Here is a 72089-nt window from a genome sequence, read left to right as displayed (position 1 = left end):
GTGGAAGAACCAGAAGACCCTCTCTGCAGACTGGTGGATTGATGATAGCTAGAATGGGAAATTGGATGAACCTCGTTTTGCAGAGAGATGCAGGTTGGAAAAAGCATCTATCAGACATTTATGACATATCATTGGATATGTCATAAATGTCTTATGTGACAACCCAATTAAAGTGATTTTCAGTGTGGGATTAGTAAAAACCTGACCACTGCAAAACCTGACCACTGCAACATCTGACCACTGCAACATCTGACCACTGCAACACCTGACCACTGTAACACTCAACCCAATTGTGTGCTTTTTCAATTCTGCTGATTTGTAAATACATATCTGATATAATACATAAATAAAAGATATATCAGCCCATTTTATACCAAGTCTTCCTGTTTTTAAAATATGAGCATAAAGAACGTTTATTTAACTAATTTTCAGCTTCAACTTGAATAATTAGCCTTTACAATCTAATCATCTTGAAAATGAATCATTATCTGGCATTCTGGAAAAGAATACTCTTGACCTTCAGAGGAAAAGGTCGTCCTCACCATTATCCTCTCCTCAGAAACCTAAAAGTCTCGGAATTTAGAACTTATTATATATGACTTTGCTTTTTCTTCCCCATTGAGAATAATGAAAGAAAATACTTTTTTTTTTTAAGTTTCTTAAGATCTTCAAAAGACTAAATAATATTTCCATTTCTGTATTTCAAACTTGGACATCAATAGAGATATTTCTCCGGTTTTGTTTCATTTGAAATATGTATTCACAGAAGTGTGTTAAGAAATATTTCCTTTCTATTGAAACATTTTTATTTATATATTTAATTTGTAGGAATCACTTGCTTTTGTAAGTCACCGGAACAAATAATACAAAAAAATACAACTACATTAGGTTCCTCCCTCTATCTAAAATTTTATATGCTAATTGCCTCTTCATAGAGAAAGAGGACTTGAACTCTATATAGCGCCACCTGTTGGAAGTTGTGATCCTACAAGTCACAATCAACCCTTTAACGAGTCTTGCAAAGTATGGGACTTGATTTGACTGGGTTAGAGGCTCTGGACTGGGGTCTAAGAGGTAAGGCTTCTCTTTGTGGAGAGTGACATAACAGCTCAAGATTATCAATGTAAGGAGGCTTATTCGTCCTGCAATATTCCTCTGGGAAATTTTTTATGCAAATTGCCTCTTCAGAGAGAAAGAGGACTTGAACTTTATATAGCACCACCTATTGGAAGTAGCGATCCTGCAAGTCACAATCAACCCTTTAACGAGTCTGGTAAAATGACTTAGGATAAAAGCTAAAGCAGAATCTCAATTTGCAGACACAGTGTTTCAGGCTATCGGTCCTAGTCACTGCAAAGTATGAGACCTGATTTGGCTAAGTGAGAGGCTCTAGACTGGGGTCTAAGGGGTAATGTTTCTCCTTGTGAAGAGTGACATACCAGCTCTGGCTTGTCAAGGTAAGGAAGCTTATTTGTTTAATGCTCCTCTGGGAAATGTTGTATGCAAATTGCCTCTTCAGAAAGAAAGAGGACATGAACTCTACATAGCGCTACCTGTTGGAAGTTGCGATCCTACAAGTCACAATCAACCCTTTAATGAAGCAGTGTGTTAGGGGTCGAGTTCCCGCCTCTGCACAGAGGGAATCTCGAACCATCTCCGCTGCAGTCTCCCATTCTTCTCCAGCCGCAGTGGAGCCTGCTCAGTGGAGACATCGGTCCCAGCGTCTGGCTCAGCTTGATACGGTGCGGATGGTTACTGCTGCCTTTCCAGGCTCAGCCATTGTAGCCAGTACTGCTCAGCAGCAAGCAGACATCTCTGGGATTAAGTCCTGCTTTTCCCCTTCTGAGCATGCCTAGGGTAAGTCCTCTTATTGGAGGTTGGGGGTCACATGCTCACGTACTGTAGCAGCTCCCATTGGTATTCTAGGAAGGCCCTGTAGTTGCTGCAGCTATAAAAAGTTCACATGGCCGCACGGCCATGCGCTAGTATCAACTAGGTTGTGTGTTCTGTGCCAGTGTGGTCATGTGTATGTGGTTTCAGGATTCGGCTGAAAAAAGCCCCTAGAATATCGGCACCTCTGGGGAGGAGTTTTGTGTGAGTGGATTCAGGGCCCGGCTGAAATAAGCCCCTAAAATACCGGCACCTTCGGTGAGGAGTTTTGCGTGTGCTTCTGACTGCAAGACTACTGTCCACTCTATTTGGTAGCTGTGTTCCTCTGTGAGGTTAACAGGGCACAGTGTTTTCTTGTCTTAAGTGACTTTGTGAAGTAACAGAGTTCACTTATACCGCCATCAATTACTAGCAGCGGGTTTTACTCCTGCACGGTGGACCCCGGGTTGCAAACGCACCTATTACTCTATAAATATATATTTGGTGTGTTCGCCAAACCCTAACATAATAGTAGCGCCAGGGTCTGGCTAGTAAATGGGTGATAAACAGCAATCTTTGCGATGCATCCAGCAGCTGGAGGGTAGGTTGGCGGCTCTCGAGCACTCAACCTCAGCAGTGGATGTTGCTGTTCAGGCTGCTAGCGTGGCTGCACAACCTTGTCCACTGCCACCCCTGTTCCGACCCTTTCTCGTCTCCCGCTGCCAGATAAATTTTCTGGAGACAGTAAATCTTGTATGGGTTTCGGGAGCCAGTGCTCTATACATTTCGAGCTTCTGGCCGCACGTTTCCCCACAGAGTGGATAAAGGTGGGGTTTATAGTGTCTCTCCTGTTGGACAGGGCGTTGGAGTGTTCTACGCCGCTGTGGGAGCGAAGCAATCATGTGATACAGAGTGCTCTGCTGTTCCTGAGCACTCTGAAACAGGTCTTTTTAGGACCTTGAGTCACCCATGATATGGTGCTCCAACTGTTGGCATTGACTCAGGACTCGTCATTGGTCAGCCATTTTGCCGTCCGCCTCCGAACCATAGCATCTGAGCTGGGGTGGTTGGATAAAGCCCTTATCCCTATAATTTGAAGAGGGCTGGCTGACCACGTGAAGGACTCTCTGGCCACTAGGGAGATTCCTGCCACACTGGAGGAGTTAATAACTGTGTCCACTCGTATTGACCTCTGTTTTCACATGCTGAGGTTAGAGCGAGCCCAGTGAAGGCAGAGGTTTTGGCTGGCTCCCACCTTCGCCAAACCTTTGGAATCTCCGGTCCTGTTCCCTGAGTCACATGAGGCCATGGAAGTGTCATGAGCGGGATCTAAGAGCATTCGTGCCGATGCTCTTTCTTGCTCCGTTGTATCATCTGAGGAGGAGGAAGAGGAGCCTTGGCTCATTGTCCCTACCGAGAATCTGAAAACTGTTGCCCCGGTTTCGCTAGAGTCTGTGCCTCCAGGCAAGACTTTTGTACCATCCAGTCTGCATCCGGAGGTTCTCTCTTGGGCTCACTTGTCCAGAGTGGGTGGACAGTTTGGGTCCAAAAGGACATCTGAGCTACTGGCGAGGACATACTGGTGGCCGCATATGGCCCGTGATGTTGCAGACTATGTTCGGGCTTGTGTCTCCTGTGCCAAGAACAAGTCTCCTTGTCAACGGCCAGCTGGGTTGCTTTACCCCCTGCCAGTGGCGAACAGGCCCTGGTAGATGGTTGGGATGGATTTTGTGGTGGGCTTACCCAAGTCTTGTAGTTGCACCATTATTTTGGTGATCACCCCATTTTTCCAAAATGGTGCACTTGGTGCCTCTTCTACGGCTACCTTCTGCACAGATGCTGGCAGTGTTGTTTATCTAACACATCTTTCGCCTTTACGGTATGCCGGACAAAATTGTCAGTGACTGGGGTCCCCAGTTTGTGTCTCGATTCTGGAGAGAGCTTTGTCGTCTACTCAGCATTGAGTTGAATCTCTCCTCGGCATAACATCCTGAGACGAATGGGTTGGTAGAGAGAGCCAACCAGACTCTGGTCACATATCTACGTCATTTTGTTTCTGCCAGGCAGGATGACTGGGCATCCTTGCTACCATGGGCGGAGTTTGCGCTTAACAACGCCGTAGCCGACTCCACCAGTCAGACTCCATTCCTCCTTAATTACGGCCAGCATCCACATGTCCCTGTGCCCATTCCCGTGTCTTTCACCAACTCCAGGGTGGCAGACTGGGCTGTGGAGGCACGGGACTTTTGGGATCGCACTCAGGATGCCATTCGGACCTCCAAAGAGAGAATGAGGTCCTCGGCCGATGCTCATCGGTGCCCCGCTCCGCCCTTTCCTCCTGGCGACTTAGTGTGGCTCTCCGCCTGTAACATCAGGCTTCGAGTTGAGTCCACTAAGTTTTCACCTCGCTACTTGAGTCCCTTCAAAGTCCTCGAACAGGTTAACCCTGTGGTCTACCATCTGGCCGTTCCTCCATGCCTTGGTATCACCGACACCTTTCATGTGTCCCTCTTGAAGCCGTATACATGTCCCGGTTCTCCGAGTCATCTGCAAAGACATTGGGTTTGTCAACGGACGATTATGAAGTGAACGCTATTTTGGGGTACAAGAAATTTTATTTGGTGGACTGGAAGGGTTAAGGCCCAAAGGACAGATCTTGGGAACCTGCTGAGCACATTCGAGCTCCGCAGCTCATTGCAGCCTTCGAGCATAGCGAGCTCCAAGGAGGTGGACCCTAGGAGGGGGTTAATATTAGGGCTTGAGTTCCTACCTCTGCACAGTGGGAATCTCGAACCATCTCCGCTGCGATCTCCCATTCTTCTCCAGCCACAGTGGAGCCTGCTCAGCAGAGACGTCGGTCCCAGCGTCTGGCTCAGCCTGATACGGTGCGGATGGTTACTGCTGCCCTTCCAGGCTCAGCCATTGTAGCCAGTACTGCTCAGCGGCAAGCAGACGTCTCTGGCACTAAGTCCTGCTTTTCCCCTTCTAAGCATGCCCAGGGTAAGTCCTCTCATTGGAGGTCGGGAGTCACATGCTCAGGTACTACAGCAGCTCCCATTGGTCCTCTGGAAAGGTCCTGTAGTTGCTGCAGCTATAAAAGGTTTGCATGGCCACACGGCCATGCGCTAGTATCAACTAGGCTGTGTGTTCTGCGCCAGTGTGGTCTTGTGTATGTGGTTGCAGGATTCGGCTGAAAAAAGCCCCCTAGAATACCAGCACATCCGGTAAGGAGTGTTGCGTGTGCTATTCTGACTGCATGAACACTGTTCGCTCTATTTGGTAGCTGTGTTCCTCTGTGAGGTTAACAGGGCACAGAGTTCTCTTGTCTTAAAGGGACTCTGTCAAGTTTGCCTTGTGCAGGCATGTACTACGGAGGACAGAGAATGAACTTCAATCCAATATTGCAGCCAGCATGCAGCCAGCGGGTAAGGAAAGGGTGAATCAAACACCCGAAAACCCCGCCTCTATGGCTGAAAATTGTTCCCTCCAAATTCAGGTGACAGAGTCCCTTTAAGTGAGTCTGTGAAGTAACAGAGTTCACTTATACCCCCATATAATACAGTCAGTTACTAGCAGCAGGTTTTACTCCTGCACGGTGGACCCTGGGTTGTGAACGCACCTATTACTCTTTAAATATATATTTAGTGCGTTACGCCAAACCCTAAAACAGTGAGGAAGTTCATATGCCTGGGTTTATATTTGTCCCCCCAGGATGCTGACGGAGTCCTATTAAACCCACTGGAGTGCCTTGTGTTCAAAGCAGGATGTCTGTGAGTCACAAGGCCAAATTAAAGAGTGGATTGGGTCCAAGTAATGACCCAATCAGATTTTTAGGAAAACCCATTAAAGGCTTTTATTTTTAGAGGGATTTGCAGTTTTGGTAGTGGGGCAATTCCCTCTCTCCACTCCGGGTTTTAGAAGTGGCCACAATTCCATTTAAATCTGTCAGTTTTTGCCTTGGGTGTATCAGTTTGGAGTTTGCAAGCTGCATATCAGTTGTCTCTGTGCAACCTAGGTCTGCATGGAGCTAACACAGAGCCAGGGACTTCAAGGTGGCGGACACACCCAAAAGACACGGCAGTGCCATTGTCCATGGCAATGGGTTTTGAGTTCTGGACTGTGTTCACAAAAACCTAGGACACAGGATTAGAGTCCCTCTATACCCACTAGCACTCGGTGCCGCAATTGTGATGCCAGGGAGAAACTAAATAATAAAGATTTAGCGCACTGGGTGTGTGCAACGCCGCTCTGGCAGCCACCACTAACCGCCCTAACTAGGGACCAGAAAGTGCACTAGCTGTGCACGTCACTGCACTGACAGATGCTGCTGAATAGATGCTGTGAGATCGTGCCTAGTGCTGGATGGCACACACTGGCACTAGTCAGTGTTGAGCCACCCCCCTAGTGTTCGAGTTCGGTTCAGTTCGTCGAATTGGGGCGTGTTCAATTGGGGCAAACACAAACACATACAAACACACAGAAAACACCTTAAAAGGTGTCCAAAAGCTGACAAACTGCTCAGAAGACACAACAAACACATGGAAAAGTCACAAGTACATATAGTCATGCGAAAAGAAAAGAGGTGGAGGAGTAAAAGGAGGAGAAGACACAGATATAGGCATTTCATGCCCTTCTAAAATCAAGAAAGGCTGGAGTAAAAATTTAAAATCAGCCTACCTACACCCAGACGTCGTGACAAAAAAAATTTAAAAGTAAATATCTTTAGGTAGAATGGCTGGTTCATTCAGATCACTTTCCTTAGAAGACATAGTGGTATCCCCATTTGGAGTCGTGCCAAAAAAGGAACCCAATGCATTTAGACTAATCCACCATTTGTCATATCCAAGGGACAGGTCAGTAAACGACAACATCGACATGGAACCAAGTACAGTACTATATACTGTACCTCCTTTGATGAGGCAATCAGGCGTGTCAAGAAGTTGGGAAGGGGCACCCTAATGGCCAAAACAGACATTGAGGGGGCGTTCCGGTTACTACCTGTGTCTCCAAATAATGTCCGCCTATTGGGCTGCTTCTGTGAAGGAGCATAGTGCATAGATTGCTGTTTGCCCATGGGGTGCTCCAAATCCTGCTCACTATTTGACACATATTAACCATTACCTCGACAACTTCTTATGCCTAGGCCCAAAAGATTCGCCACAGTGTGAATACACGTGGTAGTCCACCTGTGAGAAGGAGAGAGCTGGATGGAGAGCGGACACCCCAGAGCTGAGAGGTTAGATTGAGAAAGGAAGAAGGCAGTGTAGCTTGCTTCATGGGTGGGGTACTCTGCTGAGTAGCAGACACTGCTACTAGGCCCAAAGTATTGCCTGGGCTAGATGCAGTTAAAAAATAGTAATTAGATAAACAGGTGGTGTAGCTTGCTTCATGGGTGGGCTACTCTGCTGACTAGCAGACGGACTTCCCTGGCAGCAGGTTCAGTGGAGACAACCATTGATGGAACTCGGTCTCCAGAGCTGACCACAACTCCTCAGCTGTGTGACTCACATTTCCCAGACATTTCACGGTAAACACCCCCTGATGCCATTGAGCCCTAGTGACAGCATAGTAAAGAGGTGTGCAGGATTTCTTCTGCGCAGATAGAACGCGGGTGGCATTACCAGACAGGCTTTGGGTGCAGGTGGAGGACCGAGAGGAGGTTGAGGAGGCAGAAGCAGTGGAGGAACTTCTAGATACAGAGGATCGACGAGCAACTTGTGGAGATGGCAAAACTTGGACAGCAGCCCCTTTTCCTGCTGTCACCATAATTACCCAGTGCCCAGTCACCGACATGTAACGCCCCTGACTATGTCTACTCGTCCAAGTATCTGTGGTGAAATGCACCCTGTCACACACACAGTTTCTCAAGGAAGCTGTGATGTTGTGTGTGACATGCTGGTGTAGCACAGGCACAGCTTCCTTTGAGAAGTAGTGGCAACTGGGCATCTGGTACTGGGCACTGCGACGGACATAAGGTCACGAAAATCCTCTGTGTCCACCAGGCGGAAAGGCAGCATTTCTGTAGCCAACAGCTTGCAGATGGTGAAATTCATCCTCTTAGCTTTGTCATGGCTAGGAGGAAATGGTCTTTTACTTGTCCACATCTGAGGGCTGGCTGCCGTGTTTAGACGGGGTTGTCCCCGGCAAACTGCTGATCTGTGAGGAAGGTGCAGGTAGAGATATTATGTTGCCTTGATCAAAATGTGGTGGTCTCGATGTCGGAGAGCACTCAACACCAGCAAGTGTTTCCACTTGCAAATGTACTGATGACCTGCCATTCATACTGGCTGTTGCGAGTAAAGAGGTGGAAGGTCTGCATCCAAAACCATGTGTGACTGCTGTCCCCACAGTTACAGTGGATGAAGAGGCCACGGATGCACTTGATGGGGCAGACGGTGGTTGGCTCGGCCCACTAGGCCGCATTGTAGAACGGTGAGCTTCCCAATGCAATTTATGCTTCATATCCATGTGACGGTTCATGCATGTAGTACTCAAACTATTCATTTTTTGGCCTCTACTGAGCTTCCGGTACTCCGTCTCTGTCCAGGAAGGCGCAACCTAACTTCATCGTCACTAGCATCCTCCTCCACCCCCTCTGCTGACCTAATGGACTGGCGGACTGTGGGTTGACAGTAAGTGGGGTCTCCAACCTCGTCAGCACCTTGTGTGTTCTCACACCCGTCGTCCTCAGAGTCAACCTCTTCCTGCCTGACCGAAAAGTCAAGTTTTCATTCCAATCAGGTATCTCAGTCTCGTCATCATCTTCCTCATTGTCTCCACCAACAGGAGTTACAGTTTGGGAACGAGGGTCTACATTATGCTCAGAACCTTCTTCATCTGAGCCTGGATCCGACTCACAAAGATTCTGGGCATCAGTGCAGATCATTTCCTTGTCTGGATTCACAGAAGCTCTGGAGCAGACCTCTGATTCCCAGGCTATAGTATGAGTAAACAGTTCTGCAGACTCAACCATCTGTGTTACCCCATACTCAGACTGGCGGCTGGAGACTTGGGAGCTCTGAGGAAGCAAGTGAGATTGGGGTGACACCTCTGAGGACTGGAGTATTTGTGATGTTGAAGTTGACATGGAGGAGAGCCCACTTGAAGGAGCACTTGATATCAGTTCAAGCAATTGCTCTTTTTGTGCCTCATCTGGAATTTGTAGTGATGCTCATAGCGATCGTCGTAAGAAAGGGATCATATCAGATTGTCCACGAAAAGAAGTAGACATCTTACGTTGGCTGGAAGATGGTCTTTCTTCTGCAGATGTTACTGTTGCTTTACCACCTACCCCACTGAAACCACCTTTTTTTCCCTTTCCAACATGCCTGTTCCCCTTTCCATCAGCAGTAGGCCTTTTGCCACTCATTTTGGTGCTTAACTAATTGGCAACTCTGTAGTTGTTGGCACAAAAAACGATGGATGGAAACCGAGCAGAGCAGAGTGGCCAAACTGTGGTACTAGACCAAAACGATTTACTGGGTTAGATGCAGTAAAAAATTATTAGATACACAGGCGGTGTAGCTAGCTTCACAGGCAGGCTACTCCGCTGACGTGCAGACACTGCTACTAAGCCCAAAACGATTTACTGGGTTAGATGCAGTAAAAAATTATGAGATACACAGGCGGTGTAGCTAGCTTCACAGGCGGGCTACTCCGCTGACATGCAGACACTGCTACTAAGCCCAAAACGATTTACTGGGCTAGGTGCAGTATTAAATTATTAGATACACAGGTGGTGTAGCTTGCTTCACAGGCGGGCTACTCTGCTGACGTGCAGACACTGCTACTAAGCCCAAAACGATTTACTGGGTTAGATGCAGTAAAAATTTAGATACACAGGTGGTGTAGCTAGCTTCACAGAAGGGCTACACCACTGACGTGCAGACACTGCTACTAAGCCCAAAAGGATTTACTGGGTTAAATGCAGTAAAAAAATATTAGGTATACAGGTGGTGTAGCTAGCTTCACAGGCGGGCTACTCAGATCACTACCAGACAATGCTACTAGCCCAAAAGGGTTGGCTGAGCTAGATTACACCAGATGCTGTGACAAACACTTGCACAGCACTGGGCACAGACCTGCCTGGCAAAAAGTGCTATGAACTGCTGTAACCTACCCTGAAAAGGGCTGATATTACAACTAGTCCCAACTCACTAAACCTATCTCTGTCTATCTAACTGCAAATTTGCTTGTAATTCACACTCTTAGGCTGCCATCACACTAGCAGTATTTGGTCAGTATTTTACATCAGTATGTGTAAGCCAAAACCAGGAGTGGAACAATTAGAGGAAAAGTATAATAGAAACATATGCACGACAGTAGTGTATAATCGGGTGGTTTCGTCAAACTCAATCTGACAGGTGCCCCGCCCCCTATCAAAGTGTATCAAAGTGTGTAACCCCTCCCCTCCTCCTGTCAGCCAGCTGTCCCTGAGGCTGGCTGATTTCCCCTTTTGATATCGTTTGATATACTTTAATTTGTTGCATTTTGATATTATTCACGTATTTGTTTTATATTTTTATACGTAGCTCGAGTTTGATTCTGTAAGCTGTATTTTATTCACAGTGTATCCATATAGTTCAGAACTTATAACACACCAAGCTGTTTATTTGTGTCTCTACACGTATTTGTTTTATATTTTTATACGTAGCCCGAGTTTGATTCTGCAAGCTGTGTTTTATTCAGTGTATTCATATAGTTCAGAACTTAAAGCTGTTTATTTGTGGTCCTACTGAACATTAACTAAATGGTAGGGTTATTTGCGGGTCAGAGGTTTATAAAGCCTAGGTCAATTGCTGTTGTAATCGCTTTACCAATAAATGTTTATTTTCACAAACAGAAAAGTTATTGTGTCCTGTAGCTGTCATCTGAGAAGTTATTTGTGTTTCAGCTGTGTTATCTGAGGGTCATATTTTTGTACAAATTCATGCTGTTTGGTGATCTTTGTGAAGCAGAACTTTGTTTTATAACACATTTGTACCTGTAGATGTTATCTGCGGGGCAGAGGTTTAAAGAAAAGTTATTGTGTCCTGTAGATGTTATCTGAGGTTATTTGTTTTTTTTTGTTTTTTTTTGTATTAGCTTTCTCAGGGCAGCTGCCTGTACGTGTTATGGTATATAATTATATCCTAGGATCTGTACGACTACATACAGCGTGTTATGTTCATTAAAATGTTTTATTGTCAGAACTAATTGGAAATAAAGAACACATTTTAAGCTAACCGCACTCACTTTACACAAACAGAAAAAAGGAAGCACACTTTAAGTTAGCTAACAGCATGATGCTGACAAATGCATCTTTGCGGAATCTGATAACGACACGATGAACAAAGGACTGCGCCTGAAAATCTTGATGTCACAAAACCTGATACGGTTCGATCATTATTCTGCAAGTCAGACGTGAAATTTTGTAAAACCTTCTTAAATGGAAAGCCTCGAGCTAAATGGTATAATACATATATGCAATAATGACCGCATACACGGCTATACAAATCTTGAATTTGTGCGCTCTGATAACAATAAGAATAACAATTCTTGTTCAGGAATGTCACAAAAGCGCGTGGAAAGATAATATTATCCGCACGGAAGCCGTAACTGTCAAAAAATATGCCCGTCTTATCGTCGCAGAGTACGATTAATATCCAGTGGCGACCAGCTTGATTCGCAGGGTCTGTATTCACAATATATGCCGCGGGTCTCTGAGTCACTCTTTCTTCCGGAAGCAAATCACACGGAAACACACCGGCGAATATGCGGTCTGTATAATTATCGGACCGCGCTACAACTGTAAGCTGCAGACTGTCCATCGTTGCTTAATTAAAATCGTACAAGATCTCTCGCCTGTTATTAATTTCCAGAATGGTGTGGTTGACTGCAAAGACAATCATATTTATCGTGTGGGGTGTCGCTATCGCAAAGCGGACTTCAGCACGCAGATTACCTGTTTTAATGAGCGAGAAATGGCCTCCAGGCTCTTGATCAGGCGATAAATCAAAAGCAAATAGCATGAAGCCAGCCATAAATTCTTCACGATCTATCGCCATGGCACAATCAGCCTTTTGCTTGCCCGATATATGGGCAAGCGCCATATATTCTCTGATGGCTAAATCAGCATTAAAATTAGGATTATAAGGCCTCGCGGGTATCTGCTGACCATCCAGATATAATGCCGCGTGGTTGACGTGGTAGTGGTGAAAGTCCAGTGGGTTTTTTGTATAAGAACCGCTGAAGCCCTCATTATCTACAAACCCCAATATAACAGTTTTTGGTATCTGTCCTAGGAAGAGGTTCTCGTGGTTCGTGATCCGTGTCCCTGCGGCGATGCTGTACACTTTCAGGCATGTTCGGTCAACAGCGTACTTGGCTGTTGCGGCTAGGAGGGCCTGGCTGTGGCCGATTCGGACAGCCGGTGATACCTGCACTCTTTTCACATAGAGAGCCGCCTGCGAGATTTGTACCTTCAGCAGCTCGGCTTCTGCGGACATGAGGCAGAAAGTATCCTTATTTCTTGACAGCTTAACCTTAAGGTCAAGACCGTTGAATATTAACTTTGGCTGGTTAAATATATCCCCAAAAATGGGCCCCAAAAGATCGATGGGTTTTGAGCGAGAAGCTGCACTGGCTCTTTTGATAAACCCTGCATTTGCGCCATCCAGGCGCCTGTCATTATGATGCCCCGCAGTGTCTTTATAGAACAAACCGGCTGTAAATTGTGATGCCAGCGTCTGTGAACTGTAATTTAAAAGGGTCTCTATGTACGCCCTATAGCTGTAGAGATTGTCCGATTGTGAGATAAGTCGGTCTCCCAGAGTAATATCGACCTGGTTAAAAAGAGTGGCTAGAGGGTAGTTTATGAGCGCCACACGCGCACCATCGGCGATGGCCGTATTATCCTGCTTCACGATGCGACAGCTTATGTACAGAAGCGTGTTGTTCAGATCATAATAATAATCACCGCTACCAGATATGTAAAACTCCAACGGTCCATTGTCTGACAGAGCAGCAACCGGCTGTACTTCTATAAATAGAGATTTCTCGATACTTGTTTGAGTCGGTGGTACGGCAAAAATATCCAGTTCAGATTTTGCGCACTCTACAGAAGCGTCATGCAGGAAAGCCATGGTAACTGATTAGAAGATGTCGTCCGCAGAGCGTCTTACTCGTTTCTGACGGGGACGTCTCTTGGATGTAGTTTTATTCATGAGCATCGGCGGTAAAGGAGGGCAAACGCGCCGCTTTCTTTTTTGGGCTTTTTTAGCGACATAGATTATCCCAGAGCCGTCTTGCTGGGTTGGTGTATTTATCCTTTTCATAAGGGCCGTCGATGCTGATGTCACGGCATCTGCAGCGATATTCCGGGCAGCCGTCCGAACGTGTGGTTTTACTAATTCTAAGCCTTTTCTGAAAAGCGGAACGGCGCGACGAAATAAGCCTTTAAATAGCCCTGCCAGGCCAGAGCCATAAATGTACTCGCTCCCGCGGAATCCCTCTAGCCCGTGCCCCGACTGGGCAGTATAGTAGCGGGCATAAACAGCTGGATCTCCATACACCCTTTGAGACAGCATTTTATCGTGTCAATGCTGACGAGGTCTAAAATGTAATCGCACTATACACTTTCCGTATCTGAATTTAACCGGCGTGCCCTGGTCCGACATGACTGTAATGTTTATGGAGTCAAAGTGTTGCTTGCACAGCGGTATGTAATCGGGCCGTGAGTAGCGCACCGTGACAATATCATTATCATCGCCGCTAACTTCTACGGTTCGTAGCAGTTGAACGTAACTGTCACCTACAAGTTGATGTTGAATTATATCAGTGTATACAAAAAGCGAATAAAAACCAGCCTTTGAATCGGGGTAAAAGCGGCGATTCCACGGCATTAAAGCAACGGGGGAGTCATCAACGGTCTGCAGTCCGAAAATAAGTTTTAGCTTAGTACCCAGAGCAAATTGTATAGGGGATGGGTCGGGCAGGATCACCTCGCGGCGTAGCTCATCATACCGTATTCTGTAGGCAGGCGTAGATAAATACAGCGCTTCTATTCGGGCATTGACCGCGCCAACTAGCTTAGGAATGGACGAGTAAAATCCTGATTTTATGTGATACTGTACTAACGGTTCGCCGTGTTTAGCCGCGTAGAAGCTCCCTTCAAAAGCATCAAACGTGTTCCACGTATGGGGGTACTGTATTTCCGTTAATGCCACCTCATAATCTGCCGAAAGATGAACGGCCCGCGCTAACTTGGTATTGTACTCCGATATTGTGTTTTCAGGGTAGATTTTAATTGACGAATTACTGGGTAATGTCACGAAAAATGAGCCCGCTTCCATGGTTATATATCTGTCAACTCCGAGGCCGGGATCCAACTATTGAATTTTTTGGGGTAGCCCAGCCATTTGACAAAGCAGTGACTCACACCCCTGACACGTTTTTTTCTCAAAATTTTTTCTACTCTGTAGACACGATCCTCATCCATAGGTATTTTTTGCAGCTCTTCCTTATAAAATGACCCCTCTACAGGCTCCCCGGCTAAATCACTGATTTTATAAAGGGGTTTATGAAATTTATTGGAGACGCCGGTGATTAAAAAAATCTCATCGCTGTACGTCTTCTCATAGCCCTTACAGAAGGTCGACTTATAGCGAGATATTCTGACATGAGAGCCAACCGTTAAAGACGGTTTAATTGGTTTATTAGTAATAGTAGAACTGTAAATATTGCGCCAGATTTGCATCACGTTTCTCTCTGACACAGACGCGGGACTACAGCGGATCGTTGAGTGGTACGTATGGTTGTAGCTATGCAGCAAATCCGGTAAAATATCAATATACCTAAAGGTATTATGATGCGTAAGATAGCGCCATATACGGGTTTTTAATGTGCGATTAAAACGCTCGACCATAGCAGCTTTTACATCATTGTTTGTAAAAAAGTGATGAATATTGTGCGTATTACATAGTTGCCTGAGTGATGAATTTATAAATTCTTTGCCGCGATCCGTCTGCAGTTTCTTCGGTATGCGCTTATCATTTTGAAATATTAATTCGAACGATCTGGCGACACTAGCGCCTGTCTTGTTTGTCAAGGCCACGCACCATGCGTATCTCGATAGAACATCAATCACCGTCAGGATGTATTTGACATTATCATTTTCCCTTGAATAGTCAATTAAACTTACGAGATCCGCCTGCCACTGCGCATCAATGGCCGAGACGTAAATTTTATTTGTCAAAAAGCGTTTTCTAGCAGGCTTGTGTAGCGTGTAGGTGTCTTGCTTATTCAACCAAGCAATCACATCAGATTTCTTTATTCCGCGTGCTCTTGCAGATCTAAATAATTTGTCAATACCCGAGAATGATCCGGGAGCCTTGGTTGTAAAATATTGTTTTTCTAATATGGCATCATACGATTTAGACGTCATGATTGATTAAAATGATTGTGTCTCGTTAATCAACAGCCTGCTTCTTTCAGAAATTCAGCTGTATAAAAATTCCTGTTTTAATCCGGATATATCATGCGTGAGTTAATGCATGCATTAATTGCATGTATGGTTGTGTTCTGGGTGTTAACAGAAGACGTGTGATGGGCGTAACTGGGTGTGTTTCTGGGTGTTAACAGGTAAGCTGATTTCTGACACTAAGGATAAATACAGCTGGTTGGACCACTAAGTACATCAGACATTCACCAGAAGTCCGACTAGACTAAAAAGCAGAGCTATTCTAAATGTAAGTATATAAGACAGTTGTCTTATTATTCGCAAATGCTTAATTATATTTAACTATGCATCTCTAAAACCATAATTAAGGGTGTTATTTGTTTAATAAGTTAGTGTTATACTGGAGGATAGCTGCATATTTAGTATCGTTGTATAATATAGTTTTACTGCATAAACCATATTCTGTGGTACATAATTAATATAGAAAGACTTATCCGCGGACAACTATTATAACATAATTTATGTAATACAGTAGTTAATAACTGTTAATACGCCCTAACTAGCGCATGCAGCGCTTACTTACTACATGTGTTTTGTTTAACATAGACATATTTATAGTCATATTTATACAGTAGCGGTATATTTAGTGGGGCTGTGTAATATAGTTTTACCGCATAAATCATATTTGTGGCGTATAATTAATATAGAAAGACTTAGCTGTATTACCCATGATTTGCTTAGTATAAGAATATTTATACACGGGCCGCAGTTTTATTTGTTGTGTATATAAATGAGTTTGACGAGTGGTGGTGTGTGGTTAATATAGATTGCGCAAAAAAATTTACACAGATAATTTATTTTAGATGGAATCCCAACATTTTTCGGCTTTTTCCAGTCAAGTTGCGGATTCGGTACTCGGTATGTTTCAAGATTTATATACATGTATCTGTTAGCGGCCCATTCTAAGTAAGGATTGTTTTATATATTATCTTTATATTGTTTATTCTTTCTTGTTTAAGCTGAATTAATCAGGGCCCTCCCCGATAATCTAGATGAATTTACCAGGAACACCCCCGATGCTGTAGATGAATTTACCAGGAACACCCCCGATGCTGTAGATGAATTTATCAGCAACTACAGCGATGATTTTTTAAACGGCTTCAGCGTGCCTACTCTGGAGTGTGGCGCTGCTGTGGGGGCTTTGACTCAGGACATCATAGGTGCGTTGTGTGTCTGCGTGTATGTATGTGTGTGTGTGTATATAGCTTTTAAGTATTTAGACGTGTAAATATATATATTAATTCTTTACAGATGTCGACATGTTTCCAGAACCAACCACCACGGAACACAATCAGCTGCCTGTTGAGGAACTGATGTACCAGAACCCCACGCCGAGAAACAGCCCTGATTCTAGAGCACCTAAAAAACAGCTCGGACCGGGGTGCCGGAAAGGAAAAGGTAAGAATCGTATGAAAAGTTTTTGCACAACCGCTCTGAGAAAATCCACCACGCCTCTACTAAGGCCTATATCTTTATTTATAGCTTGTAAACTGAAGCCTAGAAGAATTTTCACAAAAGAGAATATACCGGAGCTAATGGAGAGCCTCGCAGAAGCTACAGAAGACGCCACGGCAATCATTCACCACACATCGCTATCCCGTAAGTGTATATTTTGGTATACATGCACAGTCTCTGTACAATCAATGATACACGTGCTTCACCATTGAGATCCAGGGCACACACATATCTGACACATGTATAATCTTTCCTGCAGCTAAGCGCTGCGGCATGCGACGGTCTCGCACATATCTGACACATGTATAATCTTTCCTACAGCTAAGCGCAGCGGCCTGCGACGGTCTCGCACATATCTGACACATGTATAATCTTTCCTACAGCTAAGCGCAAAGTCATGAGAAAAACACCTCCAGCACCTCTACAGCCGCTACAGATCACCGAGAATGGCGCAGCACCAGCGTGGCCGGCGATACAGACGGCTAATGGAGCTGTTAGAGCATATCCGCTATCACCGATCTGCGTGGTGCAGGACGCAGGAAACCCTGTACCGTCGGACCATCGTGAAATACCCCATTCAAGCACCGGACAGCCATCGACAATTCGTGTGAATGACCCCACGCTACTATATCCAGAAGTGGTCGAGGCACCCCGAAAACATAAGCGAAAAACAAAACATGTTACAGAGCCACCAACCGCATCCTGCGCCGTGGGTGCAACAGCCACGATGACTCGTGAAGAGTATGATCGCGAGATTGATCAGCTCGCTGATGGTAAGCAACCATCCGTAGAACCGCTCATTATACGTATGTCCCACACTATGCAACCGTCAGCGCCATGTGTAACGGGGCCTGCTAATGCCTCTGGTGTCGGACCCTCAGGACCCTCTAATTTGGGTGACATATCTCATGTCTGTGTATCTAACTCTGTTAATGTTAAGAAACGGTCAAAGAGGTCGCGGCCGGCTGATGTTAAGGTGTGTAAAGAGCTTAAGGTGTGTAAAAAGCCACGGATTCATGCGCCAGCTATAGATCTGCAGCATGAATACCGCAGCTGGGGCCCCGTTGAAATGCTTGTGTTTCAGGAACACTTCGTCCGCTACTTACGCTACAAACGCTGGGTCCCCAAAATAATGTTTTTTTGCGATACTTTTGAAAAATTATTATCAACACAAAGCCCAACACAGGCTAATAAGTCCGAACTATACGAACTCCGGAGCCTGCTGCTGGATGGCGAGATAACGACTACAGCGACCCCATTATGACTAGATATGGTCGGCTACGGCATGCATAAACCACCTAAGCTAACACTACCCAGGTATAATAGGGCTAGAGTTATAAAGAGGGCTCTAAAATTGTTGGTCAGCGCTACACGGGCGCTATGCTCTAGGAGGCGTCGTGGTGACATGTGTCCTGCAATGCCTCTACAGCCACCACATACGTCGTCACAAGAGTCAGAACAGCACTCACATAGCCAAGGCAGCTCTGCAGATGCCGCACATGCATCTACACAAAATTCACAAGCCTCAGACGCTGACGCTGCTGGTAATGTGCGGAGCCCCGATCATACAGTATTTTTGCAACACATCCATCATCATGAAAGAGCCCTCCGCAATTTCAATGGCCATATACATACAGATCATTTTAGATTTGTAAATTTGGAGTGTGTACGATCATTTGAAGAGGGCTTGAATATTGTTCATGAAGGCATTCAGGCATTACTGGATAGAATCATCAGGGACATTGAACCTGGCGACTTTGTACAGTTAAGGTTTGATGCCGGCGATACTTTAGACCCTATTTTCACTACAAAACAAACCCGTGAAGATTTTAATTCAGAATCTTTTTTAAATGCTGTTGCCAGCGCACTTCAAAGTAACAATGAATGCATATCATCCAATTCGCTAAAGCTAGTCGTCACCATCATTAAAAACCGACGCGGTGGTGTAAAACAAAAAAGGCGCTTGAAATCTATAGCGAGCAGTCAGATCATTAAACAAAAGAGACAATGGCTGTATGATTTTAACAATTACACGACAAATCTGTGTCTGGCTGCTAGTGTGTGCGCCCTGATGGACGACACGGATGTCACTGATGGTGTTTTACTGAGCCGCTCTAAAAACATACACGCAGCACTGGGCATCCCTGATGATCAATTAGTGAGTTTTAGCGACATCCCTGCATTTGAAAAATATTTGGGGGTCACCATTAAAGTACTGTACTATAGTCAGGGCGATTGGCGTTACTTTCAGAGCGGTAATACACCTAATGGCAAAACAGTATTCATATTGTTCCATGATAATCACTACTACGGGATCAAAAATATGAAGGGTTTTATCGGTGCTGATTACTTTTGTGAGCTATGCAATTCAGTGTTTCACCACAAAAACAAACACTCCTGCCAGTATTTTTGTAAAGCCTGTCAGAGAGAGAATTGCGTAGAAGGCGGTGCCGACCAGCAGCCCAGGTGCCCTGTTTGCAGAGTTTATTGCCGCTCGAGCGAGTGCTTAGATTATCACAAACAATTGGGATTAGGCGACCCGGCATTCTGCAGACTTAAAACATTTTGTGATAAATGCAACCTTTTTGTCCTCAGAAATAGCGAAACAGAGCATAAATGTAATGGTTTGCGCTGTCCTGTATGTCGCAGACATATAAATAAATTCGATGCCCATCTTTGTTACATGCGGAAGTATGTAGCACAGGATGAGTCAGATTGTTATATCTTTTATGATTTTGAATGTATGCAGGAGACAGGCACACACGTCCCGAATTACATTTATGCTACAACGCTGTATGGCCACCCCTCCTGGGAGTTTGAGGGTGATACCTGTACACATGACTTTGTACAGTTCTTTACAAGCGGTAAATTTTCAGATCATACATTTATTGCCCACAATGGTGGAAGATACGACGCATACTTTATTGTTAAGGAACTGATTTCTGAAAAACTACAAGTATAGTTGATAACCCAAGGTGGTCGTCTCTTGTGTGTGTCGCTACCCGATTTGTCTATAAGGTTCATAGACTCTCTAAATTTTATCCCCATGAAGCTCAGTAAATTACCACAGGCCATGGGCTTTTCAGGCGGTAAAGGACATTTTCCACACTTTTTCAATACCCGAGAAAACCAAAATTATGTAGGTCCCATACCGGATGTAAAATATTATGGGGTGGAGTACATGTCACCTGGTGAGAAGGTAGAGTTCCTGGAGTGGTATGAGACACAGGTAAATACAACTTTTGACTTCAAGGCCGAGCTAAAATCTTATTGCAAACAAGATGTTGAAATTTTGAGACACGCCTGCAAGATCTATAGAGAGCGTATTATGCAGATGATGCAGAAAAATGTTAAAAAATACTGTAGGCGTCAAAAGCAAAGGATTGTAGTGAGCAGATGTGTTGATCCTTTTCAGCTCATCACCCTGGCCTCGGTGTGTATGACAATGTACCGGTTTAAATTTCTTCCAAAAAAGACAATCGCCATTTTACCTGGTGATAAATATCACAAGGCAAAAAAGCGCTACTCGACACCCGCTATACAGTGGCTCATGTATGTAGCCCACTCCGAGAACATCGACATACAGCACGCTTTGAGAGGCGGTGAAAAACAGGTCGGAAAGTATTTTCTAGATGGTTATGCCTATGTTAGCGGACAGCACATAGCCTTTGAATTTCAGTGGTGTTTTTACCACGGATGTCCCGTGTGCTATAATGAAAATGACACGAATAAGGTCACGAGTACGTCCTACGGCCAGTTATATTACACCTTTTTAGCTAAAAAGCATTACTTACAGTGTTGCGGGTACACAGTAAGACTGATGTGGGAACATGAGTGGAATGAAATGGTTGAAAATGATTCTAACCTTCAAACATTTCTTCGCCAGATGGAATTCCCCGTTCCTTTAGACCCCCGTGATGCGCTTTATGGCGGGCGAACTAACGCCATTAAGCTCTATCACCATCTGGAAGAAGGGGAGACTTTACACTACTACGACTTCACCAGTCTGTACCCCTTTGTAAACAAAACTAAAACATAGCCTGTAGGCCATCCAGACATCATCTACGACAATTTTGGATTCATTAAAAAATACTTTGGCATTGCTAGAGTCAAGGTCTACCCGCCGAGAGATTTATTTTTTCCAGTTCTACCGGTAAAACTCAACAAAAAATTAATGTTTCCCCTTTGCTACACATGCGCTGCAAATTCCCAGGCAGATATTTGTGCTCACAGTGATGAAGAACGGGCGCTGACAGGCACCTGGTGCACTATAGAGCTCGAGATGGCGATAGAAAAAGGGTATCGGATCGCTCACATCTATGAAATATGGCATTTTCCTAAAACCACTGATGATCTGTTCGCGCCTTACCTTAAATTACATCTTAGGGATAAGCAGGAAGCCTCTGGTTATCCTAGCTGGTGCACTGATGACGCCAAGAAACGGCAGTACATTGACTCTTTTCTTGAAAAAGAAGGTGTCCAATTACGGCCTGAAAATATAGCTGTCAATCCTGCTAAGCGACAGATCTCCAAGCTTTTCTTAAATTCTTTATGGGGAAAGTTTGCTCAGAGATCTAATCTATCATGTACCAGCATTGTTAGGGATCCAGATGAACTTTTTAAGTATTTGTAACTGCCTTACTATGACATTTCGATGTTACATTTCCTTGATGATGACACCGCAACCATTAACTGGAAATATGCAAAAGGCCACCACACACTCAACAAAAACACAAACCTTTTTATAGCGTGTTTTACAACAGCGTATGCTCGGTTAGAGCTCTATTCGCTGCTGGACCGGCTGCAGGAGAGGTGTGCCTTTATCACGACACAGACTCAGTTATTTTTGTACAGAGAGATGGTGAGTGGCAACCGCCTTTAGGCGATTACCTGGGGGAGCTGACCAGTGAAATACCCGATGGTACACACATCACAGAATTTGTATCCGCGGGCCCCAAAACTTACGGCTACAAACTCAACACCGGTAAAACTGTCTTAAAAGTTAAGGGGATAACACTAAATGTTGGTAACTCTCAATCTATTAAATTCAACAGTCTGAAAGATCTAGTTCTGGACTACCCGCGCCCTTCTGCCGCAGAAACTCAGAAACATATTGTCGTACAGCAGGCGTCCATTGTGAGAAATAAAAAGTACTGGGATATTGAAACAAGGCCATTACGCAAAACACAAAAGTGCGTTTATACAAAGCAGCGACTATTAGACGATTTCACATTACCTTTTGGGTATTAGTCGAGTATTGTGATGGATACGCGTCTGCAACACCCGTTCTCGTGCATTCTAGCAGGCCCGTCTAATTCTGGAAAGAGCTATTTTGTAAAACAGCTGCTATATAATATTGAAGCTAATTTTTCTCAGAAACCTGATAATATTGTATGGTTTTATTCGTGTTGGCAAAAACTATATGATGAAATCTCTCTCTCTTTTCCCCACGCCAGATTTGTGGAGGGTCTGCCGAATACATTCGTAGATGACGAATTATTCTCACCGGAGAAGGTGAATTTGGCGATTGTTGATGATCTCATGGAGAGTGCTAGTGAGAATTGTGAGATAGAAAAAGCCTTTACCAAGTATGTGCACCACAGAAATCTCAGCATTTTCTACCTGGTGCAAAACATATTTTGTCAGGGTAAGAAAAGCCGTACGATAAATTTAAACACAAAGTACATGGTGCTTTTTAATAACCCCAGAGATAAATTACAAATTTTAACTCTAGCTCGTCAGATGTATCCCGGAAAAACACGTTTTTTCCTAGAAGCTTTTGAGGATGCCACGCGGGAGCCTTACGGGTATTTGCTTGTAGATTTGAGAGCTAATACTCCTGAGGATCTGCGTTTAAGGACTGGGTTGTTTCCACCCGCATTGCCCGCTGTCTATGTTCAGAAGAAAAACACTTCTAAAAAGTGAATTTTACCAGGTATCAGACATTCTACGCTGTGGGCGTTGTGATGTAAAGATGTCTGAGAGGCTCCGGCGTAACTGGGCTCTCTTAAAAACCCTAGTGAAAGCAACCCCCGCGGTCAGAAAGTCTATTTTGCGCGATGCAAGCAATGATTTAATTACAGCCATAGGCGAGATTGCTTTAAATATCTTAAAAGGCAGGATTCCGCTGAAAGAGCGCCAAAAAGGTATATTAAAGAAGTGGCATAAAGCTATAAGAACACTGAGCGACAGATCTCAGCCCATAAAGAAAAAGAAGCGACTACTAAAACAGGCCGGCGGGTTTATCGGACCTCTTTTAGCTTTTACAATTCCAATAATAACAAGCCTGATCGCCGGAAGATAATGGAGCATGCAGCGAAAATGTATCTAGTCCCCAAACAGGAGCTAGACAAACTAAGACCCGGTACTACAGATAACATACGCGACAGTGTTATTCGCCGCCTTGATGGTGAAATTAGCGACATTTTACAGCGTCGTGACATTCCCGATGATGTGAAAATTAAAATGTATAGCTCTGTGCTGCAACGCTACTTGGTACATACGCGACACAGCTCAAAAGAAGTAACGGCTTTAAATCTCGTTAGCCCTCCTGATCCTGGTCAGCAGCAATTGCCAAATACCGACTCTGATAAAAATCATGAGATCGCTGAAATTGTCAGCCATATAAACCAAAGATATAAAAAGAATGCTGAATTTTTACTAAACAGGCTGCTGCAGAATAAAAATGTCACAGCATGGAATAATAATGCTGAATTTATTTTCAAAGGATCCGTAATACCAGGGTCTAACTTACTGGATTTGGTACGTAGTACAACGCAGAGTCATGCTCTGAACAGTAGAAATTTACCGCCGGGTTGGGATTCATTTATGCAGGCTATGGCCGAGCTAAATATGCCGTCTACAGTTGTGGGTAACACCGCTACTAGGAAGCTTTTAGATGAATTAAAAATTACCAACAGTGAGACACGCTCTGTATCTACACCGCTGAAGTTAGCGGCGGCTCCCCGTACAATTCAATCTTTACATTCCCCGTCATTAGGTACCACACGTGGAACTTTGCTACCTAAACAAAGGTCTCTACCGATGCTACAAACCATGTGGCTCACGATGTAAAGAATGTACTGGCTAAAATGCTGTACTCGCCTTGTAACGCTATATTAATTATTTTGTAAGAAGTGTAATGATGTATGTTCATTGTACTATTTAATGTTTTTACTTTTTATATTCTGTAAGAATTTTTATAGTATTGAAATGTCTTTGAGATGCTGTTTTATTGTGAGAAATAAAAATTTTTTTACATTTTTACAATATCGTGTCTTTGGTTTTTTATTCGTATAAAACACACCGCTTCTTACTTGCGTGTGTTGTATATATACACAGATTTGTCAGCATTATGCTGTTAGCTAACTTAAAGTGTGCTTCCTTTTTTCTGTTTGTGTAAAGTGAGTGCGGTTAGCTTAAAATGTGTTCTTTATTTCCAATTAGTTCTGACAATAAAACATTTTAATGAACATAACACGCTGTATATAGTCGTACAGATCCTAGGATATAATTATATACCATAACACCTACAAGCAGCTGCCCTGAGAAAGCTAATACAAAAAAAAAAAAAACAAATAACCTCAGATAACATCTACAGGACACAATAACTTTTCTTTAAACCTCTGCCCCGCAGATAACATCTACAGGTACAAATGTGTTATAAAACAAAGTTCTGCTTCACAAAGATCACCAAACAGCATGAATTTGTACAAAAATATGACCCTCAGATAACACAACTGAAACACAAATAACTTCTCAGATGACAGCTACAGGACACAATAACTTTTCTGTTTGTGAAAATAAACATTTATTGGTAAAGCGATTACAACAGCAATTGACCTAGGCTTTATAAACCTCTGACCCGCAAATAACCCTACCATTTAGTTAATGTTCAGTAGGACCACAAATAAACAGCTTTAAGTTCTGAACTATATGAATACACTGAATAAAACACAGCTTGCAGAATCAAACTCGGGCTACGTATAAAAATATAAAACAAATACGTGTAGAGACACAAATAAACAGCTTGGTGTGTTATAAGTTCTGAACTATATGGATACACTGTGAATAAAATACAACTTACAGAATCAAACTCGAGCTACGTATAAAAATATAAAACAAATACGTGAATAATATCAAAATGCAACAAATTAAAGTATATCAAACGATATCAAAAGGGGAAATCAGCCAGCCTCAGGGACAGCTGGCTGACAGGAGGAGGGGAGGGGTTACACACTTTGATACACTTTGATAGGGGGCGGGGCACCTGTCAGATTGAGTTTGACGAAACCACCCGATTATACACTACTCACGACTTATGCATTTATCACCCACTCCTGGTTTTGGCTTACAAATACTGATGTAAAATACTGAACAAATGCTGCTAGTGTGACGGCAGCCTTATACTGTATAGCGCCCACAGCAGCAGCGGTACCGTCTAACACTAAGATGCAGCAGTTAGGAAATGGTGGTGACGGGGAAAATGGCTGGTTCTTATAGGGCAAGGACATGTGACATACACAGCCAATGACACATGCCCTTGCTTGTGTGCATCACATGCACTTTGCTGTGTGTGTGCACTGCTGATAGGCTGAGAGACTGCGCCGCCCCACTGTAAATGCGGGAAAGAAAAGAAAAAATGGAGATCGGCGTTATTTCAGCACAGATCTATCCCCTGAACCCCCCCCCACCCACCCACCCACTATACACTGAAACAGTCTATTAACATTGATAAACAGTTTTAATGTGAAAATCAAGCGAGGCTTTTGGTGAACGAACAGTTATCGAACAGAAACTCGAACAGCCAAATTTTAAGCAAGTTGTTCGAGTTCATCGAACGACTCGAACACCGCCCAAAACAGCTCGAATTTGAAATTGGCGAACAGTTCGACTCAAACACTGCTCATCTCTACTGGTCAGCTCCAAACACCCAGCCACATACAACAACGCTAGGGAAGGGAATGATTACAAGCTTTTACCAGATAATATACACACATCCACACATGCATGATTTCAGTTTATACTAGCACATGGCCACATAGCCAGTGGCCATGTGAACCTTTTATAGTTGCAGCCTTCCGGGCCCTGGCCAGTGGTCCAATCAGAGCCGCTTGAGGATCTGAGCATGTGACCTCCGACCTCCAATGAGAGGTTGTCCCATGGGCATGCTCAGTAGGCAAAAAGCAGCACTTAGTCCCTGGAGCGTCTGCTTGATGCTGACTAATGCTGGTTACAATAGGTGGACCTGGGATGACAGCAGTAACCAGACACACAGCATCAGCTTGAGCAAGACGCTGGGACTGATGTCTCTGCTGATCAGGCTCCTCTGTGGCTGAGGAAGAATGAGACACCGCAGAGGACATGGTTCGAGATTCCCCCTGTGTGGCAGTGGGAACTCAACACCTAACATGAGATCCTTGCTCGACTGGTGGTTAATACATATGTGCAGGCCCAACGGGTGTTTACATAGTAACATAGTAACATAGTAACAGTTAGTAAGGCCGAAAAAAGACATTTGTCCATCCAGTTCAGCCTATATTCCATCATAATAAATCCCCAGATCTACGTCCTTCTACAGAACCTAATAATTGTATGATACAATATTGTTCTGCTCCAGGAAGACATCCAGGCCTCTCTTGAACCCCTCGACTGAGTTCGCCATCACCACCTCCTCAGGCAAGCAATTCCAGATTCTCACCGCCCTAACAGTAAAGAATCCTCTTCTATGTTGGTGGAAAAACCTTCTCTCCTCCAGACGCAAAGAATGCCCCCTTGTGCCCGTCACCTTCCTTGGTATAAACAGATCCTCAGCGAGATATTTGTATTGTCCCCTTATATACTTATACATGGTTATTAGATCGCCCCTCAGTCGTCTTTTTTCTAGACTAAATAATCCTAATTTCGCTAATCTATCTGGGTATTGTAGTTCTCCCATCCCCTTTATTAATTTTGTTGCCCTCCTTTGTACTCTCTCTAGTTCCATTATATCCTTCCTGAGCACCGGTGCCCAAAACTGGACACAGTACTCCATGTGCGGTCTAACTAGGGATTTGTACAGAGGCAGTATAATGCTCTCATCATGTGTATCCAGACCTCTTTTAATGCACCCCATTATCCTGTTTGCCTTGGCAGCTGCTGCCTGGCACTGGCTGCTCCAGGTAAGTTTATCATTAACTAGGATCCCCAAGTCCTTCTCCCTGTCAGATTTACCCAGTGGTTTCCCATTCAGTGTGAAATTCCCATTTCAGTAGTCCTTTGCGGAGTCTCGCCCCACCAGGTCTCAGGCATATGACTTGCTACAGCTGGTAAAAAAAATGGCTTCAGCCTGAGACCTTAACCCCTTATGTTGAACTTTCTGTGGTCTTTGCCTATCTGTCACACTGCCCAACTCACTACACTACACTATCTATCTACCTTCTATCTATTCTTGTAGTTGACATCTGCAGGGAGGAAGTAAAGGGTTGCGGTAATCCTGGTCTCATCCTTATGTTCCACCAATTTCACAATTTATATGTATAGTTAAATGAATGAACATAATAAACATTATGGCTCTAATTGATTAATTACATTTTGCATGACAGTCTTGATAAAGGGTGTGATACAGTAAGATGCGTTAAATTTGTTAAGAAGTATTGTGTGCCTCTTAATAAATATGAAGCATTTTATGCCAGAATACAAAATATATTCCAGTCCCTGGAGAATGTTTCTGTTGTAATTCATGACATTTTATCCCAATTCAATGTGATGAAATTCTCAGTCGCGCTCAATCGGGCTCCCTGAAAAAGTTATTAGAGCTTTCGTGAAAACACAAAAAGTTGCAAAAATTTTGTATTCAATTTTAAACAGTTTTAAGTCAAAGTCCTGACAAGAACTGTTTGACAAATGGGGACCTATGTGTAGTAAATTGGAGAAATGTGCTCATAGGGACCATTCCCACCTTATTCCACGTTATAACAGCCTCAGTCTACTTAGCTGCGTTGAAAGATATTGAAGATTATGACCAAGATTGTTGCATCCTTTGAAATAGTGTTTGTAAAAGACTTGAACTGTTCTCCATGGAGATAAGCTAGTCTGTGCACACCAACATTGAGTTTCCTGAATGATTAATCACAATAAAATTGCGCGTTTGCTTTCCTAAATTGATTTTTCACTCAGAACTGGCACCGAATACTGATATATGTAGATTAGTTTATTCCATCAAGATCTTTTTCATTGTTTCTAAGGGATATTACTGGCGTCAAAGTAAATACTAAAAGAGTATCAGAATCCATTACCATAGTCAAAGGAAATATTTTGACTTTTGATAAAGAATTATCTTTGAGGCAAAGTTAGATCTGTGCCTCAGATGGCAAACTTTACCAACTTACGATATGTGGACTAACAAAAGATAATCTCTCTACTCCCTACAAAGTTTCTTTTAATAAATATTGTATTGCCCGCAAAATAGCAGTTCTCTGCATTGTGCAATTCTTCCAGGAATTTTAAGGAAAAAACACCTTGATGTTACTCTTTGCTTTGTCAATAAGATTTTGCCTGTTTTTGTCTTTCACTCAAAGACTGAACAGTAGGGAAGGGCGAACGTGTTCGGATAACGTCTAATCCGAGCATGCTCTGGTGTTATCCAATTATCTTGGGCGTGCTCGTATATTATGTTCTAGTCCCTGCGGCATGATTTGCGGCTGTTAGACCACCTCAGCACATCTGGGGACTGCCTGTTTGTTAGGGAATCCCCCATGTATTCATGCTGTCCAACATCCGCAAATTATGCTGCCGTTGGGGCTCGAACATAATATATGAGCACGCTCAATATACTCCGATAAGACGTTTACCGAGCACGTTCACCCATCATTTCTGAACAGCTCTAGGGCTCGTGCAGACTATCGTATTAATGGTCTGAGTGTGATCTGACAAAACATCGGATTGCACTCAGACCACTGTTATACTAGCCTTAGAGTGCCGTGAAGACCGACTTTAATGTCAAGAGTAAAGGAATTGCCCAATTGTCAATTTATTCATACATGTCTGGGCAAAATAACAGGAAGATCAAAATTCTTTTGTGAGAAGTATTTGCTAAAATAATGGCACAAAAGAGGAGGTTTTATCTTAGGCAGTACCCCCAAATACCCCCGAATAAATGTTTAGTAGTCTTTTTATAGTCTCAGAATCACAGTAGATTGGCCAAGAAAAAGCTAAAAAGATGTTTTTATAGGAGTAAAGTTTAGCCAAAAGGAATGCCCTTATCTCAACTTATATGTAATATAACTGCATATAGAGTTATACAGCCAACTAGTTTTGCCCTTAATGGGATATCCTACAAAAACTTTGAGAACCCATCCACTTTTCTTATTCTCATTTATTGCTTTCTGGGACTCGCACCGATCACTAGGATGGGGAGGTGTTTCCTCAGAGCATTGATCATCCATGTCAGTGGCCATTTCAAAATCTATGGGACTGACTAGGATAGGTAAGTACAGCACTTTACATTGATTGAAATGTCATGGTGCCTGAATGACCACCACTTTTTTAAAAACTTCTCTGGAAAAAGGGGAACAATGGGCACCCCGTCTCTAGTGATTGTAAGAGTCCTAGCAATCATATATTTTTCTCCTATCCAGTTTTTGTTGTGGGATAACCCCTTTAATTTAAACTACCATATATACTTGTGTATAAGCCAACCTGAGAAACTTATTGACTCGAGTATAAGCTGGGTATGCATTGTCCCTTCATCTGTATCCTGGTATGCATGGCTCCACATCTCTGTCCTTGCATGAATGGCTCCCCATCCCTGTCCTTGTATGCATGGCTCCCCATCCCTGTCCTTGCATGCATGGCTCCCCATCCCTGTCCTTGTATGCATTGCTCCCTATACCTGTCCTTGTATGTAGGTCTCCCCATCCCTGTCCTTGTATGCATGACCCCTTCAATCCCAACCTGGTATGCATGGCTCCTCATCCCTGCCCTTGTATGCATGGCTCCCCATACCTGTCCTTGTATGCACAGCTCCCCATACCTGTCCTTGTATGCATGGCTCCCCATCCCTGTCCTTATATGGATGGCTCCCATCCCTGTCCTTGTACACAGGTCTTCCCATCCTGTTCTTGTATGCATGGCTCCCCATCCCCATCCTTGTATGCATGGCTCCTTATCCCCATCCCTGTATTCATGGCTCCTCATCCCCAATCCTTGAATGCATGGCTGACTCCTTTATTAAAAAAAACAACCTACTTACCTTCGCTGCGTGCCCTCACTGCATCTTGTTCCATTGCCAACAGTTCTTCTGGTCGACCGATCACGTGTCCCCGCTCATTAAGGTAATGAATATTCACTCCACGCCTATGGAGTGGAGAGGGGTGAATATTAATTTCCTTAATGAATGGCTGTAACTGTGCATGCTATAAGAGAAACGAATACTCACTGTCAGTGCAGTGAATATTCATTTCTATTTAGCAGCGGGCACAGACTTTAGCCGCAGCCTCCAGCTCCTGCCTCTGTGACCCGCTGCTCCACCGTTCTCCCTCCCCGCCATCTCACTGGGACAACGACTTGTGTATATGCTGAGGGGGTATTTTCAGCACAAAAAAATGTATATACGGTATGTAAATCTTCAAGCAGTGGTATCCTACTAATGACAGATGGAGGTTGCCATTGATATAATTTACCCTCTCGTTCACCATGACATTAATTGTGAGGCCACTTCACCTTCAACTGGCAGAAATTTAGGGTTGAGTTCTATTATACAGCTGCCGCATGAGGCGAAGGGCGACCACTTTGTGCGGGGCCATATAAACACATAAATTTGCAGGCAACTTCTTAGCATTATTGCAAACTAATGAGCTCATTTTCCCCTGGTGAAGGACATAGCTCTTGCCTTAGGTGACATATACTCTTGCAGAAGCTAGAAAGAAAGATAAAGTCCTGATTTAACTGGTATCTGTCCAAAATGATGGACAGATCTTATAATAGCTTTTAGTACAAAAAAACTTCCATATATAAAAATATAATTTATCGAAACAAGCTAAAGTCCCACAAAGCTACTCTAATTAAACACGTTAATTAAAAAGATATGGAAATGTAAACCTAATATACAGTAGATAAACATAAACATTTTAGCAGTTGGACAATGCTGCTAAAATATGTAAACATCATGTTTTGTAATATATTTGAAAGCTCTGAGATTATCAACTAAAATTCCAAAATCGTATTTTAATTAACTGGCCATCATGATGAGACAGCGGCAGGAGCTATAAGAGGACAATGTTGTTTTTTAGATATTGGAAAGATACTTTTTCAGGCTCCATTTCCAAAATAATATTTGTTTAAGTATCACATTTTGGTGATCACAGAAACATAGAGAGTTGGAAAGGACTGTTAGGAGTCGAGTTCCCGCCACTGCACTGCGGGAATCTCGAACCATGTCCGCTGCGGTCTTCCATTCTCCTCCAGCCACAGTGGAGCCTGCTCAGCAGAAATGTCGGTCCCAGCATCTAGTTCAAGCTGATACTATGTGCTTGGTTACTGCTGCCTTTCCAGGCTCTGCCTTTGTAGCCAGTACTGATCAGCAGTGAGCAGGCTTTTAAGGGACTAAGACATGCTTTTCCCATACTGAACATGCCCACAGGACGACCTCCCATTGGAGGTCGGGGGTCACATGCTCAGGTCCTGTAGCAGCTCCTACTTTACTACTAGGAAGGTCCTTGAGTGCTACAGCTATAAAAGGTTTGCATGGCCGCACGGCCATGCGCTAGTATAAACCTATTATCAAGTGTGTGTGTTTGGATGTGTGCTTGTTCTGGTGATTGCTCCTTAATCATTCCCATTCCTTGTGTTGTTGAATGTTTGCGAATGTTGGAGCTACCTAGCGCTTGACAGTGCTATCCTACACCAGAGCACGATCTGTACTGTGTCAAACCAGCAGTGTCCGCCTCCACAGCACTGCATGCACTCTGTGCTGTAATCTAAACTTATCCTGATGGCTGGTCAGTGTAGGGTGGGAACTCCTGCTTGATCTCTGCATATGACTCGAGTCATCCCCAGGCATGGGCTCAAAAGCCACCAAGGGTCAGAGCCGGATCAATCACCAACTTAGTGGGGGTGAATCTTAGGGATCCCACTAACGTTCGTCTGCTACATCCTGTGTTCACTAACAGGGCACAGCATTTCATTTGTTTCACTGTGACTCTGTGAAGCAACAGAATTAGCTTTAGTTCTTACCAGGTGTCTGAACCCGAGTTTACTCCGGCATAGTACCGCCATATAGTGCCACCATTACTTAGCTGCAGGTTCTACAATCTGCACGGTAGACCCCGGGCTGTGAACGCACCTTTACCATCTTTAATCTATTCGGTGCATTCTGCCAACCGTAACAGGGACTTCCTGGTTTATCATCATGTCCAACACCCTGCTCAATGCAGAATTCACTAAACCATCCCACACAGATGTCTGTCCAGCCTTTGTTTGAAAACCTCCATTGAAGGAGAACTCACCACCTCTCGTGGCAGTTTGTTCCACTCATTGATAAAAGGTTATAATCACACAAAGAGACACGAGAGGTGATTTATTTATTTATATATATATATATATATATATATATATATATATATATATATACAGTGGGGCAAAAAAGTATTTAGTCAGTCAGCAATAGTGCAAGTTCCACCACTTAAAAAGATGAGAGGCGTCTGTAATTTACATCATAGGTAGACCTCAACTATGGGAGACAAACTGAGAAAAAAAAATCCAGAAAATCACATTGTCTGTTTTTTTAACTTTTTATTTGCATATTATGGTGGAAAATAAGTATTTGGTCAGAAACAAACAATCAAGATTTCTGGCTCTCACAGACCTGTAACTTCTTCTTGAAGAGTCTCCTCTTTCCTCCACTCATTACCTGTAGTAATGGCACCTGTTTAAACTTGTTATCAGTATAAAAAGACACCTGTGCACACCCTCAAACAGTCTGACTCCAAACTCCACTATGGTGAAGACCAAAGAGCTGTCAAAGGACACCAGAAACAAAATTGTAGCCCTGCACCAGGCTGGGAAGACTGAATCTGCAATAGCCAACCAGCTTGAAGTGAAGAAATCAACAGTGGGAGCAATAATTGGAAAATGGAAGACATACAAGACCACTGATAATCTCCCTCGATCTGGGGCTCCACGCAAAATCCCACCCCGTGGGGTCAGAATGATCACAAGAACGGTGAGCAAAAATCCCAGAACCACGCGGGGGGACCTAGTGAATGAACTGCAGAGAGCTGGGATCAATGTAACAAGGCCTACCATAAGTAACACACTACGCCACCATGGACTCAGATCATGCAGTGCCAGACGTGTCCCACTGCTTAAGCCAGTACATGTCCGGGCCCGTCTGAAGTTTGCTAGAGAGCATTTGGATGATCCAGAGGAGTTTTGGGAGAATGTCCTATGGTCTGATGAAACCAAACTGGAACTGTTTGGTAGAAACACAGCTTGTCGTGTTTGGAGGAAAAAGAATACTGAGTTGCATCCATCAAACACCATACCTACTGTAAAGCATGGTGGTGGAAACATCATGCTTTGGGGCTGTTTCTCTGCAAAGGGGCCAGGACGACTGATCCGGGTACATGAAAGAATGAATGGGGCCATGTATCGTGAGATTTTGAGTGCAAACCTCCTTCCATCAGCAAGGGCATTGAAGATTAAACGTGGCTGGGTCTTTCAACATGACAATGATCCAAAGCACACCGCCAGGGCAACGAAGGAGTGGCTTCGTAAGAAGCATTTCAAGGTCCTGGAGTGGCCTAGCCAGTCTCCAGATCTCAACCCTATAGAAAACCTTTGGAGGGAGTTGTAAGTCCGTGTTGCCAAGCGAAAAGCCAAAAACATCACTGCTCTAGAGGAGATCTGCATGGAGGAATGGGCCAACATACCAACAACAGTGTGTGGCAACCTTGTGAAGACTTACAGAAAACGTTTGACCTCTGTCATTGCCAACAAAGGATATATTACAAAGCATTGAGATGAAATTTTGTTTCTGACCAAATACTTATTTTCCACCATAATATGCAAATAAAATGTTAAAAAAACAGACAATGTGATTTTCTGGATTTTTTTTTTCTCAGTTTGTCTCCCATAGTTGAGGTCTACCTATGATGTAAATTACAGACGCCTCTCATCTTTTTAAGTGGTGGAACTTGCACTATTGCTGACTGACTAAATACTTTTTTGCCCCACTGTATATATATATATATATATATATATATATATATATATATATATATATATATATATATATATATGTAAGCAAGAGGAGGCACCACTCCAAGTCCTTTTGAAGGTGAAAAAATGTGACGTTTATTCAATCCACATCTCTGTGCGACGTTTCGGCTCACACTGAGCCTTTTTCAAGCAGTGAGTATCACTGGAGTGCTGCCTCCTCTTGCTTACTTTTGTATACATATGGGCAGATGAGTGGACCATTCTACCCAGGAGGCTAGGCACCCACCGGTGAGACATTGTGCTGTTCCAATTTTTTCTATTTTATATATATATATATATATATACATATATATAAATATATATATATACAGGTGGTTGGCATTATCAATTCCTTTGATATCTTTTTCTATCCCCTTCCTGTTTCATACAGTTCAGCTACATTTTCCCATAGATCCATTGACAATTCTTTTGTTTTTCCCATGACTCACAATCCAGAAACGTCAGTGGCTGGATGAAAGATGCAAGAGTCTGTTGGATCCTAGAAACTCACTCAGATTTTATGCACACACACATTGATTACAAGCACACAGGTGACAGGTGAGGGTGTTGCCTTTAGTAGCTATTCAAACCCAATTGTGTTATCTTCTGTGCATATTATCAGGCCAAAGTCCCCAGGGTATGTGAACTTTTTATCAGGGTCATTTGGATGTTTTGGGTTGTCATTGTGATTTAACAAGAGAAAACACAGTAGTTTGACAATAATTGGCTTCACCCAAACACTAACCATGAGTGGAGGAAAAAGTTTTTGTGTTATGATTCATATTCTCTGAAAAAAAGGCGAAGAAAGCAAAAATTCTGCCGGGGTATGTAAACTTTGAGCACAACGGTGTATAGGTGTTGCTTATCTGCTTTTGAAAAATCAACTTTGCTTTTTCAGAATTGTCTATTTCCTGTGTCAATCATTGACTGATTTACATTGAAAAAGAGGTTATTGAGATGCAGTGCCTACTAAAAATCCAACAAAATGGCATCAGATTTTGTAGATTTTCTTTTTAAATAATAAAAGCATGATAAACATAATAATCAACTTGGACAGAAACCTCCCTTTGGAGCAGATTCTGTAGGAGTTGGAATACTGTACCATATAGGGCTCATACATTATGAAAATTAATATTTTATTATTAATTTAAGAGTTAGTACAGTGGCGTGTCCTAACCAGGACACTTTGTTGAAAAGATAATGCTTATAAAATATCTCCATCATTCTAGAGGACTTGATATTGTGCATTATAAGGATGAAGTATTTTTTTTAACGATGTATTATGTAATGCCTTATTTCTCCAGTGGGGGTGCCATGGGTGTATTGATTATTCACTGCTAAGTCCCTCTTTAGCCTGTCCATACACACTAGATGCTGCCTATGTTCAGCCAACAGCCATCGCAAACAACTCTCACATACACAGGAGCTTTTAGTCAGAATAGCGCTCCAGTGTTCTCGATGAGAAGGCCACTGACTCCCTGGCCAGTGGCTTATCTAAGGGAGAACATTGCAATTGGTAGTACAAAATCAGACATGTCTAATCAACATCACTCTTTAACATCATTCGGCCAGCGCCACGATACACGTTGGACTGTTAGTCAAATTAATCAATATCGCTGGTTTGGCCAAGATAATTCTAACATGTCGGCTTTAGATTGCACTTGATTATCAAAGAGAAGCATTTCTTTAAAGGGGTTGACCATTACTCAGACAACCCCTTCTGGTTCCCTATGTTTCTACTCACAAAAATAATAGCATGTTTACTCATCACTGGTGCCAGCATTGTTCCAGTAGTGTTGACACTGGCTCTTTTGGGGCTTCCTTGACATTATGTCACTCAATCCCTGAGGGCAACCTGCGTTGGCTTCACTTGACTTTCTTATAGACATAATTAACATCTAGAGGATGCTCTCTCACTTCCTCTGGACATCTTTATTTGTCTAAAAAAGGCGAGACCGAAGCCAGCTCTAATGAGATGCAGACGGCGCAAGCTTTGGAAGAACCGTAGATGATAGCACTGAAATGGTGCCAGCATCGGAAGTAAGTATAAAGGCTTAGTCACACTAAACAACTTACCAACGATCACGACCAGCGATACGACCTGGCCGTGATCATTGGTAAGTCGTTGTGTGATCGCTGGGGAGCTGTCACACAGACAGCTCTCTCCAGCGACCAACGATCAGGGGAACGACTTCGGCATCGTTGAAACTGTCTTCAAGGATGCCGAAGTCCCCCTGCAGCACCCGGGTAACCAGGGTAAACATCGGGTTACTAAGTGCAGGGCCGCGCTTAGTAACCCGATATTTACCCTGGTTACCATTGTAAAAGTAAAAAAAAAACACTACATACTCACATTCTGATGTCTGTCACGTCCCCCGCCGGCATCCAGAGGGTTAAAACTGCTTTCGGCAAGAGCGCTGCTAATGCACGCGCTGCTGCCGAGAGCTTCCCTGCATTGACTGTCAGCGCCGGCAGTAACAGCGGTGACGTCACCGCTGTGCTCTGCTTTACAGCCGGCGCTGACACAGTCAGTGCAGGGAAGCTCTCGGCAGCAGTGCGTGCATTAGCAGTGCTCTTGCCGCAAGCACTTTTAGCCCTGTTAGACGCCAGGGGGTTAACCCTGGTTACAAGTGAACACATCGCTGGATCGGCGTCACACACGCCGATCCAGCGATGACAGCGGGTGATCAGCGAACAAAAAATGGTCCTGATCATTCCCCAACGACCAACGATCTCCCAGCAGGGGCCTGATCGTTGGTCGCTGTCACACATAACAAGATAGTTAGCGGGATCGTTGCTACGTCACCAAAAGCGTGACGTTGCAACGATATCGTTAACGACATCGTTATGTGTGACTCCTGTTTAAGTGTTATTATTCTACTGGGGGGAAATAAAGACTTAGAAAGGTTTGTCCAAGTAGTAAATAACCCTTTTTAAAGTATGTTTGAAGTCATATCCTAATTTTATCATGATTACCTTAGCATAATTATGAAAACAAGAATAAGAATATGCAGACGATGGTGTAACTACACAGGGTCAACCAGCTTCCTATTATGCCTTTGGGGAATCTTCATCCTGATTGGTTAAAAGTAACAAAGCTGGGATTGCCTACTATGGTCATGGTCACAACCGGTAAATTGGATCTTTCATCTCTACATGTGAATCATTTCTATAATGTTGATTTTCATCCAATGGTCTACACATTTCTCTACAGATTTTTCTACACATTTTTCTCTCCGTAACCTATACTAGCACAGCAGATCTTAAAGAAAGAATAAAAGGAGATGTCCTGCACTTGTCATGATGATCCTTCAATCATGGCTGGATGTGTACTTTTCGAGTGCAATTATCATATCTACATGGTCAAGAAAACAACTGCTAAGACACGACTTAGTAATTGTAAAATGACAAGTATACACTGCATTATCTGGACGTAAGTGAAGACCCCGAAGTGATTTTTTACACTTGCCACATCATATCACAATGCTCCTTTTATTTTATTTCACGGACACCTGAATAAAAATATTAAAAATAATGAGGCATTCCATTAAGATGATGATGATTATTATATTATTTTTTTTAAGTAAAAATATTAATAAAACTATTGTCGTAGACCACTATTTTGTTTTTTGTCAGTGCCCTACAAATGTTGTACTGTAATTTTTTTATCATTAGCAATGACAAGTGACAATCTCCATTTCCATTTGTCACAATAAGGCATCATAGAATGATACTTTTGGCCAATTTTACAGTTTGGCCAATTTTATAATAGGATTGTCCACCCTGTTTAAAAAAAACAAACTGGGCCCAGGGTGGTCTAAAGGAAAAAAAACGTATGAATCCCATCCATTCTTAATGTTCCTGGGGCCTCTTCCATTCTCCTTTTTTTCTTACACTCATGATACTGATGCATTGTCCACGTTGGAAGATGAAGCAAGAAGATCAATAGGATGTGGTGGGGGATTGGTAGGTGACCATATATTTTTTTTTTTTTCATTTTTAGAACATACTGGATTTTTCTTTAAAAAAAAACAAACAATATTTTAATCTTTTGAATCATGTTAATTTGTTATGTAATTCATTTTCTTTTTACAGTATATTTAAGATTTCCATTGAAATATATTATTCCAAACAGTGAAACCGTAGCAAGGAGAAAGTATCCACCGCCTCTTATTTTCATTCAATCATTCATCCTCATTTGTCTTCCAAATTTCATATCTTCCATTAGAAATATTTGTCTGAGACCAGAAGTGACCAGGAGCCTTTGCCAAATTGCTAAACACATCCAGAATCAAACAGCTTTTTTTTTCTTGCAGTCTTGTGCAAATAGAATGTCTTTTTGATTCAATCAGACATTTGCTTTTTTTGTTTCCAAGATTGTATCCAAGCTATTATGTATCTCACTCAAAATATAAATCAGGAACCTAAGAATGAAAAATGGTTCTTTGTGCCGTGATCTGGCATGAGTTTCTCGTTGGTTAGAATTTAACCTTGAAAACTGCTCGGAAAAAAAGCCTAATACGAAACATAAAAATAAGTAATGCATGAAAACTTTATGGGCTCAACTTCAGAGGAATCCTAAATCTCATTATGAAGATGTGACCATTATTACCGACACCTCTATTTGTAGGACTAAATAAATATCATGGATAATGGAGATGTTGCTTCAGGCTTTGGCTAAAACAATGTTATCTCAACAATGTTTCACCCTTTAAAAATACATATCACCGATCCTGACATGCATATTTAGGCACATACTTGTATTCTTCATAAAACAATTCTGAAGCATCGTTTCTTGGTACAGTCAGTTGTGATGTTTTTCCATTGTTCCTTGTGTAAACAATGAAGCAGAAAACTGTGTGAAAATATTTTTTGCCACAACTAGAGATGAATGTCCAGGTCAGTGGTATCAGGAGACTAGTCATGAGGCTCACAAATGTCTTACAGTCGCGAGGGTATCATGTCCCCCATGAAGACCTGAAGTTAGACGGTCACATTGGGTCCTCTTTAGAGATGGTGTGATTCATATCCTATTTTAAAGGGATTTGGTTTCCTTTGGTGCTAAGAGGGTTAAGGACTATTTCCATGCAGGCTGAGACCATGAAGCCTGGTTGTTCTCAGCTGCAACTGCTTACCATTTACTCCCTCCATATGTACTTGCTCTGGGTGGTTTATCTCTGCTGGTGAAAGATTTATCTTCCTGTGCTGAGTTCTAAAGCTAAGTGGTTGGAGTGGAGTTGTTATAGGAGTGATCTGTAGTATTCTGTTTTGCGCGTGTGTTTATCTCTTGGTCCCTATTCCCATCTAGTTTATTCCTCCCTTTCCCAAACCTCCTCCCTGTTGTTGGTTAGTGCTTTTGTATTATAAAGGTTTTCTGTTATCCCTGTTTGGTCTTTGTGTCTTGTTCATCTTACATTTCTATCCCATGCCTCATGGGATGGGGGAGTGGAGAGATTAGAGTTTAACAGGTGCATAGCAATGTCGGAGACCCAGGCATCTCTACGTTCAAGAGTGTCCTTGGGACAGAGATTCAGCTAGTCAGTTTTTAATCACATGATGTCATAAACCTCATGGTAAAGAGAAGAATTATCTGGGTAGAAAGGCAAAATTAGCAATTTTAAATACACAGTGCTATATAATATGATGATTTCAATTTATTGTGAGGATAACAACTTTGACAGGAGGGCTTCTTTAATGCCATAATCTGAACTATTTTCTGATGTACTTGAACTTAAAATTCCCTATCCTTCCCAAACTTTTCCCGTTTCAGAGGCTAGGTGATTCCCTGTACAATGTTCAATGTGCACAATGACAGCATGCTCTCTTTTACCTACTCAGATTAGCAATAAGGAGTCGACAACAGAGCATGTTGTCAAAATACACAGTGATGTCACTTGCGAGGCCAGTGTTGATCTCTGCACGCTGGATATTCTGACAAAGCGCTCTGTTGCTGGCTTGTAACTGCTGATCAGAGTTGGCAACAGAGAGTGCGCTGTCATTGTGCACATTGCACAGTGCACAACTCACTGGGAATAGCCCAGTCGCTGAAACGAGCATCACTGTTGACACTACATTTCATGGAAGGGCCAGATGCCGCGACAGTGACAGCAGCCCGCACTCTTTTTGATGCTTTGTTTGAGTATCGCAGTATGCACTGGGATTTTCAAACAAAGCGCTATAAAAAAGCAAGTGAAAAAAATGGAAAACCAGTTAGATAGTGTGGTTAAGGAAGGATAGGGAATTTTTAATTCAAACACATTAGTAAATAGTTTAGATTATAGCACTAAATACATAGATAGGGATTTGGGAAGAAAATTACTTTGGATTTTGGACCACCCATTTTAAAACTAGTATGAAGCTGCAGCATTCCTGCCGAGAACATGTTTTTGCCTATGCTACGAAAATGCTTTTGAAATCCTCATATGGCAACAGAAATAAACTGTGGATAATGGGATACTTGTTAGCATTGTTAGAAGGAGAAGAATAACATTAATATCTTGTAAACAGAATGAAAGTCATGGACACAGGTGATCAATCTCTGGTAGAACGCAGTTAATGCCGGAGTGCAGATGGTCTTCTATTTGAGAACATAATTGACTTTGCATTCAGAAGCTTTGTGAGCAAACATAACCTGAAGTAGAAGAGTTGGAAGCAGAAAGAAAAGCCATAAACACCCATAATTAGACTTTTTTATTTTTATTCAAAATAGGAATTGAATGGGCAATGTGGGTTAAAGAAATAGATGAAAGTGAGTAGATAACAGATGCAGGGAATCATTGTAAACATTTTTAACTATATGTACACTAACAAAATGCATCATCAGGACAACATTAAAGTGGATTTGATACAAGCTGTACAGGTGATTAAATTAATTTTAATTGATTTTAATGTTTTTTGGTCTTTAAGCACAGTTGAATAAAGTATACAATTGTTTACATTTTTTGGTGATCTCCGTTGTAGCATGTTCTTTGCCTTTTTTTGTTTAATTGCTAGTCCTCACATGCTAAAGGATTGATCCCCATTATATTTCTGGTCTTGATAATGGTGTCCTCCACTGTTAGTGTATAGATTTTCTCATCTTTTGGTGTGGGCTCTTGTTCCCACCATTCTGGAGTTGTGGCACATTGTCATATATAACTATATATTTGGTATTTTACCGTTTCCTTAAAAATAGTGATACAGTTTTTTCTGATATTTGTGATTTTTGAGTCAACTGATGGATCTTTCAGCTAGAGAGACTGCGTGGAGTAACAGGGCATTAGGGCTTTTTGACAGCGAATCTAAGAATTTGGTGACTGATCCTGGCAAGGATTCAGATTTCAACATACTATGTCTTGAAATCACCAATCTACATAAATCTTTAACCAAAACATGGTGGAACATTAGGAGACTGGAAGAATACAAAAAAGTAGGCATCACTCCACGGGGCCCACGTGTACAGATTTTCCCTTCTTGGAAAGCCACTCCCAATTTTCACAACATTTGGGAGGCGGGCTTGGCCAAATGTTCCACCATATTAATTGATATGCTTATTGAGCACGACCTTCTTAACCAGATGAAGGAGGAAATTAAGAAATGTGAAAGCAAACTTAGTAATTTCAACAAAGAAACAATGGAGACTCCCTTTCAACAAAAACTGAAAACGATAATTGATCAGTTTGAGAGAGATATAATTCAAAGGAAAAGAAGTAAATTCCAGAGGGATAAGTTGGATTATAATAGAGGGAGAGCCTACAAGTGGACACATCAGGGTAATAGACGCTACTCCCCTAGAGACTCTCAACAAACGACTGAGCCCAATTTGAGGGATGATTTTTCTTCCAGTGATTTTTTTGTCCTCCGACCCCAGCGATGCAGAAGGCGCCATAGGGGGAGGTAGAAGAAAGGCTAGAATTACACAAAAGGAAAAACCGGCCATGGAGGAACTGGTCACCAACATTCAGGAGGGAGACTCGATTCAACAAGAAACGTTAATTAGTTCAAGTGAAGATACAAACCTTCAAGGTAATTTGCAGATGGTTAATCTTTCATCATACAACCTGTCGGATGTAGAAATTCAGGTACTATCTAAAGGTTTGTCTTTCTCCCCTATGAATAAGCTTAACAAATTAATTTTGATCAAGGACGTATATCTTTTTTGTCGTCAATTAACATTCAAACTGGTATATCATCAACCGACCCTCCTTTTCGGGAATCTTTTCCCGATAATGAAAAACAAGTGTTTATGGATCTTCTTGAACTGCTGCAGGAAAACGAGGGAGAAAATACCATGTGCAAATTCTCCAGATGATTACCCTCTCAAGCCACACCATCCTTATTTCCTGCCATACAGATCTTTTTTTGACAAGGTATGTAATGACATCAGCAATCTGAAATTAGATCCAAATAAATATAACAACTTTGGCATGGCCAAAAGAAGTGCTTTACAAAAAGCTTTACAAAAATTGAAAAATAATAAAGAATTTGTGATCCGTGAGGCTGACAAAGGTGGTAACGTGGTCCTCTGGCCTCATGAGCTTTATGTAAAAGAAGTAATGCGCCAACTTCAGAGGAGCGATTGTTATTCTCTGCTCCCCTCTGACCCCACAACTGTTTTTAAAGACAAAATTGATCATCTTATCAACAGGGCACTACGGGAGAACATTGTGATGTAAAGGGAGGCTGAATTTTTGACTACTCCATCACCTATCATTCCTACTTTTTATGTATTACCAACAGTCCAGAAATCTCTCACCGAACCACCAGGTAGGCCCATAGTTTCTGGAATCAGCAGTCTCTTTGAACCCCCATGTATCTATGTTGACCATTTTTTACAACCATTGGTTCTGTCCTTGGATTCGTTTACCAGGGATTCGTCACATCTCATGTAACTCCTTGAAGATACAAACCTTCCAAAAAACACGTATCTTGTGAGTCTGGACATGGAATCATTGTACACGAGCATCGCACATAACCTTGGCATACAAGCTGTAAAATACTTCCTTGACAAGGATAGCAGACGGAAAGGTGAACATGACACATTCATACTGGAACTGCTGTATTTCATCTTAGATAAGAATTATTTCGTATTTGATAGGAAGTATTATATTCAAACATCTGGCACAACGATGGGCACCCGCTCTGCGCCATCATATGGCAATCTTTTTCTTGGATGGTGGGAGGAGCAAATGCTATATAAACATGCGGCCTTTTTGACCAAGGTTGTAATTTGGCAACGGTATATAGACGATATTCTTTTCTTCTGGACATGGTATGTTAAAGAATGCGAGGATTTTATTGAGGATTTGAATTGGAATGTGTTTAACATCAAGCTTACATCTGTCATTTCAGAGTCCACAATAGATTTTTTGGATCTAAAGTTATCAATTGACAACTCCTGTATCATCTGTAGCCTGTTTCGGAAAGTAAAGTCAACAAATAGCATTATACCAGTTTTCACCCACAATATCTTAAAAATGGGATTCCTAGGGGTCCTCTAATTGATGAGAAACTGCAGTTCGAATTTGGATTTTAAGAAACAAGCAAGGGACCTCTCGACTCACTTTAAAAATAGGAACTACCCTTGAAAAATCATTTCTGCAGCATACCAACAAGCCATGAGTACAGATAGACACAGTCTACTTAACAAAAAGGTACATGAACCTTTTTCTTCCTTGCCTCTGATAACCACTTACAACAACCAGTGGTTTGACATTCGGGGTATCCTAGCAAGAAATTGGGACATTCTCCTGACTGACAAGAAGATTACTTCCTTTGTAGCCACCACCCCCAAGTTGGTAGCAAGAAGAGCAAGGAACTTGAGGGATGACTTATGCCATAGCCATTACCAGCGACCTACAACTAAGCTGAATCGGGGGATAAAAACATATGGCTCGTATCCCTGCGGGGGGGGGGGTGTAATATTTGTCAATTATGATAGCACAAGAAAGCTACTCAATTCCATCTTTATCTTTTCAGATCCGTCCATAGGAATTTTTCACTTGTAAATATGCGATTTTTTGTGGCTGCCTGAAGATTTACGTGGGACAAACAACTCAGGAAATAAGGAGGAGGATGCAGTAGCACTTATCTATTTTTTCAACAGCATATAAAGACCGGGAAAAGAATAAAACATTATGGTCAGTAGCTTCTTATTTTCTGGATATACATGGTGGAAGAACATCTGGTTTTAAAGTCATGGGCCTTGAAAGCGTCCACACAAACATCGGGGGAGGAAAGGTCACCAGTGCCCTCCTTTGTTGTGAATCCAAATGGATATATGAACTGCACAGCCAGTCTCCAAGAAGCCTTAATGAAGATATTTTGTTAACTGGCTTTTACAAACAACTTAGATTGTTTCATGAGTACAATATACAGGACTTTTCCGTGTCTTACTAATGAGATGATTTGGTTTTTGGCATCTGGTATGGAACCAACTTGATTAAGGAGGTGAAAATTCTAGTCAATTTTCCTGTAGGGTATACATACCATTAATCTAGTTTCCTTCCCCTTTTTTTGCCAGAAATTCTTTGCGCATGTACTGACATTTGTTGTCATGAATACGCTCCTACCTGGCTGTTTAAGTGTCCATGTGTACCTTGGAACACCTTATTGGTGCTCCATTAATGGTTTGTTACATGGGTCAAGCACCCCTTCATGAACCTTGGTCATTGTCAAGTGTGATAATAGATATACAGGATGTAGAATAAGGAACAAAACTGCAAAAAATAGAAGGTTGTTCCGTGAGCAGGAAGGTCACATCTTGACAAGGCCTGTATCTAGGATCACCACTTGAATTTCTGGATTTATTGTCTGTTTATTCTGGTAATTTACCATTTATGGGCCATCTGGTTTTTGCCTTGCACCTACGTGTGATAGCGTGGTTTGTTTTTTTTTGTTTTTTTTTTTGTTTGTTGTTTTTCGCATTTCTTATATTTACCCTTCTGGTAGCTTTTTAGGCTGTACCAATATTCTTTGCCGCTTCTACTCTTATGTAATACTGTGGGCAGAGGCGACTCTTTATCAGGGGTATGTGCAATATCCTTACAAATAAGCTTGCATTGTAGTTTCAGCGCGTGCGTAATTGTATCCATTGAGGCTCGGCGCCTGCGCATTGGTACCTCCCATCCGTGGATCTTTGCCTTGCACGATTGTAAGATTGTCTTTATTTTGCAATCATTTATTTGTATTATGGGTACTAACTCTTGCTGTGGCCTCCACTTTGGGTGAATCTTATGTGCAGACGTTTTCTTTTTACTCAACGCATGCGCAATAGTGCAGACCCGGCGCGTGCGCACTTCGTTGATTGTGCAAGCCTATACTGCAGGCATGGCACCTGCGCACTGATGCTCTCGGACCACGTCGCTACTCTCCTACCTCATTTCCGGTTAATCCGGCATCTCGCACAGCTGCTTTGAATCCTATAGTCCTGGTACGTATATTTAACCTCAGCGGCGATTCAGACATGACAATCCTGCCCATGACGAAGCCACCGTATGTGGTGACACGCGTTGGGCTCTATAACCCCATGGACTCTATCTGCATCTCTGATGAATTGCTCTAACTTGGAGCATCTTACAGCATCTGCACTTTAAATTACGGCACCCTCTCCGCTGTCTTGAAATCCTGTTCTCCATCACCATCATTGTTGGTCGTGCTCAATAGGTAGTGTCTACTAAATTCTTTGTAAGTATAGGCTGCAATTTCCAACTTCACCTGATATATGGGTATATGGCTATATTTTGGCATCACGGCATGTATGATTGACATTGGGGTGATCACAATTTTGGAGTTTTTTAAAATGCATTTCTATCTACCTTTTTGCATCTAAGCATTTATTATGATGCAGCAGCCCAGAAGTTTATATATCGGATAATGCTATTTAAGCATGGGCGGACATACCACCGGTTCAACCTGTGCAACTGCATCGGGGCCCAGAGCAGGAGGGGGCCCCTGAAAGACCGAGAAAGCAGGGCGGTGAATGACGACCGGCGGCAGGATTACTGATAACAGGAGAAGCAGGGGGCCCGCTCTGCTGCACACATGATATGATGGTCAAAAGGGGCCCCCTGCCTGACCTCACCTGTTAGCAGACATTACGCTGCTGTCCGGCTGTCACTGGTGCAGTGTGGTGAGGGGCGGCAGACGCTGGAAGAGGAGTGAGGGAGTCACTGAAGCTGAGTCTCTGCTTGTGGCTCCCTGCTGTGCAGGTACACATTCCTCCCAGAGCCCCACTGATCGGCAGGACTGGGATACACGTGAAAATAGGGGGAGGGGAGGAAGAATTACTACTCTAGGTAGGAGATAGGAGAAGGCCTGGCCCGCCGGGAGTCTGCAGGGATGAGAGCTGACAGTCTAGACAGGCTCCATGTCTCCCCTGCTCATTTCCTGTGTTCTGGGCCAGACCAGCTCCCTGCAACTGCACTCTCTGTTGGTACTGTACATATTCCATGTGATGTCTGTTGATCTGTCTAGTGTGTGTGTGTGTATACTGCTATGTGTGTATATATATTGCTAGTGTGTGTGTATATATAGCTAGTGTGTGTGTGTGTGTATACTGCTGTGTGTGTATATATATTGCTAGTATATGTGTGTATACTGCTGTGTGTGTATACTGCTGTGTGTGTGTGTATATATATGGCCAGTATATGTGTGTATACTGCTGTGTGTGTATACTGCTGTGTGTGTGTGTGTATATATATAGGGTCAGTATATGTGTGTATACTGCTGTGTGTGTATACTGCTGTGTGTGTGTGTGTGTGTATATAGGGCTAGTATGTGTGTGTATATATAGGGCTAGTATGTGTGTGTATATATAGGGCTAGTATGTGTGTGTATACTGCTGTGTGTGTATACTGCTGTGTGTGTGTGTGTGTATATATAGGGCCAGTATATGTGTGTATACTGCTGTGTGTGTATACTGCTGTGTGTGTATATATAGAGCTAGTATGTGTGTATACTGCTGTGTGTATACTGCTGTGTGTGTGTGTTTATATAGAGGGCTAGTATATGTGTATAATACGGCTAGTGTGTATACTGCTGTGTGTGTATATAGGGCTAGTGTGTGTATACTGCTGTGTGTGTATATAGGGCTAGTGTGTATACTGCTGTGTGTGTGTGTATATATATAGGGCTAGTATATGTGTGTGTATACTGTGTGTGTATACTGCTTTGTGTGTATACTGGTGTGTGTATAGGGCTAGTGTGTATACTGCTGTGTGTGTATATATAGGGCTAGTATGTGTGTGTATACTGCTGTGCGTGTATATAGGGCTAGTGTGTGTGTATACTACTGTGTGTGTATATATATTGCTAGTGTGTGTATACTGCTGTGTGGGTATATATTGCTAGTGTGTATATATATATATATATATATATATATACTAGATTGTGGCCCGATTCTAACGCATCGGGTATTCTAGAATATGCATGTCCCCGTAGTATATGGACAATGATGATTCCAGAATTCGCGGCAGACTGTGTTCGTCGCTGATTGATCGAGGCAACCTTTATGACATCATCATCGCCATGGCAACCATTATGACATCATCGTCGCTGTGCCCGTTGCTGATTGGTCGAGGCCTGGCGGCCTCGACCAATTAGAGACGCGGGATTTCTAAGTCGATACTGTGCCCGTCGCTGATTGGTCGAGGCCTGGCGGCATCGACCAATCAGGGACGTGGGATTTCCAGGACAGACAGACAGACAGAAAAACCCTTAGACAATTATATATATAGATATATATAATCTCTACTATATAATTGTCTAAGGGGTACTTTCATCTGTCTGTCCGTCCCAGATATTCATTGGTCGCGGCCTTTGTCGGTCACGGAAATCCAACTCGCTGATTGGTCGTGGCTGTTTTGCCGCGACCAATCAGCGATGGCCACAGTCCGGTGCCAAAATGGCCGCTCCTGCCTCCCCACAGTCAGTGCTCGCTCCATACTCCCCTCCAGTCAGCGCTCACACAGGGTTAATGGCAGTGCTAATGGACCGCGTTATGCCACGGTGTAACACACTCCATTAACGCTGCTATTAACCCTGTGTGACCAAATTTTTACTATTGATGCTGCCTATGCAGCATCAATAGTAAAAAAATCTAATGTTAAAAATAATAAAAAAATTAAAAAATCATCATATACTCACCTTCCGCCGCCTTTCCCACTCCTCGCGACGCTCCGGTGACCGCTCCATGCAAGCGGCAGGTTCCGGTGGCAAGGATGGTATGCGACAAGGACCTGCCATGACGTCACGGTCATGTGACCGCGACGTCATCACAGGTCCTGCGCCCATACCAACCCTGGGACTTCAACGGGCTTTCGGAGGGTGAGTGTATGTTTATTTTTTATTTTAAGTCTGTATACTACGTGGCTCTGTGCTGTATACTCTGTCGCTGTGCAATATACTACGTGGCTGGGCAATATACTACATGACTGGGCAATATACATAGTAACATAGTAACATAGTTAGTAAGGCCGAAAAAAGACATTTGTCCATCCAGTTCAGCCTATATTCCATCATAATAAATACCCAGATCTACGTCCTTCTACAGAACCTAATAATTGTATGATACAATATTGTTCTGCTCCAGGAAGACATCCAGGCCTCTCTTGAACCCCTCGACTGAGTTCGCCATCACCACCTCCTCAGGCAAGCAATTCCAGATTCTCACTGCCCTAACAGTAAAGAATCCTCTTCTATGTTGGTGGAAAAACCTTCTCTCCTCCAGACGCAAAGAATGCCCCCTTGTGCCCGTCACCTTCCTTGGTATAAACAGATCCTCAGCGAGATATTTGTATTGCCCCTTATATACTTATACATGGTTATTAGATCGCCCCTCAGTCATCTTTTTTCTAGACTAAATAATCCTAATTTCGCTAATCTATCTGGGTATTGTAGTTCTCCCATCCCCTTTATTAATTTTGTTGCCCTCCTTTGTACTCTCTCTAGTTCCATTATATCCTTCCTGAGCACCGGTGCCCAAAACTGGACACAGTACTCCATGTGCGGTCTAACTAGGGATTTGTACAGAGGCAGTATAATGCTCTCATCATGTGTATCCAGACCTCTTTTAATGCACCCCATGATCCTGTTTGCCTTGGCAGCTGCTGCCTGGCACTGGCTGCTCCAGGTAAGTTTATCATTAACTAGGATCCCCAAGTCCTTCTCCCTGTCAGATTTACCCAGTGGTTTCCCGTTCAGTGTGTAATGGTGATATTGATTCCCTCTTCCCATGTGTATAACCTTACATTTATCATTGTTAAACCTCATCTGCCACCTTTCAGCCCAAGTTTCCAACTTATCCAGATCCATCTGTAGCAGAATACTATCTTCTCTTGTATTAACTGCTTTACATAGTTTTGTATCATCTGCAAATATCGATATTTTACTGTGTAAACCTTCTACCAGATCATTAATGAATATGTTGAAGAGAACAGGTCCCAATACTGACCCCTGCGGTACCCCACTGGTCACAGCGACCCAGTTAGAGACTATACCATTTATAACCACCCTCTGCTTTCTATCACTAAGCCAGTTACTAACCCATTTACACACATTTTCCCCCAGACCAAGCATTCTCATTTTGTGTACCAACCTCTTGTGCGGCACGGTATTAAACGCTTTGGAAAAATCGAGATATACCACGTCCAATGACTCACCGTGGTCCAGTCTATAGCTTACCTCTTCATAAAAACTGATTAGATTGGTTTGACAGGAGCGATTTCTCATAAACCCATGCTGATATGGAGTTAAACAGTTATTCTCATTGAGATAATCCAGAATAACATCCCTCAGAAACCCTTCAAATATTTTACCAACAATAGAGGTTAGACTTACTGGCCTATAATTTCCAGGTTCACTTTTAGAGCCCTTTTTGAATATTGGCACCACATTTGCTATGCGCCAGTCCTGCGGAACAGACCCTGTCGCTATAGAGTCACTAAAAATAAGAAATAATGGTTTATCTATTACATTACTTAGCTCTCTTAGTACTCGTGGGTGTATGCCATCCGGACCCGGAGATTTATCTATTTTAATCTTATTTAGCCGGTTTCGCACCTCTTCTTGGGTTAGATTGGTGACCCTTAACCCCTTTACCCCCAAGGGTGGTTTGCACGTTAATGACCGGGCCAATTTTTACAATTCTGACCACTGTCCCTTTATGAGGTTATAACTCTGGAACGCTTCAATGGATCCTGGTGATTCTGACATTGTTTTCTCGTGACATATTGTACTTCATGACAATGGTAAAAATTATTTGATATAACCTGCGTTTATTTGTGAAAAAAACGGAAATTTGGCGAAAATTATGAAAATTTCGCAATTTTCCAACTTTGAATTTTTATGCAATTAAATCACAGAGATATGTCACACAAAATACTTAATAAGTAACATTTCCCACATGTCTACTTTACATCAGCACAATTTTGGAACCAAAATTTTTTTTTGTTAGGGAGTTATAAGGGTTAAAAGTTGACCAGCAATTTCTCATTTCTACAACACCATTTTATTTTAGGGACCACATCTCATTTGAAGTCATTTTGAGGGGTCTATATGATAGAAAATACCCAAGTGTGACACCATTCTAAAAACTACACCCCTCAAGGTGCTCAAAACCATATTCAAGAAGTTTATTAACCCTTCTGGTGCTTCACAGGAATTTTTTGAATGTTTAAATAAAAATGAACATTTAACTTTTTTTCACAAAAAATGTAATTCAGCTCCAATTTGTTTTATTTTACCAAGGGTAACAGGAGAAAATGGACCCCAAACATTGTTGTACAATTTGTCCTGAGTATGCCAATACCCCACATGTGGGGGTAAACCACTGTTTGGGCGCATGGCAGAGCTCGGAAGCGAAGGAGTGCCATTTGACTTTTCAATGCAAAATTGACTGGAATTGAGATGGGACGCCATGTTTCGTTTGGAGAGCCCCTGATGTGGCTAAACATTGAAACCCCCCACAAGTGACACCATTTTGGAAAGTAGACCCCCTAAGGAACTTATCTAGAGGTGTGGTGAGCACTTTGACCCAACAAGTGCTTCACAGAAGTTTATAATGTAGAACCGTAAAAATAAAAAATCATATTTTTTCACAAAAATTATCTTTTCGCCCCCAATTTTTTATTTTCCCAAGGGTAAGAGAAGAAATTGGACCCCAAAAGTTGTTGTACAATTTGTCCTGAGTACGCTGATAGCCCATATGTGGGGGTAAACCACTGTTTGGGCGGATGGGAGAGCTCGGAAGGGAAGGAGCGCCGTTTGACTTTTCAATGCAAAATTGACAGGAATTGAGATGGGACGTCATGTTGCGTTTGAAGAGCCACTGATGTGCCTAAACATTGAAACCCCCCACAAGTGACACCATTTTGGAAAGTAGACCCCCTAAGGAACTTATCTAGAGGTGTGGTGAGCACTTTGACCCACCAAGTGCTTCACAGAAGTTTATAATGTAGAACCGTAAAAATAAAAAATCATATTTTTTCACAAAAATTATCTTTTTGCCCCCAATTTTTTATTTTCCCAAGGGTAAGAGAAGAAATTGGACCCCAAAAGTTGTTGTACAATTTGTCCTGAGTACGCGGATACCCCATATGTGGGGGTAAACCACTGTTTGGGTGGATGGGAGAGCTCGGAAGGGAAGGAGCGCCGTTTGACTTTTCAAAGCAAAATTGACAGGAATTGAGATGGGACGCCATGTTGCGTTTGAAGAGCCACTGATGTGCCTAAACATTGAAACCCCCCACAAATGACACCATTTTGGAAAGTAGACCCCCTAAGGAACTTATCTAGAGGTGTGGTGAGCACTTTGACCCACCAAGTGCTTCACAGAAGTTTATAATGCAGAGCCGTAAAAATAAAACAAAATTTTTTTCCCACAAAAATTATTTTTTTAGCCCCCAGTTTTGTATTTTCCTGAGGGTAACAGGAGAAATTGGACCCCAAAATTTGTTGCCCAATTTGTCCTGAGTGCGATGATACACCATATGTGGGGGGAACCACTGTTTGGGCACATGGGAGGGCTCAGAAGGGAAGGAGTGCCATTTGAATGCAGACTTAGATGGAATGGTCTGCAGGTGTCACATTGCGTTTGCAGAGCCCCTAATGTACCTAAACAGTAGAAACCCCCCACAAGTGACACCATTTTGGAAAGTAGACCCCCTTAGGAACTTATCTAGATGTGTGCTGAGCGCTTTGACCCACCAAGGGCTTCACAGAAGTTTATAATGGAGAGCCGTAAAAATAAAACAAAAATTTTTTCCCACAAAAATTATTTTTTAGCCCCCAGTTTTGTATTTTCCCGAGGGTAAAAGGAGAAATTCGACCCCACAATTTGTTGTCCAATTTGTCCTGAGTGCGCTGATACCCCATATGTGGGGGGGAACCACTGTTTGGGCGCATGGGAGGGCTCGGAAGGGAAGGAGCTCCATTTGGAATGAGGACTTAGATGGAATGGTCTGCAGGTGTCACATTGCATTTGCAGAGCCCCTAATGTACCTAAACAGTAGAAACCTCCCACAAGTGACACCATTTTGGAAACTAGACCCCCTAAGGAACTCATCTAGATGTGTTGTGATAGCTTTGAACCCCCTAGTGTTTCACTACAGTTTGTAACGCAGAGCCGTGAAAATTAAAAAAAAAATCTTTCCCCCCAAAATTATTTTTTAGCCCCCAGTTTTGTATTTTCCCGAGGGTAAGAGGAGAAATTCGACCCCAAAAGTTGTTGTCCAATTTGTCCTGAGTGCGCTGATACCCCATATGTGGGGGGGATCCACTGTTTGGGCGCATGGGAGGGCTCGGAAGGGAAGGAGCTCCATTTGGAATGAGGACTTAGATGGAATGGTCTGCAGGTGTCACATTGCATTTGCAGAGCCCCTAATGTACCTAAACAGTAGAAACCTCCCACAAGTGACACCATTTTGGAAACTAGACCCCCTAAGGAACTCATCTAGATGTGTTGTGATAGCTTTGAACCCCCAAGTGTTTCACTACAGTTTGTAACGCAGAGCCGTGAAAATTAAAAAAAAAAATCTTTCCCCCCAAAATTATTTTTTAGCCCCCAGTTTTGTATTTTCCCGAGGGTAAGAGGAGAAATTCGACCCCAAAAGTTGTTGTCCAATTTGTCCTGAGTACGCTGATACCCCGTATGTTGGGGGAAACCAACGTTTGAGCGCATGGCAGAGCTCGGAAGGGAAGGAGCGCCATTTGGAATGCAGACTTAGATGGAATGGTCTGCAGACGTCACATTGCGTTTGCAGAACCCCTAATGTACCTAAACAGTAGAAACCCCCCACAAGTGACCCCATATTGGAAACTAGACCCCCCAGGGAACTAATCTAGATGTGTTGTGAGAACTTTGAACCCCCAAGTGTTTCACTACAGTTTATAACGCAGAGCCGTGAAAATAAAAAATCTTTTTTTTTCCCACAAAAAATATGTTTTAGCCCCGAGTTTTGTATTTTCCCAAGGGTAGCAGGAGAAATTGGACCCCAAAAGTTGTTGTCCTATTTGTCCTGAGTACGCTGATACCCCATATGTTGGGGTAAACCCCTGTTTGGGCACACGGGAGAGCTCGGAAGGGAAGAAGCACTGTTTTACTTTTTCAACGCAGAATTGGCTGGAATTGAGATCGGACGCCATGTCGCGTTTGGAGAGCCCCTGATGTGCCTAAACAGTGGAAACCCCCCAATTATAACTGAAACCCTAATCCAAACACATCCCTAACCCTAATCCCAACAGTAACCCTAACCACACCTCTAACCCTGACACACCCCTAACCCTAATCCCAACCCTATTCCCAACCGTAAATGTAATCTAAACCCTAACTGTAACTTTAGCCCCAACCCAAACTGTAGCCCTAGCCCTAACCCTAGCCCTAACCCTAGCCCTAACCCTAGCCCTAACCCTAGCCCTAACCCTAACCCTAGCCCTAACCCTAGCCCTAACCCTAACCCTAGCCCTAACCCTAGCCCTAACCCTAGCCCTAACCCTAGCCCTAACCCTAACCCTAGCCCTAACCCTAGCCCTAACCCTAACCCTAGCCCTAACCCTAGCCCTAACCCTAGCCCTAACCCTAGCTCTAGCCCTAACCCTAGCCCTAACCCTAGCCCTAACTCTAACCCTAGCCCTAATGGGAAAATGGAAATAAATACATTTTTTTAATTTTTCCCTAACTAAGGGGGTGATGAAGGGGGGTTTGATTTACTTTTATAGCGGGTTTTTTAGCGGATTTTTATGATTGGCAGCCGTCACACACTGAAAGACGCTTTTTATTGCAAAAAATATTTTTTGCGTTACCACATTTTGAGAGCTATAATTTTTCTATATTCTGGTCCACAGAGTCATGTGAGGTCTTGGTTTTTGCGGGACGAGTTGATGTTTTTATTGGTAACATTTTCGGGCACGTGACATTTTTTGATCGCTTTTTATTCCGATTTTTGTGAGGCAGAATTACCAAAAACCAGCTATTCATGAATTTCTTTTGGGGGAGGCGTTTATACCGTTCCGCGTTTGGTAAAATTGATGAAGCAGTTTTATTCTTCGGGTCAGTACGATTACAGCGACACCTCATTTATATCATTTTTTTATGTTTTGGCGCTTTTATACGATAAAAACTATTTTATAGAAAAAATAATTATTTTTGCATCGCTTTATTCTCAGGACTATAACTTTTTTATTTTTTTGCTGATGATGCTGTATGGCAGCTCGTTTTTTGCGGGACAAGATGACGTTTTCAGCGGTACCATGGTTAGTTATATCTGTCTTTTTGATCGAGTGTTATTCCACTTTTTGTTCGGCGGTATGATAATAAAGCGTTGTTTTTTGCCTCGTTTTTTTTTCTTACGGTGTTTACTGAAGGGGTTAACTAGTGGGCCAGTTTTATAGGTCGGGCCGTTACGGACGCGGCGATACTAAATATGTGTACTTTTATTGTTTTTTTTTTTTTATTTAGATAAAGAAATGTATTTATGGGAATAATTTTTTTTTTTTTTTTTCATTATTTTGGAATATTTTTTTTTATTTTTTTTTACACATTTGAAATTTTTTTTTTTTACTTTTTTACTTTGTCCCAGGGGGGGACATCACAGATCAGTGATCTGACAGTTTGCACAGCACTCTGTCAGATCACTGATCTGATAGGAGTGCAGGCTGCTTCACAGTGCCTGCTCTGAGCAGGCTCTGTGAAGCCACCTCCCTCCCTGCAGGACCCGGATCCGCGGCCATCTTGGATCCGGGGCTGGAGGGAGCAGGGAGGGAGGTGAGACCCTCGCAGCAACGCGATCACATCGCGTTGCTGCGGGGGGCTCAGGGAAGCCCGCAGGGAGCCCCCTCCCTGCGCGGTGCTTCCCTGTACCGCCGGCACATCGCGATCATCTTTGATCGCGGTGTGCCGGGGGTTAATGTGCCGGGGGCGGTCCGTGACCGCTCCTGGCACATAGTGCCGGATGTCAGCTGCGATAAACAGCTGACACCCGGCTGCGATCGGCGGCGCTCCCCCCGTGAGCGCTGCCGATCGCATATGACGTACTATTGCGTCCTTGGGAAGTAAAGCCCACCCCACATGGACGCAATAGTACGTCTAATGGCAGAAAGGGGTTAATATAGGGTTTTCATTGTTTCTTGGGATTTCACCTAGCATTTCATTTTCCACCGTGAATACCGTGGAGAAGAAGGTGTTTAATATGTTAGCTTTTTCCTCGTCATCTACAACCATTCTTTCCTCACTATTTTTTAAGGGGCCTACATTTTCAGTTTTTATTCTTTTACTATTGATATAGTTGAAGAACAGTTTGGGATTAGTTTTACTCTCCTTAGCAATGTGCTTCTCTGTTTCCTTTTTGGCAGCTTTAATTAGTTTTTTAGATAAAGTATTTTTCTCCCTATAGTTTTTTAGAGCTTCAATAGTGCCATCCTGCTTTAGTAGTGCAAATGCTTTCTTTTTACTGTTAATTGCCTGTCTTACTTCTTTGTTTAGCCACATTGGGTTTTTCCTATTTCTAGTCCTTTTATTCCCACAAGGTATAAACCGCTTACACTGCCTATTTAGGATGTTCTTAAACATTTCCCATTTATTATCTGTATTCTCATTTCTGAGGATATTGTCCCAGTCTACCAGATTAAGGGCATCTCTAAGCTGTTCAAACTTTGCCTTCCTAAAGTTCAATGTTTTTGTGACTCCCTGACAAGTCCCCCTAGTGAAAGACAGGTGAAACTGCACAATATTGTGGTCGCTATTTCCTAAATGCCCAACCACCTGCAGATTTGTTATTCTGTCAGGTCTATTAGATAGTATTAGGTCTAAAAGTGCTGCTCCTCTGGTTGGATTCTGCACCAATTGTGAAAGATAATTTTTCTTGGTTATTAGTAGAAACCTGTTGCCTTTATGGGTTTCACAGGTTTCTGTTTCCCAGTTAATATCCGGGTAGTTAAAGTCCCCCATAACCAGGACCTCATTATGGGTTGCAGCTTCATCTATCTGCTTTAGAAGTAGACTTTCCATGATTTCTGTTATATTTGGGGGTTTGTAACAGACCCCAATGAGAATTTTGTTACCATTTTTCCCTCCATGAATTTCAACCCATATGGACTCGACATCCTCATTCCCTTCGCTAATATCCTCCCTTAAAGTGGACTTTAGACAAGACTTTACATAGAGACAAACCCCTCCTCCTCTCCGATTTTTACGATCCTTTCTAAACAGACTGTAACCCTGTAAGTTAACTGCCCAGTCATAGCTTTCATCTAACCATGTCTCGGTTATTCCCACTATGTCAAAGTTACCTGTAGATATTTCTGCTTCTAGTTCTTCCATCTTGTTTGTCAGGCTTCTGGCGTTTGCGAGCATGCAGTTTAGAGGATTTTGTTTTGTTCCAATCTCCTCACTGTGGATTGTTTTAGAAATGTTCTTACCTCCCTTCTGAGTATGTTTTCCTGGGTCGTCTTTGTTCGAGTCTAATGTTTTTCTTCCCGTCCCCTCTTCTTCTAGTTTAACGCCCTCCTGATGAGTGTAGCGAGTCTTCTGGCGAATGTGTGTTTCCCAGGTTTGTTGAGGTGTAGTCCGTCTCTGGCGAGGAGTCCATCATACCAGTAATTCACACCGTGGTCCAGGAATCCAAATCCTTGTTGTCTGCACCATCGTCTTAGCCAGTTGTTTGCATCAAGGATCCTGTTCCATCTCCTGGTGCCATGCCCGTCTACTGGAAGGATAGAAGAAAAAACTACCTGTGCATCCAGTTCCTTTACTTTCTTCCCCAACTCTTCAAAGTCCTTGCAGATTGTCGGTAGGTCCTTCCTTGCCGTGTCATTGGTGCCAACATGTATCAGAAGAAATGGGTGGACGTCCTTGGAGCTGAAGAGCTTTGGTATCCTATCGGTCACATCCTTGATCATCGCACCTGGAAGGCAGCATACTTCTCTTGCAGTTATGTCCGGTCTGTATATACTATATCAATATACTATGTGACTGTGCAATATACTACGTGGCTGGGCAATATACTACGTGACTGGGCAATATACTACGTGACTGGGCAATACACTACATCGCTGGGCAATATACTACATGACTGGGCAATATACTATGTGACTGTGCAATATACTACGTGGCTGGGCAATATACTACGTGACTGGGCAATATACTACGTGACTGTGCAATATACTACGTGGCTGGGCAATATACTACGTGACTGGGCAATATACTACGTGGCTGGGCAATATACTACGTGACTGGACAATATACTACGTGACTGGGCAATATACTACGTGACTGGGCAATATACTACGTGGCTGGGCAATATACTACGTGGCCGGGCAATATACTACGTGACTGGGAAATATACTACGTGACTGGGCAATATAGTACGTGACTGGGCAATATACTACGTGACTGGACAGTGGACAATATACTACGCGACTGGGCAATATACTACGTGACTGGACAATATACTATGTGACTGGGCAATATACTAGTATGTGTGTGTATACTGCTATGTGTGTATACTGCAGTGCTGTGTGTGTATATAGGGCTAGTGTATGTAATTTATGCTGTGTGTATACTGCTGTCTGTGTATAGGGCTAGTATGTGTGTGTATACTGCTGTGTATACACATATGTTATTATAGGTATTTTATATACAGTGTACATGCATGAGGGGGGCCCCGAATGTATTTCCTGCACAGGGGTCCATTGCTGCTTGTGTCCGCCCCTGTATTTAAGTATTATATAATTGATAAGAACAGGTTTATCTCATTATTCTGAGTGGTGTATAACTTTCCTACCAGGTACCAAACCATCTAATTGCATCATCAGACCATTTGCTGCTTTACTTCTGTTACTATGATGTTGTGATATTTAAATAATTTTGTGGTCTCATGGGGCTATTTCCATCTATTGGGGATGCTTTTTGGCTTTTAATTGTTTTTAATGTTTTTTAGTCTTTAAGCACAGTTGAATAAAATATACAATTGTTTTTACATTTTTTGGTGATCTCCGTTGTAGCATGTTCTTTGTCTTCTTTTGTTTAGGTGATTAAATTGATCTCTTAGATCTGATGAACCTGGTGCATTTACTTTAAAAATCCATGACCGAATGACTGTCCAATCCAGTTATTAAAATGAGCATTTTATGAGTCCAGATAGAACTAGAGCTAGTCTCATAATATGCTCATCTTAATATCATCCTGGAAAACTTTTTAAATTTATTAAATAGAAAAATGTAAGCACACCAGCCTCATCAGGTCTTAGAGATATATGTCATCAACTCTGCAGTCTGCTTTCTGAAATCTGGTGATAGAAGATATATTAAATGTAATTACAGATGTTTCTTCTTTTATGTCTCACAGGCCAAGTGGAGCTCTCAAGTGAAGAGATGAGCGGATAGATCCATGGAGGATTTCGACTTCGAGTACATTTTTTAAAAAATCTGCACGTCCCCGTGAATGTGTACGCTTTGTGATGTAATTTGTGAATGTCATAAAAAAAATAAAAAAAATATTCCCGACGACATTCAACACTGCTGAAGGCTCAGATAGTGAGCTATTGACGTAAGGTACAGCCACATGGGCTTCCTGATATGGCCCTGCATTTATCACATCACATGGTCTAGCACAGACAATTAGGAGACATATTACAGAGAGTATAGGTGATAGTTTCCTACTCCACACTGATGAGGGGCAAATACCCCGAAACAGCTGTCTGTGGATGGATACCATGTTTTGGCATAGGTGGCTTTCCTTTTTGGATGCTGCCCTTCCCGTGGTTGTTCCTTCACGGTGAAAGACCTGGCTATTTATTGCTTGCGTCGAGAAACACGTGATGGTGTCTCCGCAGCTTTTCTACATGCATTTGCATATTTCCCATAAGGGATGGGGGCAGTGTTCTGGATCACTGCGTTGAGAAACACGTGATGGTGTCTCCGCGGTGTTGGATGTTTTGATCTCCCCGAGGTCATTCATCCTTATGTTTATAGTATATACCCAGAGAAACAATTGGAGTACTCAGTCCAAGGTTTGTAAAAACGTACATAATACTTTATTCAATCCATAATTAATAATTAATACAATTATGACAACAGTTTACAAATACAGGGTAAGGGTAGTCACAGGTGTACCGGCAGATAGTATCAAAACATAAAGTGCATAGTGCCCATAGTTTTTAATGGAATTAGACAACAACCACAGATGCACCAATCACTGTATACCAATAATTAATGAGATCGCATAAAAAGATATATATATATGTGTATATTTGTGCCAGTGACTAGCGTTCTGTGGAGAAAGAGTGTGGAAACCACTTGTGAACCAGGAGGAAACAACCACAGCCAATATAGAGTTACCCAAGAAAGGCTACCAGGCAGAGATAAGATACAAAAATGCCTTTATTATATCTAATTGGCAAAAAAAAATAAAATATAAAATTCAAATTTCAACAATTGTGCGCACAACAGGACAATAATATCTTATAATTGAAACAATGTGGGAGATGGTACAGGCTGACCCAATTATATATAGAATCAAATATCAGGTACGTCTAACCCCCAGGAAAAAATATATAAAATATATATGCCAAGGATCTATATATGAGATATGATGTGAGAATTACAGTGGGGCAAAAAAGTATTTAGTCAGTCAGCAATAGTGCAAGTTCCACCACTTAAAAAGATGAGAGGCGTCTGTAATTTACATCATAGGTAGACCTCAACTATGGGAGACAAACTGAGAAAAAAAAATCCAGAAAATCACATTGTCTGTTTTTTTTAACATTTTATTTGCATATTATGGTGGAAAATAAGTATTTGGTCAGAAACAAACAATCAAGATTTCTGGCTCTCACAGACCTGTAACTTCTTCTTTAAGAGTCTCCTCTTTTCTCCACTCATTACCTGTAGTAATGGCACCTGTTTAAACTTGTTATCAGTATAAAAAGACACCTGTGCACACCCTCAAACAGTCTGACTCCAAACTCCACTATGGTGAAGACCAAAGAGCTGTCAAAGGACACCAGAAACAAAATTGTAGCCCTGCACCAGGCTGGGAAGACTGAATCTGCAATAGCCAACCAGCTTGGAGTGAAGAAATCAACAGTGGGAGCAATAATTAGAAAATGGAAGACATACAAGACCACTGATAATCTCTCTCGATCTGGGGCTCCACGCAAAATCCCACCCCGTGGGGTCAGAATGATCACAAGAACGGTGAGCAAATATCCCAGAACCACGCGGGGGGACCTAGTGAATGAACTGCAGAGAGCTGGGACCAATGTAACAAGGCCTACCATAAGTAACACACTACGCCACCATGGACTCAGATCCTGCAGTGCCAGACGTGTCCCACTGCTTAAGCCAGTACATATCCGGGCCCGTCTGAAGTTTGCTAGGGAGCATTTGGATGATCCAGAGGAGTTTTGGGAGAATGTCCTATGGTCTGATGAAACCAAACTGGAACTGTTTGGTAGAAACACAACTTGTCGTGTTTGGAGGAAAAAGAATACTGAGTTGCATCCATCAAACACCATACCTACTGTAAAGCATGGTGGTGGAAACATCATGCTTTGGGGCTGTTTCTCTGCAAAGGGGCCAGGACGACTGATCCGGGTACATGAAAGAATGAATGGGGCCATGTATCGTGAGATTTTGAGTGCAAACCTCCTTCCATCAGCAAGGGCATTGAAGATTAAACGTGGCTGGGTCTTTCAACATGACAATGATCCAAAGCACACCGCCAGGGCAACGAAGGAGTGGCTTCGTAAGAAGCATTTCAAGGTCCTGGAGTGGCCTAGCCAGTCTCCAGATCTCAACCCTATAGAAAACCTTTGGAGGGAGTTGAAAGTCCATGTTGCCAAGCGAAAAGCCAAAAACATCACTGCTCTAGAGGAGATCTGCATGGAGGAATGGGCCAACATACCAACAACAGTGTGTGGCAACCTTGTGAAGACTTACAGAAAACGTTTGACCTCTGTCATTGCCAACAAAGGATATATTACAAAGTATTGAGATGAAATTTTGTTTCTGACCAAATACTTATTTTCCACCATAATATGCAAATAAAATGTTAAAAAAACAGACAATGTGATTTTCTGGATTTTTTTTTCTCAGTTTGTCTCCCATAGTTGAGGTCTACCTATGATGTAAATTACAGACGCCTCTCATCTTTTTAAGTGGTGGAACTTGCACTATTGCTGACTGACTAAATACTTTTTTGCCCCACTGTATATGTGTATGAGACAACTGTATATATATGTGAACGTATACCCTATCCACACTAGAATGAGATATGTGCAAATGTAGGATGACATTTCAAAAACCTGACCTGCACATCCAAACATAGACTCAGTGTGAACAGGTGCTGAACCTACAGTCGCCAACTCGTATATAGTTAAGTAAATAAGGCAGCACACTGCAGCGCTAAAACATGCAAACTTGAAAACACGAAATTTGAACTGCATTACTGCACTAGAAATATGAAAAATGAGAGCTTTTAGCGCATAAAAATGGCCAATTTTATGTGTACCTGGTAGCCCCTTTACGGCATCTCTCTTTTACCAGGTCCTACGCTTGCCTTACCTCGCTGAGAATAAACGTCTCCATCTGAATGGGTACATGTGAAACCTCTTCTTAGACTAAAATTCTCTCTCTCTGTGGAGGGGTATTGGACCTGCTGTAATTGGCCATTTTTATGCGCTAAAAGCTCTCATTTTTCATATTTCTAGTGCAGTAATGCAGTTCAAATTTCGTGTTTTCAAGTTTGCATGTTTTAGCGCTGCAGTGTGCTGCCTTATTTACTTAACAAATGTAGGATGAGTCACTTGGTAAAAGATTATTACCAAGACAAAAAACGTGTGTGAAAAACTGCAATGAAAAAAATGCAAAAAGCAGTGAATGGAACAATTTCCTAAAAAAATTCTTTTAGAGTAAAAGAAATATATGCGGCCACTCAAGTGCACCTCACACTATATTGTGCAAATAATACATAAAGTGCAACGTGCAAGAATATGCAGAAAAACATGGACCTGCAGTTCCAGCAAAGGTAATCGGTTTTTGCCAATTATGAGAGACAATTACCTTTCACAACTGGTTCAGGACCCAACAAGAAGGGGGGCACTGCTAGACCTAATATTAACCAACAGGCCAGACCGCATATCAAATATAAGGGTTGGGGGTCACTTGGGAAATAGCGATCACAAAATAATAAGTTTTCATGTATCCTTTAAAAAGATGTGTAATAGAGGGGTTACAAGGACACTAAACTTCAGGAGGGCAAATTTCCAACGGATGAGAGAGGATCTTGGTGCAATTAACTGGGACGATATCCTGAGACACAAAAATACACAAAGAAAATGGGAGACGTTTATTAGCATCCTGGATATGACCTGTGCACAGTATATACCGTATGGGAATAAACATACTAGAAATAGGAGGAAACCAATATGGCTAAATAGAGCTGTAAGGGGCGCAATAAGTGACAAAAAGAAAGCATTTAGAGAATTAAAGGAAGTAGGTAGTGAGGAGGCATTAAATAAATACAGAAAATTAAATAAATTCTGTAAAAAGCAAATCAAGGCAGCAAAGATTGAGACAGAGAGACTCATTGCCAGAGAGAGTAAAAATAATCCTAAAATATTCTTTAACTACATAAATAGTAAGAAACTAAAAAATGATAGTGTTGGCCCCCTTAAAAATAGTCTGGGTGAGATGGTGGATGAGGATGAGGAAAAAGCCAATATGCTAAATGACTTTTTTTCATCAGTATTTACACAAGAAAATCCCATGGCAGACAAAATGTCTAGTGATAAAAATTCCCAATTAAATGTCACCTGCTTAACCCAGCAGGAAGTGCGGCGGCGTCTAAAAATCACTAAAATTGACAAATCTCCGGGCCCGGATGGGATACACCCCCGAGTACTGCAGGAATTAAGTACAGTCATTGATAGACCATTATTTTTAATCTTTAAAGACTCCATAATAACAGGGTCTGTGCCGCAGGACTGGCGTATAGCAAATGTGGTGCCAATATTCAAAAAGGGAACAAAAACTGAACTCGGAAATTATAGGCCAGTAAGCTTAACCTCTACTGTGGGTAAAATCCTGGAGGGCATTCTAAGGGACGCTATACTGGAGTATCTGAAGAGGAATAACCTCATGACCCAGTATCAGCACGGGTTTACTAGGGACCGTTCATGTCAGACTAATTTGATCAGTTTCTATGAAGAGGTAAGTTCCGGATTGGACCAAGGGAACGCAGTGGATGTAGTGTATATGGACTTTTCAAAAGCTTTTGTTACGGTGCCACACAAAAGGTTGATACATAAAATGAGAATAATGGGGATAGGGGAAAATATGTGCAAGTGGGTTGAGAGCTGGCTCAGGGATAGGAAACAAAGGGTGGTTATTAATGGAGCACACTCGGACTGGGTAGCGGTTAGCAGTGGGGTACCACAGGGGTCAGTATTGGGCCCTCTACTTTTTAACATATTTATTAATGACCTTGTAGGGGGCATTCAGAGTAGAATTTCAATAATTGCAGATGACACTAAACTCTGCAGGGTAATCAATACAGAGGAGGACAATTTTATATTACAGGATGATTTATGTAAACTAGAAGCTTGGGCTGATAAATGGCAAATGAGCTTTAATGGGGATAAATGTAAGGTCATGCACTTGGGTAGAAGTAATAAGATGTATAATTATGTGTTTAATTCTAAAACTCGGGGCAAAACCGTCAATGAAAAAGACCTGGGTGTATGGGTGGATGACAAACTTAAATTCAGTGGCCAGTGTCAGGCAGCGGCTACAAAGGCAAATAAAATAATGGGATGCATTAAAAGAGGCATAGATGCTCATGAGGAGAACATAATTTTACCTCTATACAAGTCACTAGTTCGACCACACTTAGAATACTGTGCACAGTTCTGGTCTCCGGTGTTTAAGAAAGACATAGCTGAACTGGAGCGGGTGCAGAGAAGAGCGACCAAGGTTATTAGAGGACTGGGGGGTCTGCAATACCAAGATAGGTTATTACACTTGGGGCTATTTAGTTTGGAAAAACGAAGACTAAGGGGTGATCTTATTTTAATGTATAAATATATGAGGGGACAGTACAAACACCTTTCTGATGATCTTTTTAATCATAGACCTGAAACAGGGACAAGGGGGCATCCTCTGCGGTTGGAGGAAAAAAGGTTTAAGCATAATAACAGACGCGGATTCTTTACTGTAAGAGCAGTGAGACTATGGAACTCTCTGCCGTATGATGTTGTAATGAGTGATTCATTACTTAAATTTAAGAGGGGACTGGATACCTTTCTGGAAAAGTATAATGTTACAGGGTATATACACTAGATTCCTTGATAGGGCGTTGATCCAGGGAACTAGTCTGATTGCCGTATGTGGAGTCGGGAAGGAATTTTTTTCCCCAATGTGGAGCTTACTCTTTGCCACATGGGTTTTTTTTGACTTCCTCTGGATCAACATGTTAGGGCATGTTAGGTTAGGGTATGGGTTGAACTAGATGGACATATAGTCTTCCTTCAACCTTAATAACTATGTAACTATGTAACTATGGAAGCTATAGCAACCATACAAGAGTGCATAGGTAAAACAAGTGCAACTGTTGTTAATAATGTGCAACTGCAAATTATAATGTGCAATTAGCGCAAATAGGGAATGCTATGAATAGCTGAAAGGCTTATAATAGAACCGTTATGGCTGCAATTTGTAGTGTGCAGATAGCGCCAATGGGGGAAATTATAAATAGCTAGAAAGCTTTAAAATAGCACAGCGCCAGGTGCCAGAGTTATGGTAACGGATACAGAGCACTGCTCTGCAGGCCAAATATAGCCACAGTCCCACAACAGAAGCTAAGTATCAGTGTGGCAAAATAAAGGGGGAAGTATACGATATACCTGTGCAAATGGGTCAGCCCGGGTCCCGAGATGGCGCACCCCGACGCGCGTTTCGGATCTAAATCCTGTTGTGCGCACAATTGTTGAAATTTGAATTTTATATTTTATTTTTTTTTGCCAATTAGATATAATAAAGGCATTTTTGTATCTTATCTCTGCCTGGTAGCCTTTCTTGTGTAACTCTATATTGGCTGTGGTTGTTTCCTCATAGTTTTTAATGGGAAGCTATCCCCAACAACATATACCAGCTACCATCAGAAGTTACTGCACAGTTGCAGCATAATAATATGCAGCAAAGTTATAGTACTCATTTAGGGAGCTTACCCATAATATAGTACAGAGCCGGACCCGTGTCACGCCGCCACAGACGCGCGTTTCGCTGCTCTTTTTCAAGGTGCGCACTTAATTCTATTATAGCAAAATAGGGGAGAAAAAAATCACTTCCTGAAAGGAAGTCCAAATAGGCTTTTGATGCCAGCCACTCTCATAACTGATTCTCTATGGTCACCGAACACTCAACACTCTCCGACCTGTGTCAGCCTAAGGGTACGCTCACACTAGCTTAGATACTTTCATGCAAAAGAATTGGGCTGATTATGCTACTGACACTTGGCTCAAATTATGTTAGGGTTTGAGAAAGGTGTCATGTTAGTGTGATCAGATGCTGTTGCATGAGAGAATTGTAGGATAGATGCAGAGTAGATAGAGAACTTATTTTCTCCATCTTCTCCAGTGTCTGTGTCTGGAGTAATTGGACTGTACTCAGTTGATATTGAGTGATTTCTGATGTTTTACACGCCATAGACTTTATGGGTGTGCATAGTCTGATTTGCAGAGCCACTCGCAGCATGTTGCGATTGTTTTCTTATGCCGAATTGCATGAGAAAAAAATTGCCGCTAGTCTGCACTGCTCTATAGTTTAACATTTCTAACCTATAAGATATCGGATAGCACTTGGTCGTGTGATACCCTGATGGGTGGAGTGCTTAGTCAGAGAGCTAATGTATACAAATAAGATAAGACTAACTATCACTTCAAAACAGAAAACAGGGGAGTACATATGCAAACTAAGAGTAGCCATTAATATAGTATAATAATATGAATAAAGGCTTCAGTCTAGGACAGGATTCACATTAGAAAGGTTCCCAGCAACGAGAATCACCATATCGCGGCTGCTGGGTATACATACATTTTCCAATTTATGTGCTAAGTATTCTCAATTTGTAATATTATCTAGAGCAGTAATGCAATTAATATTTCATATACTTCATGTTTGCATGCTATAGCACTACAGAGTGTTACTTTATTTGGTGGTTATTTATGGAGATGGCTTTTCTTAGTTTACACCTGTTCTCTGTTTGGAAGTGACGATCAGGATTTTGACATTTTTACTATGTTTGAGTCTCCGCCTCCTGTAGGCATACACTTCCGAAAAAGTGCTTACCATGGCCCTGTCAGCGCATGCATCTGGACCCCGCTTTGAAGGGGATTTCAGACATATGACCCAACGGGGACACAAAAAATGTGAGTGCATCCTTAGAAATAATTACATTGCAGGACAATTAAACCATGCTCAGGATTACCTCTTAACTGAACATTAATGCCCCCCAAATGGAAATTTTTGATCTACAAATCCTCATCTGTTTTGTGACCTGATATCCAGTGTATGAACAAAATACAATACAAATCAAGTTCCGCCCTTTTAGTTTCCTCAGGCGTATCAGTAAATCAAAAATGTATCAATTTGAAGTCCAGCCTGTTTAGTTCACAATGCCACTTTCCTTATTATGTCATGTGGTACTTATTGTCGTATTTTGCTCCATATTCTTCAAAATAGCACCCGTGGTTCGTGAATTTTTTGCACAAAAAAACTCCTTTTTTCTCTTTAACCTGTATGGCTACTTTTTAGCACAAAGAAGTTCAATGTTCTGTTAAAAAATGCTTCAAAATTTGCACAAAAATTTCAGGCATACATCATTCTGGGGTAAAAAGTGGGCTAAAGGATATGTGTGCTAAAAAAGTTGAGACTGTTTAAAAAAGTACATATTGATGAATGAGAAGAAAACATCTGGAAACCCCCTTAAAAAGAGAAAAAAGGCACAAATTTACAGAACTATAAAGCGCAAACAAAAAACTGGTGAAAAACACCAAAAAAATAGACAAAAATATTTTGCAGTTGCAATAATGAGATGAGCGAACTCGAACTTGTTCGGGGTTCATACCGAACATTCAGTATCCGGTGCTCATCTCTGAGCAAGGACTTCTTCCGGAAGTCAATTTTAATGTTCAGAGTCCCTTGGGAAGTCTGGGAGGAAAGAGAGTTTTCCAGCTCCAAGGTTTGGGTCCCCATGGTCTTCAGTCTGGTTCAGGTTCGAGTTTGGGTACAGTTCTGGTACCCAAACCAAATGTTGGATGAAAGTTCAGCTGGGGTACCAGAAACCGAACTTCCATGAGTCCGCTCATCCCTACTCAAGAATATTATGGGTAGAACTTAGTGACCATTTAATTGACTGATTATCGTCTCTTTACACATATGAAAAAATAACAATACTCATTTTTGCTACTAAGGATGTTTTTCCATTACGAAGATGGATCCTCTGCCTCGCTTCATTTTCAGATTACGGATTTATAATTTATTCCTGGGTATTATATCATTTTATAGTGCCGTAATGTCGCTTGAGACTTGTGAAAATAGAGAGTTTCTTGGAAATGATTTTGTAAATATACAGACGGGAAATAATGGATAACAATTATGACTCCATAGCCAGGGGTCACACATCCTGCCTGCAATAAACTTCTGACGTAAATATATATATCTATGAATTTTTTTTTTTTGGGGGGGGGCAAATTTTATTCTTTAGCTCAAGGAAAGAATTATATATTTCTACAGACTGCATAGAGATAGAAAATAAATGTAAAATGGTGGATTAATAGGTGACAAATGGTGATGGTTTACGGTAGGAGGCCAGTATGTGTATCTCTGACACTACAGGGGGTAAACTAGTTCTGAAATCATATGCTGAATTTAGTTGTCTGTTCAATATCAGTATTTCATTTAGGTTCAGCTGATAGGAGACACCTCTCTGTTGGGAAGGACTTGGCTTTTTTTTTTTTTTCGAGGAATAGAGTAATTTTCGGCTTCAACGAGCACTCATCGCTTTGGGGAGCAATGAATTCTCTTCTCGGTGGCCTTTTATTTTATTTACTTTGTCAAATAGCTTATGTAAGCATACAGTAACGTCTTATTTTCTACACATTTATGGGCATTTCCAGGAGGAATTAAATGTGCATTAAGGGGCTTATAATAAACGATGGAGGCACTCAACAATAAACCTCACGGAAGGACAAACTGTTAGAGAAACCACCACTTTATTTAGACAAGATTTTCGCTATTAAATGTTCTGTTCTATCACAGGTTATGCATGTTGGCCATGTTTTCTGAGATAATAAACCATCTAGAATGGAACATCAATTATCATGTAGATTGCAGTGGTTTTCTCAAAGATTTACTAAACATTATAAAGTATTTATGACATTTGCAGATACAGAGTTTAAGGGCTTGGAGAATGCAGTCACAAGAATATGTCAATCATCAAAGGGCAAACAACAAGTGGACAAGGTAGAAAATGTATGCTCGCTCAAGTATACTGGCACTACCCTTCATATGTCATTATAAGTCCTGATTAACGTCAGACCTCAAAATCGCTTAGTTCATATGAAGAAATTGCAATGTACAAAATGTGTGAATATTAGAAATTACTCTAATGGCAAGTAATTGGCGGTCACTGTGTACATACATTACATTATTGATCCTGTACTGATCCTGAGTTACATCCTGTATTACACTCCAGAGCTGCACTCACTATTCTGCTGGTGCAGTCACTGTGTACATATATTACATTACTGATCCTGAGTTACATCCTGTATTATACTTCAGAGCTGCACTCACTATTCTGCTGGTGCAGTCACTGTGTACATACATTACATTACTGATCCTGAGTTACATCCTGTATTATACCCCAGAGCTGCACTCACTATTCTGCTGGTGCAGTCACTGTGTACATACATTACAGATCCTGAGTTACATCCTGTATTACACTCCAGAGCTGCACTCACTATTCTGCTGGTGCAGTCACTGTGTACATACATTACATTATTGATCCTGTACTGATCCTGAGTTACATCCTGTATTATACTTCAGAGCTGCACTCACTATTCTGATGGTGCAGTCACTGTGTACATACATTACATTATTGATCCTGTACTGATCCTGAGTCACATCCTGTTTTACACTCCAGAGCTGCACTCACTATTCTGCTGGTGCAGTCACTGTGTACATACATTACATTAATGATTCTGAGTTACATCCTGTATTATACCCCAGAGCTGCACTCACTGTTCTGCTGGTGCAGTCACTGTGTATGTACATTACATTACTGATCCTGTACTGATCCTGAGTTATCTTCAGTATTATACTCCAGAGCTGCACTCACTATTCTGCTGGTGCAGTCACTGTATACATACATTACTGATCCTGTACTGATCCTGAGTTATCTTCTGTATTATATTCCAGAGCTGCACTCACTATTCTGCTGGTGCAGTCACTGTATACATGCATTACATTACTGATCCTGAGTTACATCCTGTATTGTACTCCAGAGCTGCACTCACTATTCTGCTGGTGCAGTCACTGTATACATACATTACATTACTGATCCTGTCTGATCCTGAGTTACATCCTCTATTATACTACAGAGCTGCACTCACCATTCTGCTGATGCAGTCACTGTATACATACATTACATTACAGATCCTGTCTGATCCTGAGTTACATCCTGTATTATACTCCAGAGCGGCACTCACTGTTCTGCTGGTGCAGTCGTTGTGTATATGCATTACATTACTGATCCTGCACTGATCCTAAGTTACCTCCTGTATTATACTGAAGAGCTGCACTCACTATTCTGCTGGTGAAGTCAATCTGTATGTACATTACATTACTGATCCTGTACTGATCCTGAGTTATCTTCTGTATTATACTCCAGAGCTGCACTCACTATTCTGCTGGTGCAGTCACTGTATACATGCATTACATTACTGATCCTGAGTTACATCCTGTATTATGCTCCAGAGCTGCACTCACTATTCTGCTGGTGCAGTCACTGTGTACATATATTATATTACTGATCCTGAGTTACATCCTGTATTATACTCCAGAGCTGCACTCACTATTCTGCTAGTGCAGTCACTGTGTACATACCTTACATTACTGATCCTGAGTTACATCCTGTATTATACTCCAGAGCTGCACTCACTATTCTGCTGGTGCAGTCACTGTGTACATACATTACATTACTGATCCTGAGTTACATCCTGTATTATGCTCCAGAGCTGCACTCACTATTCTGCTGGTGCAGTCACTGTGTACATACATTATATTACTGATCCTGAGTTACATCCTTTATTATACTCCAGAGCTGCACTCACTATTCTGCTGGTGCAGTCACTGTGTACATACCTTACATTACTGATCCTGAGTTACATCCTGTATTATACCCCAGAGCTGCACTCACTATTCTGCTGGTACAGTCACTGTGTACATATATTGTATATTATATATTTAGAGTTAAGAATTATAGCGTACTGAAAATATTAATTTGATTTTTTTTACCTTTTACCCAGGCATTCATGAATGTCTTGAATGTTGTGATTTTCTAATGTTTCAGCCCTATGAATGTAATCTTTACTGGTCTCAAAAATTATAAAAACCCTCAAAGATCCATGTGGATAAATTGATCACGCAGCGACCCAGATAAAGCAGAGACTGCACAGTTTTACAAATATATGGTTGAAACTATATATTACGTATCATTATCTCCTTACCAAGAGTGGTTTGTTGCTTGTGAACAATAATTGTTTGTTTTGATACAAAGTCACCCAATGTAGTCTATGTTCTGTTGTTCCTTAAGGTTGTAATTACCTGACGTTAATATTTGGCATGTTACGGTTCTCTATGTGATGACTTATACAGTATCTGGGATATCAATAAATCAGTAATCTTACTAGTACCATGCATGCTGGATTAAAGAATGGGTTGTTTGAGCTTAGAAAAAAGGATCTTGTGAGCGCCACTCGTTTCCATAGGTTGTACCCGGTATTGCAGCTTGACCTAATTAAGTCAAATTAGAGGATTAAATGAACCAAATTTAAGAGATATTGTGATTAAAACTTGATTTTTATTAGAATAATTTAATAAACATGGTCTAGCAATTTAAAAATACTAAAGTGGTATTGCTGTGTGAGATTTCTTTAGTACTCCTATATAGAGTATCACTATCTTATAGCTAACAATTCTCTTACCTAGAGTATTGGCTGCAGTCCACCAGCTAGGGGCAACTTTCTAAGGATAATTCATAGGTATCAATTGCAAGATTACTAAAGCTAATTTAAGATTTGCTCATGGCCTCCTCGACATGTTTCGCCTTGACAGACTTCATCAGGTGACTGAGGCTAGATTGAGATACACTAGAGCAGTATTCACTTGGGGCTCTAGAGAGCTCTGGTTCTCCATATTGGTGTTTGTACCAGCTGTCAGAGGCCCAGCGATTGGGAAGTTATTCCCTATCACATAGATGAGGAAAAAACTTCCAATCTTG

General features: G+C 42.1%; 1 protein-coding gene across 1 annotated transcript; it reads left to right on the top strand.

Annotated features, from left to right (window-relative positions):
- The first annotated feature begins 16622 nt into the window (after window positions 1-16622).
- Window positions 16623-58915, top strand: LOC138648633 (uncharacterized). Its single transcript, XM_069738420.1, has 6 exons — window positions 16623-16765; window positions 16850-16966; window positions 17206-17429; window positions 41616-41767; window positions 41910-42133; window positions 58878-58915. Exons 1-6 carry the CDS (start codon window positions 16627-16629, stop codon window positions 58913-58915), a joined length of 894 nt encoding a protein of 297 aa, XP_069594521.1. The 5' UTR covers window positions 16623-16626.
- Window positions 58916-72089: the final 13174 nt, after the last annotated feature.

Source organism: Ranitomeya imitator, chromosome 9 (assembly GCF_032444005.1).
Source record: "Ranitomeya imitator isolate aRanImi1 chromosome 9, aRanImi1.pri, whole genome shotgun sequence".
Classification (NCBI taxonomy): Eukaryota; Metazoa; Chordata; class Amphibia; order Anura; family Dendrobatidae; genus Ranitomeya; species Ranitomeya imitator.
This window is presented reverse-complemented; position numbering and strand designations above follow the sequence as displayed.

Bases quoted from the DNA above. Each gene is read 5' to 3' on its own strand.
- LOC138648633 (XM_069738420.1), top strand. From the start codon at position 16,627: ATGTTTCCAGAACCAACCACCACGGAACACAATCAGCTGCCTGTTGAG. The intron at 16,766-16,849 runs GTAAGAATCGTA...CTTTATTTATAG, and splicing joins GGGGTGCCGGAAAGGAAAAG to CTTGTAAACTGAAGCCTAGA. The intron at 41,768-41,909 runs GTTGGATTATAA...CTCCGACCCCAG, and splicing joins AGTAAATTCCAGAGGGATAA to CGATGCAGAAGGCGCCATAG.